The sequence below is a fragment of the Struthio camelus genome, chromosome 3, assembly GCF_040807025.1.
Source record: "Struthio camelus isolate bStrCam1 chromosome 3, bStrCam1.hap1, whole genome shotgun sequence".
Classification (NCBI taxonomy): domain Eukaryota; kingdom Metazoa; phylum Chordata; class Aves; order Struthioniformes; family Struthionidae; genus Struthio; species Struthio camelus.
In genome coordinates, this window is record NC_090944.1 from 126,188,568 (window position 1) to 126,260,656 (window position 72,089).

Consider the following 72,089-nt stretch of genomic DNA (forward strand, 5'->3'; position numbering starts at 1 on the left):
TTAACAGGGAAAGAATTGTAATTTTCAGTTTTTATTGAGAGGGAGATGGAAGCACTGTCTCTTCCCTCCACGTTTATTACTTTAACAACTTGATTTTCCAAAACGTGTGTCACATTCTAGAAACAACTAGCATAAAAATTAGTTGTAACAGAACCCTCATGCACATGTCCCCATTACTAGCACCATTTAAAAAACTTTAAAAAGCTAAATGTTATGAAAGATGTACGTATTTCTTATAGCCAGAGATTTTAAGGTCTTCTTCCTACTGCATAAACTCAGGATTTTGCACCCTTCATAGCGACTTCCCTGAGCCGGAGAGTATTGCCCAGTTCTGAAGATTTCAAATTATCACACTAGAAGAGTTTCTCATTCCCCTTCTAGCCATTTACACTGGACAAGGCAGCTATGACAAGCAAAGGATTCAAGTTCCTAACCTGAGCTGAGGCTGGAAAATTCCTTTGTGCCAGAAATAATGCAGAAGACATAAACCTTTTTTTCTGAAAATTTCTTTACCTAGTTTTGGTAAAGGTGAAATGCCGGAACGGAAAAGGATTAGCTGAAGATTCCAGGAGCTGCAGGCATGCTCAAGGTGCCAAAAAGCAGAGCAGGTTTTGGGGAAGCTAATAATTATTAGCTGCCATAATTACAACAGGCTCTCAAGTCTGCCAAAGTAACACTGAGATCCATCAGGAAAACAAAAAAAAGCTTCACAGACAAACTTAGCACTCTTCTCCTCAGAATGCAGAAACATTTCTACAGCAGAAACTGCATCCATTAGGTGTAATAAGGAAGCCGTTTAAAAGTCTAGAAGCTTGCAATGTCTGCATCTATGTTGAGAAATCCACAACCAGACACGTGACACAGATCTGCAGCTTTCAAATATCAACCCCATTCTAATAAATAATAAAATGCAATAAATTTTAGTGAAAGTAAATCCAACTCCCATTCTGCTCTCTCTTTTCCTTAGTACAACAAGGAAAGAGAGAGGATGGTTAGTATAAGAGGAGAGAAAAAGTTGAGCAGAATATGGAGGTGAAAAGTCCCTAAAACATACTTGCTAGGGCTTGTGAGACATCTAAGCCAGCTAGTTTACAACCTAGAATCGTATAATTCAAGATTAACCAAATTCCTGTGCTTATTAAAATATCTGAACTCGCAATGTAACAGCCCTGGATTCTTAAGGTTAAAATAGTATTTGATTCCTTTTTGATACATGTTTTGGCTGAGCATTTTGCAAATGTTTGAACTGCTGCTGATGGCCTGTCAGATCGTTCTGTGATGTTGGGATTAATCTGTCCAAACAGTTCTTCAAGACTGACACACTCTGGATTTATATCATGAATTTCTACTTTTCCTTTCTTTCGTGTATTGTAAGAAAGAGGAAGCACCTCTAAATCATAATATTCTTCTATTAGATTCCATCTACTTCATTCACAATGTTTTTTAGCCTCTATATCTAACAGATTTCATGCATTTTTAAAAGCTAGGTGGCACAATAGGTTAATTTATTAGATGAACTTTCGCTTTGGAAGACTAACTTCCAAATTGCTTTATATCACAGTTGAAAATAAATTTAGTAGATAAATTTAATAAATAGAGCTTGTAAAATTGCTATAGCTAATCAAGGTTACAAGTCAACTATAAATCATGCAGTACTCAAACATAATTCTTATGAAAATATCATCTGAATTCCGTTAGCTTTATCTTAAATTCCACCTCTTGTTCAAAATCACCCATAAATCTAATAGGGATGGATTCTAGGATCGAAATAGTTCCCCCTCTTTTAAGCTTAAGGTGCATGGGACAAGAACAACAACACTTTTGATGTCATAGCTGAGTCTTATCAACTACACTAATATGTCAAGTCTTTGAAAACCAAACATCCCGGCATATTAAAAAAAAATGAATAAAATCAAGAACGGAGTCTTTAATGAACAAAAAAGAATGCATGTTCATCTTAAAGCAACTGTAGTTCAAGATGTGTACTGTGCAACATTTCACTTTTAGGAAACGCCCATACAAACAGTGACGTATAAAGTCACACCTACCTTATGTCCTAAGAGGAGCGCAGGTAGAACAGCTTGTGCAGAACACCACACTAGTAAGTTGTGCTGTTTCTGTTACCAGAGTAGCTCATGCAGAATCTCTTCCTGATAATAAATCGTGCCATACGTGTGTGTCTTCTCTATCACTTTCAAGAAACGCCTGCAGATTCTCCACTAGAACACTATTACTTCCCTCTTCCAAGAGCTCCTAAAGATGTCTCACACTGCTCATTCTTTTTTTATTCACTATTGTACCTAACCTACCTTCCTAATCACAGCCATTATACGGATTGGAACAGATTCGTAACTATATGCGGCGATGCGTCCTACGTTAGGTAAGCCTAACCATAAAGAGATGCCAATGTGGTATTTCTGGGAAATTTTTTAGTGAAAAAAATAAATACATTTTTTCCCATAAGGTCATCCTCTTAAAATTAAAGTATAAATAGCGAACGTTTCAAAGAGCTTACCTGCAAAGCCAGTTTAACATCTGAATTTTTTCCAAAATGATACAAAGTAGGTAAAAGTACCAAAGCTTTTCCTAAAATCTTTCAAATAGCAGTCTTTCGTCCTCTGTAGGACCAACTATTACAGCAGCTCAGGTCCGAAAATAGATTGCTAACAGTATTTAAGGCAGCATTGAAAGAATCGCCACCATAATTTTTTGTTTTTTTTTTTTAACTGAAATCAATGTCTTGAAAAAATTCTGAAGAGAATCAAGTAAGATTATCTATAACTCTCTTCCAATTCTTTGTTTGTAAAACAAACAAACAAAAGAATGACAGAAAAAATTCACATTTTTTTCTGATACATTGCATCTTACTAACTCAAAGCGTGGATACGACAAGCTCACATCTGTAACATGTGCCAAAACACTAGGCAGACATATTGTTAAGTCCGGACAGAAATTTATTAGCAATGGATTAGGTAAAACAAAGATTTCAAACCACATCTTTCAAATTCCAGATAAATGCCCTAAACTACCAGAGCTGCTGCCTATTCTGAAATGAGTAACTGCCTCCTCTACACCTACTTGGTTAGAAAAAATTCCCAATATGGAATTCTCTGAAACCGCAGCTTTGCTATTCTTTCAAGGAACAATACAGTTAACAATATAGGCTTTTCTGGTCTTATGTCTCTAATTCATGGCATTTGATATATTAATAAATGTCAATATATCTTAAATTATTAGCAGATGTTTAAGCAGAAAACATTGACTGTGTTTATGTAAATGAATAAAGCAAAGTTTAACCCAATTTGGTGGTTAAAATACATTAATTTCTATTGTAAAGATACTAGAATTTGAAATAGTTAATAGGTGTTCACTAATCCCAACATGCGTTTTCAAGGAAGCACAACTATCATTATAATGAGTTTTTGATTTGATACGGACAGAGCAAAATTTGACTGTAACACTGTATGACCTTCTCTATCCGAGTTGGCTAAGGCTGCAACAATAATTGCTGTACTGCAAGATATATTGATTTCTAAGATTTAAAAAAAAAAGTATACAGTTAATACCACGATGGTATTTCAAAAATATATGAAACACTGAAGCAACACATTATGTCTTACTCACATTGGATTTAAAAAAGTCTTTAGAATGAGGCAGCAAGTTTAGAACAGACGATTATATTTGAAATGGAGCACTAATTTTCTGGAAGAACTAATTCCTTCTACAATGCAATAGGCTGCTATATTATCCTCTTAAAACATTTCCAGGTAAATTTGATGTTTATATTACGGAAAAGAGTGAAGGTTTATTATTCAGTTGCCTCATTGATTGTCATCAAATATTTTATATGTTTTAATGAATTTAACTTGAGAAATTTATATTACCTAGCTGGACATATGTTTTCATTTAGTTATCAATACTGACAGTTATTTCAGAAACATTCCTTTAATTTTTTTACATGAAGAGAAAATCCAGAAAAACAATGACAGGCAATACAGGGAAGTACATCTTCAGTTTCCAAGTTTATCATTTCTCCTCTACTTTTATCTACATGTAATTTCCTTGATCAAATAGTACTACTGTTGATTTACACTTTGTAAGACTTCAAGTCTACAAAGACCTGTATTTCAGTGTAACTGAGGGCAGTGGGATACCATACATGCTTCCAGTTAAGTCTATCAATGTAAGCACTGCCCAAGTCCCAAGTGCAGGAAAATATTTTCAAAAGAGCTCTCAGTAAGATCACTTACTTTTCATTTAAAAAGGCTGGACACAGATTTCTCTCTGTACACATTTCTCTCTGTCCATCCTCCAGAAGATTATCCACAACACAGAAGGAAAAACTCTACAGCGTTTAAATCTTTATGCATATTTACCATAAACTGAACAAAAGAACGCAATATGAAAGGCAAAAAGAACAATGTAACACTTTTCTCTCTCCAATAACCAGCAAATTGGGAATCTCAACATCAGCGATTTTTAGTATCCTACATCTACAGAGTGAAACAAGTGTAAAGCATTTAAATAAAATTAATCTTATTTTCAAATAACTTCTTTAGATCACTGATAAAGTAAAAATCTTGCTAGTTCTCCAGTTCTCTATAGCACCAGGGATTTCAAGGCTAATTTGGGTATCACCATGTAGAAATACACTGTGACTTTTGCATCTACCCTATGAAACTATGAACTGACACACAGTCACAGCCTCTTCCGTGGGTAATGTTAAAGCTGGGAATGCTCCTACTGTGATGCTGTGCTTATTTAAACTTCATTAATTACTAAGCAATGGAATTCACAACCTAAAAATTTTACATTGGTTTTACAATCTCTTCACAAATTATTTTATAATCCAGATGCAAAATATGTGCACAATAAAACTGCTTCCCATATCCAATTTGGCATTGTTCTTTAGCATGATTTGTTGAATACTGTAACTGGGAGTGGCAATACACAAACAAAGGACAAAAATATATGCGCGACTGACCTCCTCAATCTTGAGTCCAATACCTTCCTTCAGCAGGCAAACCCTACGATGAAATTATCAAATTAGTTCAGGCGTGACATTTGCACACACAGTACATCAAGCATAAGCTGGCACTCAGCTTTAAATTCAGTTTTAAATAACCTTTGTAGTACTCCTCCTCAAATATATGGATTTTTTTTTTTATAGTTTCCACGTAGAATTGTCTTTTACCGCTTTTAACATTGAAGAATTTCAATGTGGTCAATACAAAGGGACCAGTAGTTTCAAGAGCAGGAGCACCACCAAAAGGGAATGAAGCAGAAAAGCAATACAAAAATATGAGCTAAGCAGCTTCTTTTCAAGGAAAGAAAGTAGGGGGAGACAAGAAGAGACCAGAAAGTATAGAAGTGATGAAGACAAAAACAAGTCATGACAGTCTGAGGTGAAAACAAGTAAAAGCTACTCAGAGTTCTTTAAGGCGAAGGAGGTGGAAGGAGGAGAGAATGTCATGAGTAGAGTGGCCAGAGGAATTAAAATTCAGGTATCAGTAGCATCAATAGACTGCAAGGATGCAAAGAAACAGATGGGAAGTTGCAGAGAAGGAGGTATAAGAAGGAAAAAAAAAAAAAAGTATTGTAAAGCAGAAGTTCTCCAAACAAGAATGAGTAATTAAAGACACCTAAACTATTGGTTTTTGCTTTTGTTTTAAAAAGGATCTCAAAATCAGAGCTGGCAACATCCTCAGAAGAATGGAGAAGCAGAAGTATCTACATACAGCTCAACAGTTATAATTTGTAACATAAGCAACACCAGAACTTTTATAGCTAGGGAAGGGAAAAAGAGAAATAGGGAAGCAAGATGTGAGCAATTTACAACAGAAGTGCTTAATTAAGTACATGTTGAGCAAAGAGAAAACACGACATGCTGTCTCATAAACACAGTACTGCACAGGAGTCTTTCTATTTTTATGTGGTTACCCCGATGGGAACTTATAGCACTATAAGATGTGGTGATCAAACAGTTATCGATTTGAAAAACAGACCTTAGGTCTGTTTGGATTTGCATGCTTCAATATCCTCAAGTAAGGTTAGTTTTATTGTAACTTATCCAGGCTTCATAGTAATACAGATTCCACAGGTTCCAATGAATACCCATTTCTTTTCCTCTCAATTTAAATCTAATGCAGAAAGGGTGCTGTTAGTTAAAAAACAGAAACAATTTTTTACAGGATAAAACTAAAGAAAAACTTTTAAAAGACATGCTTAGTATATAAATGCCTCAAAAGAAAACAAAATTACAGAAGCCTGAACTGAAAAGACACCGATAAACTACTTTCACCAAATCTGGACCACCATCTGGATAGAAGTTAGACTCAGTAGATGACAAGGTTTTGTAGCTTGAAAAGCTTCTTGAGGATTTATTCATACTGCAGTTGAAACCATGCCAACAGTGAGGAAATGTTGGAGGATACTAATAAGAACTTCCACAACACATGCATGATGCTGACCGTATTAGCTATTCTATCCTCCCCTAACCAGCCAGTCCATATGGCTGCTTGATGACTCGATCATGTCATCCTTTCTGCACACGAACCCCTATCAAACTAACGAAATTGTTTAAGGGATACTTTGCTAACTTCTTGGAACAGTTTTGTTTGAATACAGGTGTTCTCAATTATTTTTCAGTAAAATGTGCTAGAGAAATTCTGGTACCTCTCTAAAGCAAAATGCAGTTAAGCAGTCAATATTATACAGGATGCTTCCTTGCAAAAGGACCAAAGGAATAGCCATCAAGCAACTGACATCAAGAAACAACCCTGTGTCTCTACAATGAATTCCATGCCTTTGCAATGAATAACTTGATCCATCCAGAAAGCAACTGTGGGTGTCCAAGACATTAGGCACTCAGTCGAAGGAATACGCTGACCTTGCCAACTTGCTGTAATTAAATCACTTTCTAGCCTTTTAGCATTGCTTATGGAAAAGCAGGGTCCTGTGGCTTTGGTGCTGTCAACAGCAGTTCCAGCAGAAGGCGGACTCATCCACCTCTTTCTACACATAGTAAGGGCTCATGATATCAAAGGACATAGTGTGCCATCAATTTCTCTCAGCCTTAATATACAAAATTTTCTGTAGATTTCTAAAGCAGAGGAAAGGGCTGGTAGATTTTGAATGTGAGACACACACTGAAAAAGAACTTTTCTTCCACCAAGTGATATTCTATATGCACTTACACTGTGGTCAGTTCTTAGCAGCAGCTTAGCCTGTAAAGAATGTCTCAAAATCTTTAGGACTGACTGAGGAGCATGCTATCAAAAGCTGTATCACAATGGGAATCCTCTGAAATGGCATAGTATCAAATGAGACGGAACTGATGAGCTCTGAACCGACTGCTATCATACAGGAATTAGTCCTTGAGCTTTATAACAGATAGTTCCATGACAATATTATCTCATTGCTCAATAGCAGTCACAAAGGCAACCTACTACCCTAATGGTCCAGCACAGTGAGACTACTGAAGTAATCACAGAGCTACAATATGGAGCGGTGTTGGTCTCAGAATATGAGACAGGAAAAGCTGAGATCAGGGAATCAGATGATACAAAGCAGGGAAGAAGCTGCAGTCATACTATTTTTAGTGAACTCTTTGGTATCTGACACAAATTAACTATGCAGTCTGAAGGTATGAAAAGGAATCTGCTGAAAGTTTTGAAGTTTTTCCCAAATATTCTTTCTCCCCTAGGATTAAAGCCTCAACAAATGTTCAATATAGTGTTGAATTGAATACATTTTGTTGAATACATTGTTGAATACAAAAAATATGTATTTCCCAAACAAACAAGATAATAAACTTGCCTGGAGAAAAAAAAGTGATGGAGAAAAGATCCCACAAAGGTTACTGGGTACTCACGATGTTGCACCTTGCAACGGGCCACAAATATCATAAGAAAAACAGCAGGAACTAAGTTCTGTCACAACAGATACACAAGACATACATGCCTCCTTACTTTTTTCTTCCACGTTCTCTTCTGGAATAAACATTGTTCTCTATTACAGATACCGAAGATTTGAAGCCAGTGAAACTTTATTCCAAAAAATATTACGCTAGCACTTTCTGTGCTTATAAATGTATTCTAAGTTATAAAACCTTATATAGCAAAGAACAGTCTAAGAACAGCAGAAATTTCTTATTCTTCCTCTTTCAGATTTTCCATGTTAACTGTCATGGAACGGACATATAACATACCTTGGCTTTTGAAAAATCTTCTCTTCAGCAGATCTAATTATCACCACTATTGGAGGGCTCTGATCATGACGGTGTCTATAGAACCTTCTTAGATTTGTAAGACGTTTCACAAGAGGAGGCTGTGGTGTCGTATGAAAGAGAACAGCAGTAATATATTGTCTATCACTATATGAACACAGAAGTTCCTAAATTGATGTAAGGAAATACTACCCACGCGACATCCAGATCTTTGCTTTCAGCTAGAACACCCAGAAGTTCAGAACTGCTGAGAAAGTAAATCTTGGGAAAAATTATTCATTTTATCTCAAGATAGTTCTGTGTCCACACCAAAACAAAAAGCATTATCAGAGCAAAACAGAAACTGAATATACAATAGTATATTCTATATTGCATATTATAACCACATACAGTAAATGTCTAGAACTAAAAGCCTTCAAATGTCCTACAACATATTAGATTTCTAAAACAGAAGTGTCATTGCTAGACAAGACAGCAGACTTCCAGCATTCAGGCAAACAACAGGACAGCATAACAAATCTTCATAAATCACCATAAATATTCAGCTAATCCTTTTGTTCCTGAACTGGTAGTCAGTAAGAAAAATATAATGCTAATTCAGTACCCGCTTAAAACTCTTTTAGAGGACATTCTGTTTTCAAACTGCAACAGAACAAAGACCTAGATGTTCGAAATTATTTGAAGCAGAGCCACAGAACTTAGGTCTGGTAAAAACACATTTTAGCCTCTTTTGGCATACTCTTCCTATCTATTATTTAGAGACTACATTTGCTATTTTAAGAGTATTTTAGTCGTATGTTATCAGATCCATAACACACCATTGCACTGTGATTATTCTGTGACAAATAAGGTGGCAAACATAAATTTTTTAGAAATAGTTACAAAATGCATACCATGGTGCACCTCAAAATGCATAAGACAGTACAAGAAATGTTAAATTATACTATCAAACTGTTAAAGACTTATATTCATCATAAGTAGTCACCAAGAAAAAGTCACAAATTCAGAGTTTGATTTATTCCTTGATCTTATTCATTTTTAGTCAACTTAAGACCCGCTCCTTCAAAAGTTAATGATTCCCACTGCCTGTTAGTCTTGGAATTTGCTGTGCTCTTATCTCATCCATCCTCTTAACAGAGGCAATATAACAACTGTAACTTTAAGGCAACAACCAGGCCAATTAGCTTAGCTGAATAATGAGCAGATTCACATTTTACCTGTCCATTTACCTCCAGCTAGGATGGGAAGTCTATGCATAGATGTTAACTTCCACCAAGGCTTTCACCTAGTCTTCATATTAACAAAGACTCAAATAAAACCACCCAAACAAAACGCTCTTTCAGGAAGGCGACATATGAGAGTTTTCTTCTGCTACCGAATAAAGTAGTACACAAAAGTGCTTATGTTGGTTTGTATATAGTGCACCTAACTCTTGCTTAATTTGCATTTGTATTTTAAGGTACTTAACAGCACCGGCCTTCTAATCCTCTACCTTGAGGCCATCTTAATCTTGACAACTATCCACCTTTATCACTATACCCATTTCCTATAGCCCATCTAAAACAATTTAAGCGGCTATTTTTCTAACCCTGTCAGTTTATCCAATTCTGAATCTATACATAGAGACAATAAATATAGATGTATTGTCTAGGTTTCTCCATATATGTATGAAAGATGTTCCAGTTCACACTGCCAAATTCCTTTCCTTATTTTAAGTCCCCCACCCCTGCGTTCTTTCATTTCCCACAATAGCCATTAGCTCATAACATGTACATTTAAGGAGCGGCCAACAATCTCACAGCATGCTTTTGAACGAGTATACTAAACAGCCTCCGAGACCGTAAGACTGAGCCGATATCATACAAATATTCAGATATAATTGCACCCAAATCTAAATGTAATGAAATGCAACATGACTACCACAGACACTTCTATGACCACCGTTTCCCAGCTCGTATGTCCACACCAGTGATACATTATGTGAAGTAATGATGAGCCTGAAACTAATTACTTCAACCTGGATGGGTCAGGCCACAGGACAACCACTGGGCCTACGAATCTTTCCACAGTATTTCTGGACAAAAAGCTCGGGATCTGGATCTTAAGTTCCTGCTAAAACCTCAGCGACATTTTCAGTGACTGTTACATACTTCATAGGCACACGACCTTTACTCGGAACATAAAGATACTTAGAACATGAGTTGGAAGACAGAATACTATCCTCAAGTGCCACAAGGCATGCGGTAAAAGCAATAAAATTCAACAGAGAGGGTGCTTAAACTCCTGCTTAAGAAAAATTAATCACAAATACCTCTAATTAACAAAACAATAAATTAAAAAAAACTGTCAAATCACAAAGAGAGCAAAACTGTACTACGCAATTGCTGCTGATTTCCTCAGTGATGCAGAGTTTAGAGTTATTAGAGGAAACTTTTCACTAGCAGCTCTGCAACTCAGCATCATATATATAGGCATAAACTCCTAAAAAAAACGCTGTATGAACTTTGAATTTAAAGAAATGAACAATATAGATTCTATTTTACACAACTTATCCTGGGTTTTATATAAAAAACATTTTGCAAATTATATAAAAATTATATGAATTTACAATTACATTTTCTCCATTACAAATATAGGTCCTTTCTGTGCATCTAAAAGGGTATGATCTTGAATAGGTAATACTGAGTAGCTGAATAAAGGTATAAAAGAGAACATCTCTTAAATCACCTGTCACTTTTGCTACTACTTAAAACATGATCCAAATATGAACCAATGACAAATACTCTTTACCTTAATAGGTCCAACAAGAGCCCTTAATCGTTGAAACTGTTACTTGAGAATCTTCTGACTGAACCACTTTATCTTCAGCAGATGAAATTATCATAGCTGCAGTTTCAGAACTGTAAGGAGACAAACGTAAACGTGTTTTGTTCCAAAGGTCAATGATCTTATTTAACATTGCTTCAAGAGTAGTTTCATCGGTAGCTGTTTTTGATATGTTAGTTATTTCTTTCCTGTGCTGGAATAACTAAAATAAAAAATACTTTATTAATGGTCTAGTAGTAGTCAGACGGAGAATGTTTTGCAAAGAATAGCATGTTAATTCCTGCGAAATACACCTCCAATGCCCAATGTGTTTTCAGAAGTGGAACATTATGAAACTGGATGATTTGTACTGGCTTTCACAATTCGTATTTAAGCATAAAGCTTGCTGTTTACAGTCCTAAAAGTTTAATAAAAATATGAGAAATTTTTTACTTCACTTTTCACATACCTATTGGAAACAGCTTCCGATGCAGATCTAAATAATGAAACAAATATTTAAACTGAGTTCCAGAACATTATCCAGGTGATATTATCCCAAAAAATTCATTACCTAGTAATAAGGTGCTATAGCTTCCCAATGTCTTGACTGAAGATACTAACAGTGTAAAAAACACGGTGACAGGGAAAAATTCTTTCAAATCATCAAGTAATGCTTAAGGGCAATTATTACGCCATTCTACGGTAAACCTTGAAAAGTAATACACTTGTAAGGAATCAGATTTTCCATTTGTAAAAGACAACATAATATACATATATGTAAACAACATTTTTTTACCCTTTTTCTTCAGCTTCTACTGGTTTTAAGCCAAGGGTAAAATTAGGTTTGTTCTATTTCTTATCATTTATATGAACACTATTAAAAATACAATGAAGCGTAACTACAATTTGCTGTTTATTACTATTCATATGTACATAGCTTTCTAAACAAGCCTTAATCCTTTCCATTTCTGTATCCCAAAACATAAGAAAAAGCAGATAATTTTTAAACTTTAAAAACTATTAGGGATTCATTATCTATTCTACTCTTCTGCACCCTATCTCAATTTGGCTTTGCATCATTGATAAAAATCAGCAGAAATCTATTTGAAGCAAACAGAATCATTCTAAAGTTTATCAGCTAAGAACGTTATTTATATTTTCAGTACATTAACTTTTCCTCTTATTTATCAATGAATAGATAGAAGTTTTGCATAATTACTGCTTTTTTTAATTGATGATTGGGGGAGGGTTTATTTATTTATTTCTAATATTTGTACTATCCACATAATCTGCTAACATATTAAATCTGTATCAGGATTTTCAAAACGTATATTCTTCCAATCAAAAAAAAAAAAAAAAATCTTTTCCCACTCTTCGAGTGAGTCCCACAATAGTTTTTGGAAATCCAATTCACTTTCAATTTCTGAGAGCTCTGCATTAAGGCTCTGGGCATTTGAGTCACCAGCCTGAGTCTTCTCTGGCATCCTCTCCAATGACGCTGTTCTTATATCTGCAATGGAACTGCCAAAGAATTTCTGATCGCTTGCATCACTTCTAGCTTTACTAGACACAACTTCAGCTTCTTCCACAGGACCCTGGATCATCTCTTTAGTTGTCTTAGGCAATGTTTTGCTTGGGAGAAGGACTGGATTTCTCACCTGACTGGCAAGATACGTGCTTCAATGCCATCAAAGCAGAGAGCAATGTAACGATTAGTAATATTATTTAGGTAAAACTTAAAATTATATGCTGTCAAGAATCCAAGAAAAAATGGTTCGTTCTTTAGGATTTTTAATGCATTACAATCTGCTGTTTTTCCTGTGTATAGATAGTCTTTCAATGAAAAAGGCAACCTGACTGTATACTTCTATGTTCACTCGAGTGAACGTGTGAACAAATCTGACTGAGCAAAACATTTTATGAGCATCTCTTGAGTGACCATTCGATTCAGTGCACACGTTGTGCATTTTTATGTTGAAGATCAGTCAACTTCTCCTTTTTTCAGGAGAGATTTGCCATTCATTTTTTAAAAGTCAGAATTAGCGATACCAATAACTGATTGCACTAATTCTAGCTTTGCATTTTCAAAGTATGTTGTTCCCAGTTCAACAAACCATGGAAATGCATGTCTCCTTTTAAGCACAGGACTAAATCCACACCTTAAACCCACTGATTTTCCTCAGCTGTAACTGTGCCACAAAACCTCTAAGACACCTTACAACTATCAAGCACTTTGTGGGCTTTGACAAGGGTTTTACATGCTGGTAACACTGCATGATTGTTTAAGAAGAAAATCAGTGATAACCTGACCCGTGGAAGAGCCAGACTCTTTGGGGACCCCTTGCTATGGAGGTTCCACAGACCTATTGCTACTGGTCAAGAATAGGGAAAGAAAAAAAATATATAAATTTAAGATTTTGACAGAAGCACAGAAAACTTAGTGGAGTATGTTTTATTTCAGGCTACAGAGAGAAAAGAGGATCACAGTGGAAGAAAATAAAATAAAGAAAGCTGAACTAGGCTGGCAAGGATGGCTGAAGGATTAAAAGATCATGTAATCAGTAACAGGAGTTTCCCTCTCCCTAGGAAACAACAATGATGATGATCACAAGACTCAGAACTAGCGTTAAAAGAAAGACTGTAGGGTATTCAGATAGAGAGGCATTCACAAAGCTCCTTGATTTATATACTTTATCTGAATCGGGGTTATTGACCTTCTGAGATTAAGTAAAACTAATAATGAGCTTTACAAAAGAAAACAGAGTAAGAGGGAAAGGTGCTATCATCAAGCTTATTTTTAATACAAACAAATACAAAAATCAGGCAACTAAAGGCACAGCAATAGAAAAAAGGAGGGTAGGTTGTAGATATACATTACGTGGAGAAACAAACTCCTTATGTTGACAGGAGCAGCAGTCAATGTAGATATCGCATTTTAAAGGAATGTGTCTAGTTTGGCTATGGAAATGAATGAAATCAAAAAGCAACACACACTTGTACACAAACACAAGGAGCCTACCTATTATTACATGATGTAACACTTAACATTATAAAGTTAACAAATATAACCTCTGGAACAATAATCATTTCTGAAATCTGACTTTGAAAACTTAACACCACCACTACTTCTAGCATTCCCTTTCTAATGGAATACCATCACACAACAGCAATACTATAGAGCATAAAGAAATAGGAAGGGATGTGGTGAATAAACTAAAATCATTTAAAGGTTTTAAAAGGAGGTCTACTGCGTGCAGTTAAGGATCTGCAGTACACTCCAGTGGAAGAACTGTAACATTAATGAGAAGAGAAACACTAACAACAGCTTCCTTGACGGAAGATATCCAGAGAGATACTCATACTTAATCTATTTTCTTTCTCAAAACTTAGGCTGCTTGTCTCCAGTTGTATGTATTATCCTTGTCCATTTCCAAAAGACAACTCTAAGCAAGCATACACTCAATTACAACTGACAGATCATTTAAAGAACTGCCCTTTACCACATCTTGCATGAGATGCACTAATTTACCTATCAGCAAAGATGGACTTTATAAGCACAGAAAGTAAAACGTCATGACAGCAGAAAAGCTGTGAGGAGGTTTGTGGTTACAGCTGCGGTTACTTAGCCTCAGAGACACACTCTATAAACAGCTTAGTATGTTTACCAAAACACAAAGGTTGTGGGAAACTGGTTATTCCCTATCAATATATCTATATTTAAAAAAAAGCATGTTTATGAGTTGGCCATAAATAAATAAATCAGAAATTAGAAACTTCTAACCTAACCGTTAAAGCAAACAACAACAACAAAAACCCTGAACGATTCTATTGTTACGACCTGTGTTCGCATGCATCTTTTGCTTCCTCTATATGTTACATTAACCTATTTTTCTGTCAGATTCTACAAAATTCTTGATCAGAAGTGGTCTCCATGATATATTTGTGCACAGCTTTACAGAGTTGACCTCTGGTTCCTAGATATAGTATAGTGCAAAATGGGATGCTATTTAGCCACGTTTAAACGATTTGCTGAATGTGGATTGCCAGTTTACTGAATAGCAAAGCCATTTACAATATTTAAAATTTGCTCAAAGTAACAAATTTCCTTAAAACAGTGGGTCACAGTCATGACCCAGTCTCATGAGCTACCCAACTCTGAACTATTTTTTCGTTTGCTAGGCTAGACTAACTCTACAGTTCAAAAATGTTATTGACAGATAAGGGCTTACTTTGTTCTTAAATTTAAGATCAAACTGTAAGTTACCAATACATTCTCTACCGAATTTTACAAATGAGGACAGTGGATTTGAAACTACACAAACTGATTGTAAGAGTCAGATACACGGCACACTGCTCTATTGGAATACCGGTATCATAGGAGCCCATAATAGAACATACTTAAGACAAATTATTATATTGACTTATATTGACAATATTATATTCACTTATATTGAATGCAGGTGGCTCCATAGCTCAGTGGTTAGAGCACTGGTCTTGTAAACCAGGGGTCGCGAGTTCGATCCTCGCTGGGGCCTCCTCTGCTTTCATCCTCATAGGGGAAACTCAGGAAGCATGGGCAGGATAAGTGGAGAGTGAGGTGGATGGAGAACTGGCTGGATGGCCACCGAGCTCAGAGGGTTGTGGCCAGTGGCTGTGGTCTAGTTGGAGGCCTGTAGCTAGTGGTGTCCCCCAGGGGTCAGTCCTGGCTCCAGTCTTGTTCAATGTATTCATCAGTGACCTGGAGGAAGGGACAGAGTGCACCCTCAGCAATTTTGCTGATGATACTGAACTGGGGGGAGTGGGAGTGATACACCAGAGGCCTGTGCTGCCCTTCAGAGGGACCTGGACAGGCTGGAGAGCTGGACGGAGAGGAACCTCCTGAAGTTCCACAAAGGCAAGGGCAGGGTCCTGCACCTCGGGAGGAACAACCCCATGCACCAGTACAGGCTGGGGGCTGACCTGCTGGAAAGCAGCTCTGCAGAGAAGGACCTGGGAGTCCTGGGGGACAACAAGTGAAGCATGAGCCAGCAGTGTGCCCTTGTGGCCAGGAAGGCCAATGGGATCCTGGGGTGCATTAGGCAGAGCATTGCCAGCAGGTGGAGGGAGGTGATCCTGCCCCTCTCCTCAGCCCTGGTGAGTACTGTGTCCAGTTCTGGGCTCCCCACTACAAGAGAGACATGGCACTACTGGACAGAGTCCAGCGGAGGGCTACAAAGATAAGGAGGGGACTGGAGCATCTCTTCTAGGAGGAAAGGCTGAGGGAGCTGGGCCTGTGTAGCCTGGAGAAGAGAAGACTGAGGGGGGAATCTGATCAATGTGTACAAGTATCTGAAGGGGGGATGTCGAGAGGAAGGGGCCAGACAGGACAAGAAGCAGTGGGCACAAACTGAACCACAGGAAGTTCCATCTGAACATGAGGAAAAACGTCTTTCCTGTGAGGGGGACAGAGCACTGGAACAGGTTGTCCAGAGAGCTTGTGGAGTCTCCTTCCCTGGAGATATTCAAAACGCGTCTGGACGTGATCCTAGGAAATATGCTCTATATAAGCTTGTTTGAGCACAGGGGTTGGCCTAGGTGATCTCCAGAGGTCCTTTCCAACCTCAACCATTCTGTGATTCTGTGACTTTCTCGTATTGGTAACTGTGAGGACTTCCACTATTGTTAGCTCTTTGTTCAGTTCCCAGTTTCCTAAGTGCCGATTGGATAACCTAAAACCATTAAAACATCAGAATCATTCAGTGATAACTCAGCACATTTCACATTACAATACAATACACACATACTTTTAAAATGTATCAATTTTTATATTTTATCTGTTTTATAATCATCCGTCTTGGAGACAGATGAGAAATAATATAAACATACAAAACGAGTAAGAGAAGCTGAAGATGAGACAGACAGATTATCAATTACACTGTTCACCACGTTTTTAACAACGCAAGAGATTCCTAAAGTAGGTCAATTTATACTGAAACCAGTGAAGGTGTTCTTTACATAAATAAGAAAATTCAGGACAAAAGGGAAGCCTGACAATGCAAAATATTGCCAAATTAAATTAGTCCATTTGCACAGTTTTTATACTTCTCTGTTCTATGGCCTTCTATTAAGAGTAGCAAGATTCCCATCTAACTATAAAGACAAAAAGGGCATCTGCAGTCAACTCCAAGACCTTTTTGCAACCCCGTAAATCCAGGTTGATAATTTGTGGATTAAATCATAGTCTCTCAATTGCCTTCAAAATAGGCTACATTTTTATAAATGTTCAAAGGTTTGTTACATAAAATAGAACAGCTTTTACTATTATATTTTGAAGATGACTTGAAGTTACTCACACTCACAGCTCAACAAAATCAGAAAAGTATGAAAAACACAATGCAACAAACATTCTACCACAAATATTGCTAATCAGAACATATATGTCCGTGAAAGTCTAAGATTAAAGAGAGGGACTGTTGAAAAAAAGCAAGCAAAGAAAAATCCCAACCAAAGACAGACAATGTGAGGCCTTTTGAAAAAACAGATTTATGTAACATTGCGCAAATTTGACACGATAAACAGGGAGAAGTATACCTATGCAGTGGTGTGATCGCTTGGGACTCCTGACTCTTCTGCTCTCAAAACACCATAGCACATGCATTCATAGCCCATCCTCTCTTGTGGAATATGTACACAGGCGAGGTGGAGCACACGCAACACCATTTTAGTTCTTTATCACATGCAGAATTCTAAATACATCACAGTTGTTCTGAGATTATGAGGAGGAGAAGAGCAGGAAGTGCAGATTACGGACCTCAGGCACTCATGGTGCTGGTCATAATTTCTTTGAGGAGTGTGCATTCACACGATGGATGATTCCAAACCACAGGCCTCCATGCAATTGCACTAGGTGCCAGGTTGTGGAATACACCACAGAAATAATTGTAGGACTGCTCTACCACGTATTGTATCTGTGCTAGGTCTAAAAATTCTGTTTTATGATATCAACATTTCCAGAATTCCATCCTTCAGGTTTCCCCCTCAATGTTTTGTTACTAGAATGCTAACTTTTCAAGACAGATATTGCTTTATTTTATATAGAAGTGCACACACTTCTGGGGTTTAAATAGAGATTTTTTGAAATTATTCTTCTACAGCTAAAATATCACTGCCACTTAAGCTACTTCTCTCAATATACATTGTTGTGCTGGCATAGGTCTGTTCCTAGAAGCAGTTCTCAATTTGGTCATGGTTTTAGAAGCTGTTTTCACTCTTCTTCATTATCTTTTCCAGAAAATTGCATTATTTTATGCAAAGGATAGGTGAAGACTGACAGATGAAAACCTTTGCAAAATGCTCAGATTATACATCTGAACTTAAAAAAAAAAAATTAAGACAAATATCAGTATTTAATATACAATGATACATAAACAAAACAAATAGCATGAATAATGTCCGTTTTTTCTAAAATTCTCCACATAACCTACTGTAATATTTTTTGCTAATACCAGTAACAACAAGAAAAATCATTAAATCAATATAACTGTGCAAGCAGTGAAAGCTAAAGGCTGTTTTAGCTAATTTCTTGATTTCTTCAGTTCAGATATAAAGTTTTGACACTCTAGTTTGATACAATGTGGATATAAACTTGTGACTCTGAACTTCCAAAAGCGTAAACATGAGCTGCTTGCTTACAAAATGATAAAATGTTTTGGGCTTCATTTACTCTACAAAGTAAGACGGTATAAAATTATGCATGAAATCCTTGTAAGAAACTTACATTTCCTCTCTTGATCTGGTTCCTTTTAGAGAAGTAAAAGGATTGCTCCTAGTAAGGCTGCAGCTTGTGCTGTTTTCATTTTAGACTAAGCAGAAACACTCAAGAGGCCTTAAAACTCTCTTTTGTTTACGTGGATGCAATACTAAAAGTGTTGACTTAAAAAAGCAGGAATTCAGATTATTTTTATTTTTGTTGACAACAGTAGAGAATAATAGCATCAGAAAGGTCTAAACCACTTCGACTGAACTGCTTGAGGACTTTATTTTTGCATTACTAGCTTCCTCCAGTACTGTTTTTGGCCAAAAGTTAACCTCTGCAGTAACAAATCTTTATTTTTTCCCCTCAAGCATTATGGCAATTTTTCAGTGAAGAATTTTTCAGTGAAAAATTGCCAAGAATCCCAATTGATAAATCTGTATCTTTTCAAAAAGACAATAATTTGGTATTTCCATTTGTATTACCAAGGATAGCAGTTTTTATTATTAAAAAGCTGCTTCTACTATTTGACTTCTTATTTTTACTTGAAGGGCTTTGCTTTCTTTAGCAAGATCTCTCTGAATTCTGGAAGTAGCAATCTTGAAAGGACCAATGAGTTCAGTATTTGCCATAATGATGTGGCTATGTCTCATAATTTCCCATTAATAGATGATCTAGACAACCTTAAGAAGAAGTGGAAGTAATATTCATTAGTTGAAGTTTTTATCCACAACTGGTAGCTCCAGAGTAGATGTTACTATAGTACTCTTGCAAGAACACAGACTGCTATCAAACACCATAAAAAGACAGTTTTATTGTGCTTATTTATCTGATTCGGACACCTTCTAGAGCAGCCACTCTTGGCTGGCAATGAAAGAAAACATGGTCTGGACCTAGCTTTTGTTACTGCTACGGTTCTTGCAGGGTTGGGGAATGCCTCTCAGGCCCTAAAGAATTCAACAGGTACATGTATGCTTGAAGACCAAGAATAAAGCATCACATTTTTTCTGAATCTAGTATGACAGATATACTGGACACCAGGCTTAACACCAAAATTGAGAACTAGACTACAAATCATTTTGGATACTAGCAAAGGAGAACTTAGTACTGACACCATAAAAAGGAAAAAACGGTGACGCTTATTAGTAAGTCCTCAGATCGAGCAGAGTATGGTTGATTCTGGTATCACAGGCGATCAGTGACAAACCATGCAATGGCACGGAGGAATTACTATGAATAATGGCACTCTAGTAATCAGCAGTAGAATTACCAGGACTTAAACCACTCTCATCACAGCAGTGAGTAGCAAATAACCACTGAGGTACCAAATGCCACCCTAGGGGTTTTTATGACCAGCTGCTGAATGGGCCTTTTTTGAGCTACTTCAGATCAGTCAGGCTAGAAGATTTATGGACCTTTGGATCTAAAAGGCATTAAGCAAGATGGCTAGGAGACCAGCGTCCTTCTTAGTTACTTAAAGTTTTTTGTTTGTTTGTTTGTTTGTTTGTTTTTTAAGGTGGAGGACCTGTTTTTAATACTCGCATAAATCCTGGAACAACTAGCTACAGAACTTTCTTCTTGAGGCATATCTGATGTCCTATGCTAGCAAGCCTGGACAGTTACCAAGTGCTTGGTCTCGTCTAGAAGATAGATATATATACACATTTTAAAACTAAACATTCCTTTAAACTCTCTCCCCTCTTGGAAAACACAGATCTTAGAAAATTTTGTCTGGCTTAATATAGCCAGCACACTGTTGTTCAAAGGTATCGGTAACAATGAATAATCCAAAATGTGAGAATTCAGGCTAAATAAAAATCATACCAAATATTCCATTATTTAAACAGAGATAATGGTTTCTTAATAACACTGTTAACATACTTCACATTAAGTACCAGGAAGGATATTCAAAGTGAGGGCATGTCCTCATTGAATGCTCCTGATAACAAAACTTGTAGCTCAAATTCTCTGGGTGAACACACAAACCAAAAAAGGAGTATTATAATGGGCAGAACTAATAATATAAGTGGGCTAAGATCGCAATCTCCTATTTTGGATAAACAAAGCCATTTTATGGCCTCCAAACGAAAACATCACCACTCTGGGTGTGGGTTGTTTTGTTTTTTTTTTTGGTTATCTGTCTGAATGAAGGTATTACCTTTGTGTAACAGAGAGAAAACAAACTGCACATCTATTTCATTTTTGTTACAGTATATTGCGTAGACACATCCAGAGAAGCAAAAAGGGAGTACCAGAGACATAGACAGATAGATGTAAGCCACAGATGTAAGATGACCCAAGGAAATACGCTAGGGGTGACATGAAAATTAAAAGCACTTCAAAAAAAATGAAGACAGATATCATCACTAGGAGCTTAATTCTTCTGTAGTTCATCTTTTTACAATAAAAGAGACTGCCTCAGAAAAACACCTAATTGCAATACCATTTGCAAGACTCAAAACATTGACAAACTGCTCAGGTAAAAGTGGGCAACAGAAAGCATACATACGCAAAGAAGAATTATTCGTTGAAGGTTGCCAGTAAATTATCCTTAGAGTCTCTCTAAATGTCTTTGCTTGGTACAGCTCTCTCTCCTAGAACAGAGGGGTGGCTGTTGGGGGGAAGATATGGGGGAAGGTCATCCCTCTTCTTTGGATTTGCAGCTTTAAAGCAAGCTTAATCTATTATTCAAGGGATGCTGACATAAGTTGTTAGAATAAATAGCTGATCATAAATACACTAATAGCATGAAATCTTACTATGCAACGGGGAAGAGAAACACAAAGCATTGAAGTGATTTGCCAAAGTCACACAGCCAGTTATTGAGAGATTTGGTAGAATTAATGGGCTTCATTAAAGCACAGACTCTACCCAGTAGAGAGTACTGCGTATAATTAAACCGTACTTCTCATTTACTATGACATTACATTTTTATAGTTAACACACAATTATCCCATATTTTTAAGGGCATTTAAACACATCTAGAACCAATTTTAACGCTAAGCTTACTTAAGGCTGGAACTCCAAACCTCTTCAAGCTGAACACAAACCATATTGAACAGACATACACAAATATTACTTGACCTAAACACTGTAAGCTAGATTGTTTTACTGAGCAATACAAGAAGAAATGAACTGAATTCATATAATGATGATCCAAACTTTTTAAAGGATTATATGAGGCTTACATCAAGAAGTATTTGAATCTCAAAACAAAAGCTGGCAAAAAATCAAATCTGGTAAGATGATCAACCACCATCAATATTATGTCCATCTTCTTTCCTCCCTTGTTGTTATCACTGCCTCACTCAGACACGTTTTCCTCGTCTTTCCTGTTTTCTTATACTTTCCTCTCCTATATATTCTCTAAGATATGCTTTTTGTTTACGAATTGAAGGCATACATACCAGTAATATTTTCTAGTCCATCGACAATTCCTTTCCAGTGTTCAGAAAACCCCTCTTCTATTGGGAATGTAAAAAAAAATCTGCAGAAAATGATGACATGCTAGGAAGAAAGCAGCATGTTAGTAAAAAAAAAAAAAAAAAAAAAAAATTTCTAGCACATTTTTCAACCGAAGAGACAGCTTCTATACCCATGTACTCCAAAGTTAAACATCTAATCACAGCTGAATGAGATTCTAAAATTAGGCTTACCCTCCAGTGGTTAACTCCTCTCCATCACCTGATTCAGGATTAATCTCTGTGCCTGCTATGTTACAAAATGCACAAAGAAATGACTGCAATAACTTATTACTTAATTTGTTTCTTTTTTTCTTCCAATATGAAAAACAAAGTCAAAAAGTAGATACGTTTCTTCTAAACAGAGATGAGTACAGGGGAAAAAAAAAGAGCAATAAATTTGTGGGTTTTAAAGATAACAAAGGCAGATTCCTAAGAATTTGCGACTTAGATCCCTTAACTTCAGCACCTATACTACAGACAGACAGCAGTCTTAGCATCCCCCCACATCTCCTCCCTATGTGCCTAATCAAATGGCAGCCCGTGACACGTCCGATTATGTGAGGTTTTGGCTGCCACATCTTGAAATATATAAAAGGTGAATTTCTAACAGCTTATTACTCAAAGACTTCTACTTAAGAGTCTTTCCTCTCTCTAGTCACCAGTTCCGACAAAAACTTGTAGGAAATTAGTGTCCTTGATATCCCTAACTTTTGATCAATTTAAATTAAGTTTGACTAATATATCAAACTGTAAGACGAATGTGAGAGAATACACAAGAGCATCTAATATAAGAACTGACAGAAAGATTGACTACGCTATTGCATGAAAATAGTTCTTTAGGAAAGCGCTATCTATATGAATGTCTACACAGTAACCACCTGTATACAAGCAGTACTAGGCAAAGAATGTTCTACCTTGTAAATGTTTGTGGCCCCATCCTCTATGAAGGAGGGATTACTTCATCCCATTCTTAGCTTCTCTCAGTCAGAGGAACCAGCAAGAAGGATGAAAGGAAAAGTTCTGAATGTACAGATAATGTTGTGAATACATAACATATCTTGAAGGAAAGAAGTTAGAGGTCATTTGCCTTTGAGTGCCTATTTATGTACACGTTCTCATTGTTAATAATACCACCCGGCATTCCACTCAGGAATTACCTACAGAAGTCTTTCCCTAGTTCAATAAAACTGAAAGACTACTTTTCTGAAGGTAAAACCCTATGTGGTGAGCCTGAGGACATATGACTACAGGAACATGCTGCAGAGAAATCACTGTTTCTTGTGCTGTGGTAGAAAAGGTCCTTATTGATAAATAGCACCTAATATCACGTTTTCATGTAGTCATGTAGATAATATTTTCATGTAGATAATATTTCAGTGAAATATTATCTGTGGTGAGACAGGTAAGTACCTTTATTTATCAGTAGTGTGCAAAAGGAAAGTGCAGTACTTTTAAAGGGCTTTATCCTGTTGATGTAGGAAAACATAAGATATGCTTGAAGCATGTAAACAATCTCAGAAGATGAAGCATAGAAAAATGAAACAGGTAAATTACTTTCCTGACATAAGAGTTAGGGAAAAAAAAATCTGACTGAAAAATTATGCAACAGGCATCAACCACCACAGTCTGAATCTGCTGGCAGAGCTTCCCCCTACTGCTGTCTTCACTGATGAACAGAACAAAGAGGTAACAGGTTCTCATAAGAAAATGCTAGAATAACTCAAGTTCCCATTAAGGAATCAGGTCGCTGTTGGGGAGGAAAGGGTCAAATCTAGTTAAGCTATTCAGAAGCCTGCCCGGAGCAGGATAAGAGAAAATGAAATCTTTTAATCTTGGAATACAAGAATGAAACAGAACCCATCAATCAACCAAAAAGCTCAAGTTCTTTAGTTCAAGAAACCAGGAAGCATTGCTAAGGAAGCTGGGTATAAAGGACATTCACCTATCTATCAAACACTGTATATGTAAAGTTGAGAACATACATACTGATATGTCTAGATGAGTATCACTATAAAGGTTAGGTAAAAACAGATAAACTCAAATACTGTTCCGATCTGCAGAGGACATAGTGAAATAAGTAACATTACAGAAGGAACTGATAAACAAGAACCATGAACTTCATTCCATTACTTGCTCAATATAAAAGCCCTAAGTCGTATTTTCCTGATATTCACCCTCCAAATACAAATATTCTTGCAAATTACAAACACTTATTTAAAAATATGAAATACTGTGAAATTAAATTATAAATGTTAGCTAAAAGTCAGGTATTGTGCAATTTGATTGCGGGACAATGGATTTCACTCCTGGTTAGTATTCTTTCTGACAAGTTTGAAGACCCTTACTTGACGTGCACAAACACCTACTGAAATAAAGAGCAGATATTCAACAAAGATTAAGGAAACTACAGTATTTCTCAGCTCCTTCTGATGCAAAGAGAGGTAGTGCCATCTACTTCTTGCACAGAAGCAACAGTCCCTGACCAGCAAGAGGAAGATAATGGGCCTTATTCAAACCATCTATTTACATGCACATAAACTGAGAGTTAAACTAGCAGTCCAGGCTGCCTATATATTCAATAGAGCATTTAATTTAGGAGTTTCCCACTGCCTACATAGGAAACTGAGACTCTTACCTTGGAAACTTAAGTTCCACACCTCAAATAAATATCCACCAGCGTATATAAACTGACAGACTGGAGCAGAAGAGATCTTTACAGTTTGCCTCTTATTCATGGAACCGTGCACAGAGGCTGGCCACAATTCTACATTTCCCCCCACAATTCTATTGCATATTCTTACTTTTCAGGCTACCTTTACCTTATCAATATCAGCTACAGTAACTATTTCAGCAAGTACTTAAGGTTGTGAAGTCTGGTTTTCCCCCGGATGACAAAATGGTTCTCGGTACAGTCTCACAGCATGCTAAATAAAATCATTAGATCCCCCTGAAGTTTCTCTGCATCCAACAAGCTAGCTGTTCTTACGTAAGCGTTCTCATAATTCCTGAAATTTTAACAAGATGAAAAACTGGAAAAAAAAAAAAAATTGGTAGACGCCCTATTTTAAGCATCTGTCTTGCATTCTGTTCTAGCCCAATCTCACATTGTGATTTTAATTGGTCTTATCATTATTCAAAAATAAAAATGTATACTTGCCTTAGTAATCCAACATCGTATCTATCAGCCTTATAGGCAGCTTCCGCTGAAAGGAAGACTAAGCAAGCATTTTTTTAAAGCAAGAATTTGATAGTCCACCAGTCCAATACGAAATAAGAAAGAAATCAGATATGAAGAAGTAAGTATAAGCAAGAATGTTTTAAAACAATCCTTCCAACCCTAAATGCCAAAGTAACATTGTAAGTTTATCATTCTTTTCATCTGAAGCAGGAACATTACTGGAACCTTTAAATAACCCCGTAAAAGCAGCTGGACCACACTGTGCACCAGTTTACAGAGCATATCATGGAAGATCTTGTCAACTACCAGTAGAAATCTTGAAAAGCACTCCAACACCTGATATCATTGACCTATTTCAGCATAGTCTGGTTTTATTTCCTTGCCCATTGGTACAAGCTGGAAAAAAAAAAAGGTTTAACTCTCTTCTTTTCTGACACCTATAGTATTAGGAACAGTACATTAGCAAACAGATTAATCTTTGCATGTTACAGACAGCACATCAAATATTTCAATTTTTCATATATTTATTCTGCGTTTTTCAGACATGTAGAAGTGCAAAGGCAGACAGACACCATGAAAATTCAGATATGTAGAAGTGCAAAGGCAGACAGACACCATGAAAATTCAGATTAGACTTTGGACTTGAAAGAAAGTTTCAAGACTTTCAATAAATTTGAATGACTAACAAGGATAAATAGTACAAAATAATCAAGAACACAGAGTAGCAAAAAAAAGCTTTAAAATACAATTAAAGCCTGTGCTTAGGATTTTAATATATTCATACCTTTATTTCAGCTTTCACTCTTTCCCAAGTATAAAATTAAAGCAACCTAGAGACTCTTAAGTGTACTAAAAATCACAGTTGTAAGGCCTTACCTACTTGCACTTCACCTAAATTAACCCTTTTTAAGATGACATGAAAAAAAATCCATATATAAGATCAAAACTGCAAGACTGCTTTGCTGGTAACAGAAACACAAGCACACTAAGTAACGCTTATGGGAGAAGGAGGGAAGAGGGAAATGCTCCCTCGTGCCCTTTGAACTCCACTGAGGAGGACAGAAATTACCTGAAGGATGCGAGCAGCAGCTCACCACAGCCTGAAGTACAGAATCCAGAGCCTTCCTTTCCTCAGCCTCCTTTCTCCTGTTTTCAGGCACACACTTCCACAAGCACCATCTTTGCAGATGTCCTTATACTCTCCTCTAAGATGAGCTAGCTTTCCATTAAAAAAAGCAAATATTTTTGTAAGGGTCAGTGCCTGAGTAAGCTTGCAGCTACAGGTGAACACTCTGGAATTAGAACATATGCAAAAACTTCTCTTTTCCACATGTTATCTTCAGGGAAGAGCTCATTTATCAAACAAATCACAGCTTTTAAATATTTGAGGGGAAAAGCTTCTGTAACACTAAGAAATATCGCACCTCTAGCTGTTTTGGGTAGTTTCACTGAAAATCTATGTGATGCCTCTCAGGCTGCACGTGTCAACACCATCTTTAGACAACAGTTCCCCATTCCCAACATCAGAAATTCTTCTGCGGACTCCTACAGCACTGTATATATTGGAATTAATCTATTATGACTCTTTAGGTAGACAGGGAGAGAGAGGCCTTCAACTCAAAATCACATGTCTACAAATCTTTCTACTGTTCAGGATGGAACATCCACAGTTATTAACGACTAACATTGTTCATATCCCTACGTTCAGTTTTTAGCGTATGTGATATCTCCTTGTTTACAAAAATATTTGTAATTTCCTATGCTAGCGGAGGTCCTTAAAGTAAATAAAGGATAAGACAGTTTTAAAGTATGTAAACATTTAGATTATTTTCAATTAAAAAAAAAAAAAGCTGCAGACCTCAAGTGAAATAAAAATGCTTCCAAAATGGCAATATAAATAAGTAAATTAAAAAAGTGGAAATTGGTATGATACGAACAAGTGGCTTCTTTTCATATCATCAATAATAATTTTATAAGAGAATTAAAATAAAGGATACAGGATAAAAAACTGAAAGTAAAGATGCAAATGAACTTTAATAATTACTCTTAAGAAAGTATTTTAAATAGCTACAATCACTTGTTTTTGAAATCTTGTAATTTGACCACGTGCTTGCTTATTTTGTAGACCTTCTTCACAAAACTCATCCAATGAACAGGACCATTTCACCTAAAATAGTAAGTCAACATATGAATGAGAAAGAATACCATGAATAGTTAAAAATAACTTTTACCCTCCCTGTTCTGCCTCTCCAGTACATCATTATTGGCAACACAGAGTGACTACTGAATTGCACTTGATGCAAAACCAAATGAACACATAAAGAACCAAAACTATTTAAGAGGATAATCTAAAGGCAGGGCAATTTGAGATGAAAGACAAATGCAATCAATGCATGTAGAACCACATAAGGAGCTGAAGACAAAAACAAAATTTGTATTCAAGGGAAAAGGATGTACATAACTGATAAAGAAAGCTGAACACAGAACATATTTGGGACAGTAAGAGGTATACACAAAAACACAAAATTATATTTCACTGAGTGCTGTGAAAAGCTGTCCAAGGTATAACATTCAGGCAGTTTACGAGTGTTCAGAAATGATCAAAATTTGTAGAAATTTTAATATTAAAATTTGTATTGCAAAATGGGAAAACACATTTTTTGGAAGATTATTTCAAAGCTTCTGGCAAATTTCAGCATTATTAATAGCACCGAATGCAATTTATTTTGCGAAAGCATCTACAGCATCTGGCCACGAAGCAGAACTCTACAATATGCATCCAGCACTGCTCAAAGCAATTTAAATTGGAATTTTAAATTATTGCAATTATAAAATAACTGAGGTCAGACAGACAAAAACAATTGACCAGAGTCACAAGCAAGACATATTGATCATTGGTGTTAATATACATGACTTAATACCATAACATACTGAATTTTATCAGTGCGTCATAACACAATAGCATTTGTACTTCACAGGCAAAACTAAACATTCAAGTCTCATTTAAGCAGTGAACATGCAGCCCAAGTGCGTTTGTGTTTCACTATCCATGTTCAAGGTATCCTTTTTACTGACTTTTAGATAAAGAATAGCATAGCAAATCTTGCATACTACACGAGTGAACTTCAAATAGCTTTGCGCTGACATCCTCCCAGATCATGGGAGGTGCACAATTAAGAAATATAAAGAATTTGAACATGATCTAACAGCAAAAAAACAACTTTTGAAGTGCCTTTCTTAAGGCGTAAGAACGCAAGCCAGTATAGGAACAATCAGTTGCATAAGCAAGCGGAGTAGTCAACACAGCATTAGAAGTCCTTCTATGATTTCCTTAACTAAGAAATATCCCGCTCTAACCGACAAACATGAAGGTCCAACACTTTCATGTGAGTAGCAATATACTGAGGAATAATAAAACAGAAACAAAAACTCAGCAGAACAAATCTGTAGCGTCTGAATGGACTGGACTCTTTCGCCATCTTTGTTTACGTGAACAGCTCATCACAAGTTTATTCAAATGTTGAAGTGTGAAGAATATCAGGACAACTTTCTAAATTAAAAATTAGTTACAGTTTAAGGTCATATAATTTCAGGACACAAAAATATTTCAAAAGACAGATCATTTTAATTGTGCAAACCTCATTTTGACAAAACATACTAGAAATATTCCATAGTTAGGTCATCTAAAGTGTCCCAATTGAATTTTGACAAGCTTTCCACGTACAAAAATACTGCCTTTAGGGAAAGAGCTAAGTAACGGTTAAATATTAATGTACGAATTAATGAACATGTCTCTGACTAACTCAATAGTTAAGAGAAAGCATTACTATTTTGCAGAAGCTGTTTTACCATGAATTATTTTTAATGGTTCATTCCATAAATGACAGTTTTCAGATTTTATGCAGGTAAAAACCCTATTTACTCTAATACCTTTCCCATTTCAGTGACTCTAAAATTAGACGAACAAAGGACCACCCGATAGCTTATGCCTTTTCCACTAGAGCGTTCAAATGCAAGAGAAGAGACATAAGCCTTTTCCAGTTCCTTACCTCTGTGTATAAGAGAAAGATTAATCCACATGCTCTCAGAACAAATCTACTCATTTTGATATAAAACTCATCCAAAGCATAAGGACCACAGAAAATTTTAAGACGATGTTGCACCGGGCTCCTTAGGAAAGGACACAATAAAGTTCCAGAAGGACAGAACCTGACTCAGCTACACTACAGTACCTCAGAAGGAAGTCTCTTCCTAACACAAGACTTAATTAAAAACCTATAGGAACAATCTCACCTATAGGTTAAATTTTCATTAAAAGGGGGAAAAAATCTCTAGCGAAGAGTCAATGTCTTTTTCATCATCAAACCTACACAGTGCAAGTTTTGTTTACGTGCTGATAATGTAAGCCAATAAGGAGACAAGATGAAGCGTGACAGGATTTTATTTTCTCGCCTCAACATGTAGACTGAATTCCATCTTCTCATTCACTCCGTATTCAGCTTGGCACAACCACTCTCACTTTACAACAGAACACTAATTAATTATTATTTTCATCCTATTTATAGCTGAAAATCCCTAGTCATGGAGCAGAATCCTACTGTGCTTGGCACTAGACAAACACCAAATTAAAGGTCAGATTTCTCCAGATTAAGATTCCAGGCTTTTTCACGATAAGATAAACATACCATAAAATTATTATTACAGAAAATCTTCTATGAAGTCATCAACAGGTAATCTAGCATTTCTATAATAGTCATTGTGGTTTCATAAAATATTTCAGGAAAGTTATAAGCTAATAAAGTGTACATCAGAAGACGAAATATTCCTTTAACTCTTTTCTCGTGAAAAACCTACATTCAAATTGACTCGCTCTTGTTTGCCTTGCTTCTTTTAACATTGATTTTCCAGACTGAAAAATATTTCTTCATCCTAGAAGCAACAGAAAGAACGATTTATGCATGTAAAGTTTACAGACTGCCACACCTGCTGTCACAACAACTCATTAATAGCATTTATGCTCAATCTAGAGACAGATACAGAGACCTATCTAGCCCGTCTCTGGTTTCTAAACACACTCCCAAATATTGCCTCCCCACCTCTTCATCTATCTTGACAGAGGTATGAAATGTATAGCCAAAGCGGAGTCCTGTTGTACCCAGAAAAGAAAAAGCACACTAAGGAGACTTTAAAATCATCTTGTTTTAAACCCAAATGTGAGCATACCAATACATCGTAACTGAGTAAGTATTTTTGTGCCTAGTAGCCCAGTAAAAATAGTATTGCCATTGCTACTAAAAAGCCATAAGCTTTTGTGCCTTATGCTAACTATGCTAGGTCCAGCCCTATCAGGCTTGTTATCTGTATAAACCAGAGCTTCGTATACCAGGTGTCTCTTGCTGTGATGTAATTTAAGCATGGGATAACAGCAAAGGCCTTGAAAATACAGGCACAGGTTGAAAGCAGAAGCCCCAGAGTCATAAATAACTCACTGATGGTCAATTACTGGCCAGTAATAAAACACAACCTGAACAGCTGGGCTTTTGCTTTAAGAAAAGCAGCGGCAGCTAACTAAGGAAAATAAAGGAAAACAAAACAACCAAGCAACACGATAGTGCACCTGCTGGAGCCTGGTAAACTACCCACCAAGCTCTTGCAGCACCTAGCCCAGGGGGAGATGCCAATTATCTTAGAAATTCAAAACACCTTATAAAACAGTAAAATCCCCAATTTGGTGTAGGGAAGACAGTGGACGTTCACTATAGTTTCAGGTTCCCTTGGTAAAGGGATACTGAGTCTTGTTACTTCAACTTCAGTGACTACAGCCACCAGGAACTGTAGCCATCAGTGTTAGCACTGCAGTACTGCAGCATCAGCTCTGTCATACTGTATACTCACAGCTAAAGATTACAAACACCTGTATGAATATGCAGTGATAACGACTGATAATGAGGAAGGACAAGATAACAGCATGAAGTGCACGGTGAAAGAATGTCAGTCTAGTAAAATTTTACTAAAAACTGGCTTGATTTACCAGGCTTTTAAACACTCCATCACAGCTGTCTTAAACTCCCTAACTAACATACACACATACGTTCAGGAACAACAAATGTCAGCAGAATTTTGTGGAGCCATGTAAGGAAATAAGGTCATGATTACTTTGGTTAATTTTTAAATGTGCAATGTGGCAATGGCTTACATAAAATGCAGTTTCAAAAACGTGGACATTTTTGTGATTCTATCACTGTCATGACTGATGCATACACAAAAGTAACAGGAGACATACAGGATCAAATCTCAAAACTAAATGACATTCAGTAACATTCTCCAGGTGAAAGTCAAACAGATATTAGAAACAAATAATAAAAAGTAATAAAGGTTAAATATTGAGGCAAACGTGCAAGAGATGGATGTTCAATGTTAGTTTGAGCAAGAGGTTATATGTTTTTACTGCTGCTTCCGTAACAGCCAACAAAAAGAATGTGACAATCTCACCAGTAAATATTTTCTTCTATTTTACACTATATAATTTGCTCAGATGCATTCTATATAAAGCGAACAGTACTAGCTATGTCATACATTCATTATAATGTCAATGTATATAAGACAACAAAAGAATTTCCTTACCTTTTAAAAGCTAGTGCCTATGAAGACATGACTAGAGATATTCTTACTTTTTCTACAGTTAAAGAAGCAAGATGAAAAATAACAAAATAGAAAGAAGGACTTTTTGTTCCTTTAATGTTTTAGACATCACAACAAGCACCACTTTGAGTAATCTTTAAATATTGTAATTATTGAAAACCTCAATACAAGAATTAACACGGTATTGAGGAACTAGCTGGCATTTTAGCACACAAAGATATTAGAAAGTTATTACTGTAATTAGTTAGCTTTAATTTTTCCTTAATTTCTTACCTGAAATTGGAGAATAAATTAAAACTGATTAATTTATAATACAGCTGTCTTTCACGCAGCCATTGTGGAACTGGTATCATTTCTATTTCTCCTAATTTATGCTCTGCAGAAAACTAGGGGAAAAAAAGAAATATTATACTACTCCTTTTTAAAAGAATTTGACCAGTGTTATGGAATCTTCATTAACGTTGAGACAAATTCTGACAACCTCAGTGGTAGCACCATTCACGACGTTTTATCTGATCTACCAATGCAGCTTGCATTTAATTTTGAACAAGTCTGCAGTTACTGCATGTTTTTATCATTCCAAATATCAAGAAGTTTCTATCATTCAAGATACGTGATTATGGCACATACACACTATCTAGGAAAGTAATTAAGCAGATGTTCAGATCTATCCTTATTTAGGAAACCCCTTCATCACATTTTAAAATCACCTTCATTTAGGCCCATTCAATATCTTTCTTACAAAGAAATACTTATCTCAGATAAGGTATACAAAAAGGAAACATCTGAATGTAATTATTTACTGTTAGCAAGTGAAACTACGGAATATCAATTCTTCTAGTTATTACTGAACAAGAGGGAAAGAGAATCAGCATGTGGAAAGATTTCCAGTACAACGCGGACAGCTATATCCGCCTACAGGGTCGTCACTGTAACGCTTTTCAGCGGCAATCTCCAAAAACCTTTTCTTAAACCTCTGCCATATCTTTCAGGTAGGAAAATAGCATCTTATAAACAAATTAGTAACATACTAAGAAAATAAATTTTCATTCTCATTGCAGTGTGAAAGACTATAAAAATGAGAAGTGGTAAATTAGTATAATTTATTTTCAAACGTTGGACTAGAGTCTGACTGGCAAGGAAACAGCAAATTGGTAATGGACAGATGTACCTACATATCAAACGTTATCTTTCATAGGAGCATAAGAGATAGCAGATCTGCTACTAAGCACTAATTAATTGTTTTGAATTAATCATTCTGTGTTTTAGCCAAAGAAAGTGGTAGATCTTATGAGACACATTTTGGAACAAATCTGTATTTGAAAACTGTACTTCAAATTTATGCACTGTAGCAAGCATTCTCAGCGCAAAGGGACAAGGTTACAGCTCTCTTTTTCCAGTCAGGTTCCCAACATTTATTCTGTTTTCCCAGTCTGGTTTTATAAAATCTTAATACCTCTACAGGTAGTAAACATATCTTTGCCATCTTAATAGGGGTAATTGCATCAACTTCTAAGCAATGTTTGAATTTTCTGACTTCAAGTCATGCCTGTCATATACACAATTAAAAATTTAACTTCAGCAACCAGCAAAAATCCAATTATGTAAATTATGCAAATGATGCCGTTATCACTTTTTCCACGCAAGGTTAGGGTTATACTACTACGTCAACTTTACTGATGTCAAAGAGAATAAAGGATTCAAGGATGAAGCAGAAATCCAGTCTTTACAAAGACATTTAAGAACTGTGGAAACATCATGCAATATAGCGCTCAGATTCTTAAAAGGTATTATTTTTAGTCCTTTCAGGCATATCAATACTCTGTGCTCTCAGTAGGATGGATCAGCTCTCTAATCTGATTGAAAATTAACCTAGCAAGTAAATACATACACATATTAATTTAGCTGAAAGTGAACAAAAATATTTTATGAGATGATCCAACACTCTGGCCACAGAATCACCGGTGGCAACAGAATGGAAAGTGTGGCTTAGAGCCAGCCACTCAGCAGCCTTACACAGGCTTAAACCCATCATGAAATCTCACTCTGAGGTAAAGAATAAACTTTGTCCTTTTCTTCTTCAAAAAAGGAAATGCTGTTCAAGAGTAAACAAAGACTAATCACTGAACAGTTACGGAAGGCTTACCTACTTCAATTTAAAGAATAACATTACAAATTTTATGTACAATCATCAGCAAGAAGTATGCCCTTGTGTGAAATCAAAACATGCAGAATCTAAGTGTATACCCTGCTGTGTATTAACATGCCCAAAAATGCAGATAGTTAGTGGATTAGTAGAGTGCTAGTAAGCAACAAACTTAGCCCTCTCCTGACACCTCTGCAAACTCAAACTGGAGACCATAGTTCAAGATCTAAGCATATGCCTGAGGAAAAGGATCAGCAACGTTAAGCTCAGGGTCAACAAAGACTTGTCTTAAGGCAGGACCAGTAAGCACTGAAGTAAATAAGGTTACATAATTTTAACAGGAGCATGACATGATAAGAAGTGAAAAAGCAAAAGGGTTCTTTCTGTGGAATTCTTTGGGTTCATGTTAATCTATGCTTTAAGTAACATACTTCTACCTTAGACACAAATGATGCCGTAACAGTCCAATATTCTTTGTTTTGTCTAGCTGTATTCACAGAGACAGCCTGTAACTCATATGGGTTATAGGGAGCTTTAAAGCTGTTCCTGTCTCTTCGAAGACAATATACATATTCTCCACTATCTTTTAGCAATAAAGGTTTCTGTCAAAAGAGGAAATGATTCATACGTAGGTATGTAATTTATTTTTCATGAGTACAAGTTATATATTTCACCATGAGAAGAAAATTAAACAAGTACCAAAATTTTCTAATAACACGCTTAGTAAATAACAATACTGAATTGACTGGAAAGTTATTCTACATGTTATTACAAAGTTTTCTGTCAACTCCACTCTAAATAATCATTCATCTGTTCCAGCAGCAGGAAATTAAATATTACTATTTCTTGTTGAGAAAACAAGATGGATCATAGGGACAAGGAACCAGCAGACCTATGACTAAACCCTATTACTGTTACAATTTTCTTATGCAAGCTTGAACAAGCCACAGACTTTCCAGTAATTCAGTTTCTTTATATACAAAGGCAGCGGTAAGCATTGTTCAGCTTAAACAATACTATAAAGTTCTTAACCTGCAAACACCTAACAGTTAAAGACTGTCGATATCACTGGTATCTAGTTGTTTTGCCAGGACATCATTCTAGCTGGAACAAACTTTAGTTTTGCGGACAACTGTAATGCTTCTTAAAAACTTTGCAGACATATTTTAAGTCTGAAGTCCCAAGGAATGAAATATAATACAGATGATATTTTTTAATTGTGCCTTCAAAAGATTTAGCAATATTGTGCACACAGAAACAAACTTCATTTTGTTTTGCTGTACTGGCTATTTTGCTTGGTCATGAAAAGGCATATATACAAAATCTGTAGATGCCAATACTCAATACAATTAGATCAAATGTGTGTCTGTCTGTCTGCAAGTGCATCAAACTAGTGAAAGAGCACAGGAGGGCCTCTGCTACTCTGCACTTGCATGAAGGAATATTTCGGCATCAGGAGCAGATCGCCCAACATCACTCACAACAAATATCGGCCTCATACTTGGCACGTCTGAGCAGGACAGACCTATCCTATCATAGTTCTATTCCTCATATTTAAGGTAGTGCTAGAATGGCTGAGCTATGTGGAGTACTAGCTACAGCTTAAGTGATTGCTATGCACTCAGCTATGGAATAAATAATTCTAGGTACCACTATTCCGTTCATCTTTTCCCAGCATTACAGCATGGCTCTGCCCACAGCAAAGTGTAATTTAGCTTCTACTTCCTATTTTTAAGGTAGAGAATTAAATTCTGCTAACAGTCTATTCCTGGTAAACATCTTGTTGGTTCTAACAACAGAATTATCATTTTCAGAGGCAAAAATATTCAGGAAATAAGTATTTTAGATTTATAACCAAGACCATTTCTGGAGTATAATTGCACAAGATGTGGAAAATGGAAGGTAAAAATTACCATAAATGCAAACTTCTGATGCCTGGTTACATCAGCCTCTCCAGCTAAACGTTCACCTGATGGTAACTTTGTTTCCCAGCCAAGTTTGCCTCGAAGCCTCAAAATATGCATTATAACGTCATCATCAATCGGTTCTGGTACATCAAGGAAAGAGGAAAAAAAAATATAAGTGTTTTTCTTAAACATACAATCTTTAGATTCATTTCGTAAGACAGACCTAACCGGCACGGAGAATTGGTCTGATGTGACTTAGTATAAAGATGGAAGAAGTCGAGAAGATGGCTTAAAAGGTCATTCTGAAAAAGAACAAGCTTTCAGGTGTTCCAAATGTATTTTAAAGCAATTGGAGAACAGGCGTTCAATTGAACCAAAGTGACTTCAACTGCCAGTGACTTATTCCTCTGTGTAGTTTACACAGCAAAATTCAACATATTCACTAGAAGAAACACAACTTGCTGGCCCTAGGCTTTTGCAAATGCTAAAAACACAACTATGAAAGAATAAGAAAAGGCCTCTGAAGGGGGGGCAAAATTTCAGCTAAACAAAAAGAAGCTTGAAAAGAGATCAGCAATAATGTTCTTCTGCCTAATACTTAAAAGAAGTTCCTTTGTACATGGAAACATACTACCCATTAAGAAATCAGACCAATCTAAATAGTCACGTATAGGAGAAAAACACTTTTTAACAAAAGACTCTGCAAAGTTACGGGGAAAAAAATTGAGATATCCTAGAAAGCATTAAAAGTAATTGTTTCCACAACGTTTCCACAATGTAATCTCTATTAAAACGTGCATAAAACAAAAGGCTTGTTAAAAAAATTATTAGAATCTAATTGCAGTATCATTCCCTCCCAGTTTTCAGACTCAATGACAGATATTTTTAACGGAGAAATGATGAGCAAAATCTATTTTTCCCCATACTAACCCCAGAAGATAAGTGGGAAAACATAACTGTTCCTTAAGAATCATCTCTCTAATTAAAAAAAAAAAAGGTTTCGTAGTTAGCCGTAAACAACCTTAAAACACAAATTCAACGGCTGTACGAAAGTACATTAAGTTCTGGTCTGATATCAGGTATAAAAAAAAGCATCAGAAGCTAAACATGGAGGAAGAAGTTGTTAGCCTTTGGAATAAGGTTTAAAATGACAGCATGCTTTAATTTAGAGCTGTATCACAATTTTTTCCCCTGTATGTGTACAGTTACTCTAAAGGGAAGACAGGGATGAGGAAGAAGAGCAGCAGCTGAGTGTATTCTCTACCGTATCAATGTAAATCTGAAGTAAATAAAGTGGCATAACTAGTCTAGCTCTGTGGTAAGACTTACATACCTGTTCTATCATACGAAGGAACTCTTTTCCTCAGAGGCTTATTAGATGATCTCTCAGCTTTTGGTTGCTCACAAATCTTTTTACTGCAACTTGGTTCCAAAACAGCTGTTTGCATTTCAGTACTAATATTACCTGTAATAGATACGTTAAAAAGAAAAATATTATTTATTTAAAGTACAACACCATGCACAATCATTTTCGAATTTAAGCAAAACTTCCTATAAGTTTACAACATTTCTGCAACTTCTGTATCTCAAAACGTATTCTGATTCAGAGACAGAAGGTGGCGGGGGGGGGAGAGAGAGAGAGAGAAAGAAAGAAAGAGAGAACTCTATATCCTTTTGTTGATAATACATTAAAACTTGTATTCAGATCATACATTGACCTCAGTATGAAATGTAATCCTTGTTTTCAATGCATTCTGAGAGGTAAAGAGGACAACTTTCACCTTGATTTTTAGTGTTTGCTTTGGGGAGAAGGTTTGGAGTTTTAGTTTTTAAATACTAGAAGACCATCCACTCTGAAAGAAAGCGGTGTTTTAGCATTCTTTTTACACTCCTGTTAGTTCACTTTTACTTACATCTCCACTACTCCATTTTTTCCTTTTAAAGATGTGAAGTTTTGAAGGATTCTTTTTTTTACACACTCACCACATACACATGCAGTGTCATTCATATTCCTTGTAATGCCCAGAGAAAGAGCAGCATTCTATTCTACAGACCTTGTAGAGGCAGACAGAACATCTGCCCACTGTAAAATTATGTATCTCATCAAATATTGTAAGCCCACGTAGGCTTTGTTAATTTCAATAGCAACCAAAAAAAAAAAACCACAGAAAGAAATAATCATACCATGTTTGAAGTAAACACTAGAATGCTTGAGACTTAACAGCATTCTCTTTTAGAAATGCACTAGCGGACAATGCATATTTCATATTCAAGAATTCTTACGATTACGAGTAAAGAAAGTCTTATCTATTAGTACTTCCCTCTCCGTCATTTTAGGTACTCTACCATATACTGTAGAAGGTGGTGACATGCCAAAAAATGCTGACCTCCTTTGCTAACAGAAGTTGTTGAAAGTGTCGTTTTCAAATTCTCATTCTGTGACATTAGGGATACCATTTGTGTTATGCTCCCGTTTAGATTCATTGTCTCATGCTCTGACACTCCAGTAGGCTGACAAAGAGATTCTCCTCTTTCCTCTTTATGTTTTCTTGAGACTCTACAATCAACAACACGCTCTTTGAAAACCAATCTGAAAACAATCTCTTAATGAAATTAGTTCAATATGAATGAAAAATAATTCAAGGTTAAGCTAGACAGCTCCAAAAACCAAAACTGTGCTATTAGCCTTTATGAAACATAAGGATAAGGAAAATAACTGTCAGCAATTAACACACAGAAATAGGACACAGGAGATTCAGTTTCCATCTCCTACACCAACACCAGCTTCTTACGTATCTTGGGGGAGACTTAGCCTCTGCACGCAGTAAAGCATGCACAATTCAGGTATGTTTTCATCTGTGAAGTTCCAATTAATTTCATTTGTCAAGATTAAATGAAAAATATATTAAAAATCCGAAGGAAATAATGATTTCATGCACAACTTGCTCTCATTTGAGTAGCCTCATCTTCAGTAACAACTGAAAATAACATAAAAACATAAAAATAATATAAAAAACAGGAACAATGGCGAAAAAAAGAAATACCCAGTTTGAGCTAACTCTTGGTCTAACTTAATCGTGGATATGCTGTAAAATACTCAGGCTATATAGTCCAAACTTGAAAGGATGATTTGTTTAAGCCTGCTCTAGATTATGTTCAAGTGGCAATAACATCAAAGAACAATCAGCGGCTGAAATGGTCTAGAACTCACGTGCTGGAACTTTTTTGCTTTAGCAGCAGCCACACACAATATGCACTTCCCACAAGAGCACAGAAGATCAATGCATAAGTCTAACCCCCAGTTCCTCTTCCAGTACAGAATTCCAGAATACAAGCTACTAAAAGGAAGGATGGAGTGAGCACTGCACACACCAAAAATACATCTCAAAACATGTACTTTATTCCATAACTTCTTTCATCTCCTGGTATTTGCTCACACGCACATTTAGCTGCGGGTAGTTCTTCAACAACTGCAGCCTGTTTTTCTGGAGACTGATCTAAGGGTCTTTGAGAAAAAAGATAGTTTTACCAGATATAACAGCTACCCCGGAATTCTCAATATGGCTCTTCTAGAAATCTTGAACCTTGAAGCTGTTCACAAACGTTACCTGCCTTAATGCTGGGACTAATATGAAAGAACAGGAACGCTAGTAACTTTCCTGCCTGACGGGAGAAAGCGAGAGAGGACCTGGTAACAGAACAGGGATTTTTAATTATCTAGAGAATAGTGATCATATAGAATGGTTATCTAGATTTCACTAAATGTACTGATTATCTAGAGAACAGAAACCACAGTCAGTCCCCTGCACATATCTGAGAAGTAGATGTCAGGCAACATTATAGAGATGCAGAAGACAATATGGCTCAGAATAGACAGGAAAGTCCTGACTCCCGTGTCAGACTGTCACGTTCAGAGACACCAATGTCCATTCAGATCTGGAATTCCTGGAGGAAGTATAAATTGGCCAAACTCCAAAGCAGTACAAAGAATGCAATTCAGAGGACTAGAATTTTTTGAACGTTTACCTTCCCTGGGTCAAGATTATGCAGCTGTCCTCTGTGAACTCTTACGAAGAAACCCTTTTTTGCTTTTTTTTTTTTTTAAAAACTAATCTCTCATTTAGCCAGGATACAGTGCAACACTATGTTGGTCTGCTATCAGCTAAACTAAAGCATCACTGGAATCATCTTCAGTAATTGACTTGGTTCACCCTGAATTAGGTTTTTCTGGTGATAACACACAATGGCAATATGAAAGTTTGTCCTAGATGATAAGAGGTACAAACCAGTCCCTTGCCTCCAAAGAAGGGACAGTGGTTAGCTCTATCTTGTGCTTGAGTCTATGAATGAAGTTGATCTTCCATAATTCCCAGATATAAGGACGTTCTTTCTTTTTGGGACCAGGAACTGTAACAAAATTCTTTCTTCAGAGTCCCACAGTTGAGGCTGAGAAGGTCCCCAGGTGAAGAAATTTGTCCCAAAAAAATAAGCGGAGAACTAGACTATACTGAACAAGATGATACAACCAGTGCATACAGCTCTGCGCTTAGAGGGGTTGTGCCTTGTGAAAGGATAGCTTGAGTTCTTCAGGTATAAGAGAAAAAAAGTGAAACCTCAGGTAGCACAGAGCAACCCTCAAAAAGTTTCTGTCTAATGAAGAGCGATGAAGTGCTGGAAAAGTCAAAGTAGTTCTCACATCCAGACAGAAGAGACAGAAGTCTGTGTTAAGGTCCCCAACATGGTAACATCAGCACTTAACCTGCTTTTCTCGTGACTCTTATGACAGACGTACAAAGACAAAAATTACACAAACACAACAAAATAAGTTGTACCGTGAGCACTGAAATGAATGAAGACTGGCAGCTTCCTAACCTGTTTTAATACTCCTCAATCACTCTCCAGAAGTAATTTCAGCTTTCTTCAGGTTCCACGCTTGGACTCCTCCTCTCAGCTTTCTCTCATACCACCCATTAATTAAACTAGACAACCAGCAGCATCTGTTGTGGCTGGTGATACAAGCCAGAGTGCAGATTCTAACTGGTCAGATAATCTATTTCTGACAGGCGGGATGAAGAAAGTTCTGCCTGGCTCAGGACTTATGAAAATTAAGGTTCCGTTATACAAGAACTCACTTTTCACAAAACCAAAAAGAACTTCACACCCTCCAGATCTCTGCATGTCTCATATAAGTTTAGATGCAAGTGGTCAATTACTCCAAGATTCACTGGGAAGAAACTGATAGCTGAAGTCAGTAAAATGTCATTTCTTTATGGAACTTGGGACAAGAAATGCCCCGAATGTGCTTTCAATCCTGTCTACAAAATGCAGGAACGGAGGTTTGCCTAGAAGGTGTTCTAGTCTCTTAAGCCGCAGAAAATTACCTTCCTTCCTCATCACCTGTACAAAAGGAGGGAAAGGAAACCAAAAGATGAACTGTGCTTGAGGACTGGGGGTTATGAACTTCTCAAACGTTCTGCCACAGGAAACCGTGGAGGTTGACGGTGAGCAGGTTCAAGAAGAGAGAACACAAGTTCATAGACAACAGGTTCATAAACAGATACTGAAACGACCCAGCAAAGCCACTGGCACGCTCTCCCCAAATAGCCTCTGCTCCTGCTAATGCTGAAGGGGGAATCCTGGGCTAAACAGACTACTCGTCTATCCCACTATGGCAATTTTTCTGATCCCTTGCTTCTTGGCAAGTAGACATCACCCTTTCACCTTCTCATGTCACTTCAAAGGTTTTTTGATACAGCATTGAGAGTATTATGACTACTTCTTTAGTCCCATTGAAAGATAATAAACATTAAACATTTAAATTAACTCAGTCATCATATCGCATCGTTATATTTGAAAAATACTAATATTTGTGTTCTGCTATACAAGTGAAAGTAACACAATATACAGAAATACACTTTCAGAGAGAATCATATATTACCCCCATCTTATTAGAACCAAAAATATGATTTGACTAGACTGTATTCCTTTTACAATGACCTCACTAGCACTTCTCTGGATTTTCACTGACACAAACACGATCAGGCTCTATTGCCACAGGCCCAAATTATAAAGTTTACGGTGGAGTGTTAATCCAGCCTTCACAGAATTCACAGGGAAGCAGTCAAATAAGTCAGTATAAGACATCCATTGGTGTTTCAAATTTTAAGTAGCACAGAACAAAAAGATATCACAAAAAAATATTATTTTACATACGGATTTCCAAAACACATGCCTTACTCTTTTATTACTGTTTTGTGTTTCCTTTCTGTGCTTCCTCTGTAAACTGCTGTGCGGAGAATAGAGTATTTCTTCTCTACCGAGGATGACTGAGAACAAAGAGCAGAGAAATACATTAATTTTAATAACTACCGAGTGGGTGGTCATATATTATACGGTAAAATCAATGAAGAAATTTATTTCAGAGCTTTGGAAAATGTTTTCAAAAAGCACCAACTGATGGCTTAACTCAGCTTTCAATACAGAATTCTTCTGAGTTAAGATATTTTATGCGCATGAAATTTTGCGTGTAAAAAGCATCTCAACAAATGACTTAAAAATAACTGTGCTCGAAACGTGACAGTTAATGTTTAGTATTTTCATATGGACTATGAAACTCCTTTCTCCTGTTTCCAACAACTCAAGGTTGAAAGAATTACAAACCTTCAGAAAAATAAACTCTAAATTTAGAATAACAAATCATTGTTTTTCAGGATATTTAAGCCAACTGCTACCCACTACCTAAACATGGTCTCTGCAGTTTCACTTAAAGGTTTCCTAGGAGGTAGACTGTCATTCCCATGGCTGCATAGGCATTATGCAGGTAATCGGTGTGTTTTTATGTTTTTAACATTTCTTCAGGCAGAAGACAGATTTAAAATTCTGTATGTAAAAATACTGTAAATCAAGGATTATCCTATGTGTATCAAGGTTATCCATATAAAGGATCTCTGTCTACCAACTGGTTGAGGTTACTTTTCTGAACCTTACCAGACATCCCAACATCCCCATAGCTGAGCTGGGCAAAGAAAATCAGTTATGCAAAAATTAATCCAATATTAACATTGTTGCAAACGCCCAGAGAGTCTCTACAAGCACCTCTGTTCTCCTACAGGTCTGTTTACGTTTGGGTTTTAGGCACCTAAAAACTCTAGCAATACTACAGTTTCAACAGTCACAGCTGTCTATGCCCAGAGTTTGGCCCAGAAGCATGCATGGACCTACGCTGGCTTTAATTTTACAAATCCATGGGCTAAGCCTGAATCCAGGATTAGCAACAACTGACTAGGGTGTTTGAAGATCTAATTTTGGACTTTGGCATGCAAATTTAGAAAGGATTTAGGAACATACATACGTTCTTATTTCATTTTTAAGACAACATACAATTGGAATATTAAACTTTAATTAAAAAGTCAGATCTCTACTATAACAGGACTGTAGTTAGGAGGATATTAATAGCAGTTAAAATTTTAACACTTAGGCTGGCTTAAAACATGTACATTCTCACCAGTTCACTGTTGTCTTTCTTACTGCTGTCAGGCGGTTCACCCATAATATACCTGCCGTTTAACATGTGCGGTACCTCTGTCCTCCCTGGTTCAAACTGGAGACGAGACATTAATTTTTCCTTCAGCATTTTGTTTTGCGCATCCATCTGGGGTAGGTATCTTTCATTCTAATCACAGGAAAACAATTAGAGAACAAAATCTGCAGTGACAACTGTCTCTCTACTTTTAACACTTGCTTAAACCTGCATGTGTCATTGGTAATCAGGTCGCGTTGGGAAATTTGCTTCTGCAGTGTTGAAACTCAAAGTTCACACAGTTTGCAAATTAAAGACAGTTAACCGTACGCTGGAAGTAGCAAACTATAAGTTTACTTGCTTTGACAAACGAGTAATATAGAACTCTGAAGACAAACATGCACTTACTGCATTAATCATAATTTAGATAAAAGAATGTACATTTTTACAAGTGCCACTAAAAGAGAAAATGCCTTTTTTAAATATTTTAAGAATTATGTACTATACACAGTACATACTCAAAATTTGAAAAAGTCTGAAAAGATATTTTAAGTTTTTTTTTTTTTTTACATCCTAAATCCAGTAAAATTAGCCATATAAATAACCCAAATCAAAAAGACTGTTTTGCTTTTTTAACCAGCAAGATATGAATACATAGTAAATAAGCATTTAAAACCAGGGACAGAGTGGAAGTCTTCATTCTTGGCTTGCATGTCTCACTCGAATATCATATCATACTAGGTTAGTTTCCCAGTTCCTCTCCCCCATTCCCCCGCATGCTTCAGTGTGAAGCTTTATAGCATCACAAAAGCACAGAAAAGATAATGCCCAACTTGGTGAACTGCTCAGCATTCTCAATTCTAACTAGTGTCCCTCCCTCCAGAAGCTGTATTTTGCAACACACAATTAGTTACCAGCTGTAAATACATATCAAATTTAAATCAAAATACATTACTCCAGGTCAGTTTCTACAAATCCAACTGGCTCAACATATGCTGCTAGCTCACTGCATAAAGCCAGTCCATTTTGTATTCACCACCTGTAAATTGTACTACTCTGCACCAAAAATCTGCTTAAAAGGGTCAAGCAAAAGCAGTTTCCTCCTCCACTTAATAAACAAGAGACAAACACGTAACAGGAAAAAGCAGTCTGACAGGACATGCAATTCCTTCATCATTATTTCAGTCGTTTACAGCATGTATATTACAGAAGTAAAAACTCTCACTTGCCACCAAAAAAGCGACTGATGCTCCAATCTCTGCTATCTAGAAAAAGATGTTATTTACATTCCACTATAGATCTTACGAACTATTTAGCTCAAATACCTACATTCAGGAAGCACCACTGAAATTATTTTGTATACTGCATTTTCAGTGATTTAAACAAGCAACAGAGTACATAGAAGAATAAAAGCTGTTTGAAGTTTTAGTTACTATTATACATTTCATAGTAGAAAGCGTATGAAGCAGATAAAATTTGAGCAGGTGGTAAGGCAGCAACTCACCCACGGATCCCTTGAGCTCAGTTCTCTCCTCTAGGATCCACAGTCAGCCATCCACTCAGGTGACCTTAAAATTAGGAATGGAAGGAAGGCTTGTTTCATCCCAGTGGCTGAGATCTCTTCTGGAAACTACATCATCTTCTTTAGATCTAGCTGTATCCACAATAGCAGGAGGTTACTACGCTCACTGGATCAAAGACGAAGTGCGAGGCAGTAAAGTGTGAACATAACCTAAATTTCATCAGCACGTGCTGAAGCGGTTTACTGCATCCTGATCCTGATCACACCACAAAATATGGAAGTTCAGTCTATTTCTGAACATCCGATAACATAACTTTTTTGACAACATAAAATCATCCAGGGCCTAGAAGTGGCAGCTATACTACCTTTATACAAGAAGGGTAGAATACTACCCTTCTTGTAGTATTATTTTATAAACTAGAGCTTCTAACAGTCCAAAGCAGTTTCAGCAGAGAAGTACTGCACATGCGAACTAGTCGCTGATGCAGCTGCAAGTAGAGGGTAGCAGCAACCTCTTCAATAACTCCAGCTAGATCCAAGACATCCATTCGCACTCCAAGAACATAAACTGCTGTTGTTTCCTTTCCACTTCTTACCACTCAGATAGTAGTAAGTATTCCCACAATAAATACACTTTCAGAAATCACATACGTGTTCCTCAAACTATTTAGTCAGAAACAGATGGTCCAAACCAATGCAACTGTGTGCTGCAACGGATCAGGAGAGTTCACAGGTGGAGTTCAACTGCGGAAGAGGTAATCTCCAACTGAAAAGTGGTACATTCTTTACTTATTACAGCTGGACTGAAAAAAGACTGGGACCATACCTTAAGGTGGCATATACATTAAGAATACCATACAGGCGTACCATTTTCGATACAGAAGCAGGTACACTAACAAAAGCCACGTAGAAGTACTAGCACCTCTAACACCAGTATCTCACGTCTCTTCTTAGAATCTATTGTTACGGGTCTGGATGGACCCTTTCCAGCTACACCCCATCTACCTTCCCAGGAGCTTGAGGTGTTACACCTTTGCAGAAAGAGAGGAGACGACTATGACCTATTTCATTAATTTTTAAAGTACAGTTAGATGGAAGATCTAAGCGAAGAAGTCTAAATACACCATTTATGTCTCTTGAACAGAAAAGAAATAAAAAGACCTGCCTTTTGCTTTGGCAGAAGAATCAAGATCTACTAGTCAAAGTTAATTTATTAAGGACTCGACTGATCAAACAACGTAAGTACTTGAAATCCAGCTGACAGTCAATGCAAACACTTGATTTTTCAATTGTCAGCAAAAAATGTTGAGGAACTAATAAAATGCATGTATCATATCTGCTTGAAAAATGATCTGTTAGAGTCTCTACTTCTGCTACAGGTATCTTAGTGCCTATCCATGTCAAAATTTAAGCAAAAACAGAGTAAAACAAAATCTATGAGTTTAGTGCTGTAATAGAGACGGTATATCGAAGATACAGCAATGTTTCCTTGCAGGACCTTTCTGGCTCAGCAATTTTTTAACTTATGTATAATCATAGCTGAAAACAATTTAACTGCTGCTTATAGCTGAACCAATAATATACTTTTAAGAAACAAAACACAAGTATTTCATAACTGCTTGATTTTTCTGGCTCTTTAAATTTAGCTTGTTAGATTGGAAAATCATTAAGCATAATCCAGCATAATTGCATATGCATTTTCTCAAGGCCATATACATCAGAAAGTGAAAGAAACACGAGGCTGCACATACAGCTGTGAGAACAGGTATCTGTAAACTAATTTAAACTGGTTTAAAAATCATTCCTTTAAGAATGAAACATACACATAAGTTACTGTACCTTAATGAATTACTGCATGACAATTGATCAAAGGCTTATTTTTAATGCATCAAAAACTGAAGGTGAAGCATGCTACATAACAACAGTTAGGCTAAGACAGATCCAAGGGTCCAGCTAACAACCACCAGTAACACAAGCTCAAAGCGCAGGCGTTAGGCTAACCAAATAGCAACGCTGCCAACAACCCCGAGCCTCAGGGACTCCTTAAGCCAGAAGTTATACACCATTAGTAACTCTCAGGGGATTTCTATTTAACTCGTAAATCGTTTTATTGCCTGTAATATCACAAAAACTAAGACCCTTCGGAGCCAGCCTCGCTTTTTTACAATCCGGAATAGTTTAGCAGGTTTGACAAACACTGTCAATTTGTTTCAGTCCTGGGCACTCACTCAGCGTACTGCAGCACCCTAAATGCAGAAAAAGTAGAAGCTTAGTCAAACTCCTTCCTTAACTAAAGGCTGACTAGCGAGAAGACCTACTTCACCGCAAACGACAGCTTTAACGTCTCCGCACTTAGGGGGTCGGCTTGGCAAGCTGTCTTCTGCGGGCGCGCTTCAGCCACGGCCACGGAGGTGGCCCGTCGCCGAGGCAGGCCGGGGCTTGCCCCGCCCGTCCCGAGGAGCCGGAGCCTGGCCCTGCTTGCTTGCTCTCTCTCTCCCCTCCCCCCCCCCCCCCGCCCTGGCCTGCCCGCGGAAGGCTTCTCCTCGTCAACGGCCGCCCCCCGCCTGCCCGCCCTAACAGAGCCGCCGCCGCTCACCGTCTCCCCGCCCGCTGAGCTGGCCGTTAACCGCCAACGGCGAGGAGCCGGGCGCGCGCCCGGCCCGCGGCGCAGCAACGGCCGCGAGGGCGCGCGCGGCGACCGTTGGGCGCGCGGCTCGGCCCCGGCCCCGGCCCCGGCCCCACCCCCGCGCCGCCGCCGCCTGGCCGGGCTGGGGGGGGACTGTGAGGGGGGCTGGAGAGAAGCCGTCAGGGCGGAGGCGGCCGTGGCACCTGCCTGGCCGCGGGCACGCCCGCTGTGGGACGTTCTGCGACACCGAATTACTGCCTCGAACTTGCCGAGCGTTTGGCAAGGCGATCGCTGGTTAGCTCACGGCCTCCCCGCTTTTGATCGGCTATACCCGGACTTCTGCATGTTTATTCCTTAAAGTTCTGCAAAGCGTTGTACTTCAACATATGTTTATCACAATTTTGTCAAATATTCTGTGAAAGATGGATTTAACTGGTTTTCCGTGTTTTTTTCTAATTTATTTGGTACGCTTCTACTACCTCCTAAATTTCCGCATTTAGCATGCTGTTTCCGTGGATTACTTGCAAGTCCACACAGGGGTTTCGGCTAGGGAGCAGAGGGAGAAAGAGAGTTACAAACAGCAGGTGCATTTGTGCCAAAACCGATTTACACACTGAATGTGATTTTTCTCACTTCAGAGAATTATGATGGGAAGACGATCATAAAAGCAATGCAACCCAGCAGTTAAGAGGTGAAGCACGGTTAACTCTGGGTGAAATCTCGTCCGTAGTAACGTGAAGTAAAGCCAATAAATAAATTTTTAGTATTTACTTTTTGCAACAATTTCTTTAGTGTGACTGTGTGTCATAGACACTTCAAAAGCTGTTTGCAATTTCAGCAAATGTATCAAGCTTCTAAGAGAAGTTGTAGGAAGCTCAAGAAGACATGGATAAAGCAAATCGTTAGCTAAAATAATCAGATGTTACCACACCCTCACCAAAGTGGAATTTTTTAAAGACAGGACTATTTAATAATTCAGATTTTTATTTCTACCTAGTCTCTTGAAATCAGCCTGCTTGTAAGTTCTCTTGAGCCCTCGATGTATACGGCTTATGTCCTCAGCTTGCACTTCATTAATCATAACATCATTTCATAATTAAAAGAACCGTGTATATTTTAAGAAAAAGAAGGATAGCTTATCTAAACTGCCAGATTCTGTTGGAAACCTAAAGGAAAATAAAAGCCCGCTCAGAACTAACTAATCCACGCTTGATTTGACCATGCATGGCTTTCCTAGAGATTTAAATGGTGACTAATCTTTGATTTGTTAATCTGCAATACTTATACCCAAATAAAATATGAAAATTTCAAAGACATTAATATGAATATGGTCTGACTCAGTGAATCAGTAACAAGTGTCATATTAAGGAAACAGAATCTCATGAGATGTAAAAATAATTAAACACTTGCAAGAGACTCATCTGTTTTTCCACTACGCACTGGAGATTTACATGCAAAGCTCCCACTGAAGTGACTTGCACTTAATTTTGAACAGTTACAAGAATACGTAAAATCAGACTGTGGGAAAAAATATTCTCCAGATGTTAATATGTAGGGCTTAATTTATATCTGCAGAGTTTTATGTCTGTTTATTAATATTTGGCTTTTATGAAAGATTTACAAGGGAGGACTGCAGAGAACTCCGACTTTCGATACTATCCTATTCAGCTAGGACAGGTTCAGCCACATTATATATGGTTGCAAGCACAAATGTTCACTTCTAATGCAACAACAACAACAAAATTATTTTCTAAATGCTACTGCTAATCTAGATGCAATTAATTTGAGAAGCAGTTCAGATTATATTTGCTGGCTGAAATAATTACATGAATCTGTTTAATGCTTGAAACCAGAAATATTCCATGTGGCTTTGGAATTAATTTAAAGTGGTTTACCTGGTTTTTGTTACATGTGAATATTTACACAGTATTTTGTAGGTTTATGGCTGGTTTTTGTTACATGTGAATATTTACACGGTATTTTGTAGGTTTATGGATGGTTTCTCTTTGCATGGAAATTTTGTGTCCCCTTTGCACTGAGATAAATAGCACTACTGCAATACTGGTTTGAGGGTAACGTGCTCCTGACCAAATAAAACAAATAAAATTAAAATGAAGGCACGCTGACAAATTTAGTCTGCTAAAGCAAGCAGTGTACTAAGCTAAGGGATATGAGGAAGTGTTTCTAAAACAATTTGGACCATAAAACATTACAAAACTAATCTGAGGGCATTCAGGAATGGCTGTGGAATCTTAAGAGACATCTTAAGAGACAACACATTTTTCCATCCATCTAATCCATAAGTTCAGGTAATGTCTTAAAAAAAAATCTTTAAATCTTTAAATAGTGTATTCATTGGGTGTTATTGAAAATAACTAGAACACACTAGTTAGCAAAACATTCTACCTGAACGCGACAGATTTTTACGGAGTTACTTGTACTGTAGTCATGCGAAGGAATCCTTGTAATGGATTCCTTGTAAGGTCCCACTGTGTTGGGAATCCCAAGAAACACACGGATACGTAGCTCATGAGAAACCTATTCGCAGTTAGGAGCTGGCTAGTTTAGGAACAGGTATAGGAAAAGTTTAATCATGGGTATAAAAGCAAGGTGCCAGAATCAAATATCTTTTCTGGCAAAAATATCATCCAAAAGCCCCCTAGTATCTCACCTTGTTTAGCTGGTGCTAAAATACCGTGGTATGGCTCTAAATAGCAAACATTTTATGCAGTTCTGTATCTAACTCATGTGGCACTCACGTGGGATCCCGTGGAGAGGAGATTTCATGGAGAAGTCTTTGCAGAGATTTTTTTTGCAGAGATTCCCCTTGCAGCATGCCGTTTTCCAAAAGTGCAGCATGGTTTCCTGCAATTAATTGACAAGATGCATCTAAAAACTCTGCTTACACCAGGAGCTTTGTAGAACTACTTAAAAGGGAACTCTTTCCCCTTGGGGGCTCCCTGGTCCAGCTTAATCAGGCGCCTCAGTTTCACCACCTTCCAGCCTGGAGTCTTTTGAGCCCTCAGCACAAAAAGAGACAAGAAAGGGTACAGCAGCATCTGTTGCCCATGGAAGTCTGTCTGCACACTGAAGACATCTCCACTCATGAATTTACTTCTTGCCCATAGCCATTATAAGGCAAACATTCTGAGTCAAGATTAATTACGTGGGCTTCTTCCGCCTATGTAGTAGTCTGATTTGACAAATGATCCAAAAGATAATAAACCTCCCAGCATTATCAACTTTTGAATGAAAATTCCTGTCCTGGGTTTCCTACTTGCATAGGAAAACAAACAAAAAGCCTTCCAAACAACAGCTGTACCAAAAATCAGTTCTCATAAATTTGTTGAAAAAAATCTAACCCTATTTGCCAACCATATTTTCATATTTTGACACTTAAATGACACAGAGAGAAAAACTTTAACTATTAAATTCTTTTTTTATTAGTTGTTATTTTTGCTCCCCAAAGAATAACAAGTGAAATCATTGTAAGGACCTGAATTTCTATAGCAAGACAGGGAAAAAAAGCAAATTACATTGCACAAATCAAGTTTGAGTTAACTATAAACATATTTCATATTTATAATGACAACCTAACAGTATCCAGGTGTGTGATAAGCATGATCTTGATGAATAAAGTGATAGGGGAAAAATGATAAATTAGGGGAAAATCTGCTGAAATAGTACCTTACTTCCATTATGCAATTCCTGATTTAGAAAAAAAAAAAGGTACTTAACCTTATTTATCATTCCTTCTCTGCTTAAAATAGCATGTTAGATTTCAGTTTTAATGATACTGTACAATTGGGTTTGTTAATCTACATTTTTTGTCCCAAAACACAACGCCCCCTTTATACCTTTTAAGCAGCTAGAGAGGATCCCATTTTTAAACTGAAAACATGCCATAATATCTGCAGCACTCTTCAACACTGCAAAGAACTTAAGAAATTCCATAATGAGATTAAAAATATATTGAATGAGACAAAAATTAAATCATTATCCAAATGATGTAAGTACCAAAGTACCAAAGCTCAGTAAGACTATAAATTAATTGAGCTAGGGACCCGTGTGTTTATAAACCGTGATGCCAATATTGCACTCCATAGAAACAGTAAGGGCAGAGAAAGGGGTAAGAGGGAAAGGTGAATTTATCACTGAAGAAGTCAGATGTGGAAAATTCATGAACGAAAGAACGTAATGCCTCTTAAATAAACCAACAGAGCATCCCAAATTCCTTCTATAAAGCGCAAAATAAAATGAAAACTGCACAGTTTGGAACTAGCCAACACATTCAACATGAAGTTTGGTGTAGAACAAAATACTGGAGTGGTAGTCTTACTTCTCCTGTCATCTACTGCTCTTTCTTCACCACTGAGGAGATACTGAGTTGTCCAAGGGTTTCCTGCACTTCAAGATGCATTTCAAGAACCAGCCTGAGAACCACTGAAGACCTGTACAAAGCTTGAACACCCTCTTCATTCAAGTTAATTTATCTTTTATATTCTTGAATTCTCACTTTGTAAATACCACCACCAGTAAGTTGCCCTGACACGACAGCAATATTTCTTCAGGGATCATTTACGATAGGTAGTCAAATCTCACAGTTAATATTTATTTAGAGCTGCTGATGAGAAAACATGACTTTCAAGAGGAACAAAAAAGGTAAAGAAAGGGATGATATATTTAAAATGTATGATATAAAACAAAAGTAATAACAATGTGTTGTAGAGAGGTGGAAGTTTTTGAATACGATCATAAACAGATGGCATGAGAACTGACACATCAGTCAGACTGCAGATCAGTCTGCTTCTGATAAAAAATCATTGCTGCCCTTAGGAAACTACTCTGCCCTCTTGTCTGTATGAATGAAATAGTATTATTTTATTAATGCTGTAGTCATATTTCACTGATTTCAATGTGACATTGATTTATGGTTTCTTTCTCAGTTTACGGGTATCAACAGCACAGAAAGCGCCCATCAGAATTAGCCTTAATTGTCAACTTTACGGTCAGCTCAGCAGGCAGTCCATTTCCTGCTGGGAACTGGAACCCTGCCTAAACGTTATAAAGAGGTACAGCAACGACTGTCATTTAATATGGCAACTCTTGTTCCCTCCCCCCCCCCCCAACGACTGTCATTTAATATGGCAACTCTTGTTCCCCCTCCCCCCCAAAAAAAAGCCATGTACAATGGACCCTTATGATTTTCTTCAAATAAACATCACTTACCCTTATATTAAAATTGTCCACCTTATGAGAGCTGACATTTTGCCCTGAGTTCTAAATGCAGAAACTCTTGATTCTTTTAAAATAAACTGACAAGGCTATTGATGACCTTGCCTTCTGCAGCATTTGTTGTGTCTTTTGAGTTTCACTAAAGCTTTAACAGCAAGGGCTAATGTGTGCCAGCTCTGCAGATTTAACCGAGAGTGAATTTCTAAAGTTCTGCAGGACTAGTCTGGAACATAATAAGAAAAGTCAAAGAAGATCCTCTGAACAGTATTACAAAAGGAGAAATTAATTTTAACTTTTTTTTTTAAAGCACAGCTTTCACAGTATTATACTAACTCAAGCTACCAGTTTTAGACTCAACTGAAATGTCTTATGTTTTTATCTTTGATAAAAGTGGGAGGAGGAAAAAAAATACTTGCAACAAATATGCAGATAGGTACCTGGCCCACCTTTTTCTATTCTTTTTTAAAGAATACATGTGTTCCATGTAACTCTCTGAAATTCTTCAGAGGAAAGCATTTTGCCAACATAGGGTAAGTTGATCCATAGCTTACAATGGCTAACATTATTCCCTCTGGGGAAAAATGCTAAAAGCAGTGAATTTGACTGACTGGCCAATAGAGTACACAGCTTTCATTCCATAAAACTCCAAGAGTTTCTGAAAGAACAAACCAATGAAAAATATGATTAGTAGAAAGGGAAAATTTAATATGTTGTTAGCCAAAGATTTTGTTTTGAGAATTCAGCATTGTTGTTTTCCTGTTGGTGGTCATATAGATTTTTGCATATAGCTCTCAACTCCTCCAGTAAGTCATTAACTGTCAGGAAATGCCCTTTACCATCTGTCATTACAAGTTATTAATAAATTACATTGAATGCTGAGAAAGGACTTGGGCAATCTGATGAGTAAATGCCTTGTGCCTTATTTAGAAATATTAAATACTAATTGAAACTGTCATCCATTATACATAAACACAAATATGCACACACAGTTTTCTCTCATTTCCATTACAAGAATGCTGAAAAAATATTAAGCTGACAAAGATATATACCACTGATTATTCATGCCCATCAATGTTCTTATATCTCTGGGCTGGAAGATTCATGCCTAAAAGCAGCATTATGAAGAATTTTTATATTCATACAGTAAGCTGTGTACTGAAAACACCGTGAGAACATTGCTGCCGCTGAAGTAGACCATCTGAAGGAAAAGGGAAGGATCTAGTGGAACACAAAATTGTTTCGTATTAACCACAACGATAGCAATGCAGCGTTATATCAACTATAATACATTTTCTAAAGAAAGATCTTTTCTATTGTGCATCCAGTAAAAATAAAACTGATGAATCTGTACACACAGTTCCAAGAAAGTGATTTGAATTCTGTACTGAAAGAAACTATCTCACTACAGAGATTTGTCTGAAAATGACAAACATTAGTTTCTACAAACTAGTCATTGAAACTGAGCCAAAATTTCTGAAATGAAATTCCTCACAAAGTCATATATAAGCACACTTCGTAAGCACAGTATTTTGTTCTTGGATAAAAAGCCCAAGCCCTGTGTTGCATTTCTGTTAACTGCAATCATATTAGGGCATCATCTGAATTCAGCAGTCACTAGAAGACCGTTAGATCACACATTCTTCTGAGCACAACTCACCCTTCATCTTTTAAGAGGGAAGTAGAGATCTATCAACCACTGCATTGCAGCAGAATAGCCACCGTGAGTTCTGCATTTTACGTACCTTTCCATTGAAGAGTCGCATCTTTTTGTATGTTCGGAGCTGCAGGTGGGCTAATGTTATACATGGGATGCTCAATAAGAAATCTCTCTCAACGCCAATTACAATCCATCCTTAGCCAGGATCAGAAAACCAAGCAACAAAAAATTTTTACAAATAAACAATAGGAAAGTCACAGAAAAATAAGTATTTATAAAGAACTACCAGTAAATAAGCCTGTCCTTATTACTTGGCAAATTGCATTCTTGCCCTTCTTGTTCTGTCAGAAGTGCGGCCCGCTACGTTTCAAGCCGTCACCAGTCCTTTTCGATGGAACGACATGACTTTCTTTCAGACCCTCGGATACTGCCTCTGAACACACTGCACTTTTCAACCACATTTTTAAGCATTTTCACATTAGCATACTAATGGGAATACCCATATTCTCTATTGTAGAACCTTACCCTATCAGCTTTTCTCCTTTTCAGAAACTACTGACAACTTCAAGTTACTTTAAAATTATTTATAGACCTTTTGAACTCTAGCTTCTGTGTCTGGTTAGTTGTATCCCTTTAGCCTAGCACCTTGAGCTATGTAGCTATATTTTAACTACACAATACTCAATTTTTCCCCCAAAAGGGACAATTGTATTGCCATTCATTCCACACACAATTCTTCATGATGCTAAATCAATGCATCCGTATAGGAAAGCTTATAACCTCAATATACCACTATTTCTCCTTGTGGACATAGCAAGAGAAGTACTGACTACAAAAGGACCACATCAGTGCTCCTCTATCAGTGCCTTCTTAGCTGAAAAGATAGCATCAGCATCTAGGTAATATCTTTAATTAAGACCTGGAAGCTTTAGAAAATTTTATCTCAAGTAAATTGTAAAGTTGGCCCTTCATCTTAAATCTATTATTTCATTCATTTTTGATCACACAAGGTCATGGTAGTTTCTGAATACAAAGGATCCCAATGTGGATTTACAGGAAACAAGTTTAAAAAAAATACAGAAGTAATCTAAATGCTGGAGCTTCTCTGGAGTGTCAACACACAAATTTCCCCCTCTATATTACGCAGTTTACTGGAACACAGCTTTATTTTGTGCTATTTCTTGTATATTTCTAAATCTTAGAGGAGAAAATCATTTGTTTTCTCTCTTATGTTCACAATACTGTTTTGGGGATCTAGAAGCTGTTCAATCTAGCCTGAGGGAGGAGATTGAGATTTAGGGTCCCTGGCTTATAATCTTGCGTCTACAGCCAGTCTGATGAGTGGTCTTGAGCACAGGGTCCTTCACTACAGTATCTTCCCTCTATACGTATTCTACCATTGTTAAACAGGAAAGAAAAAGAAAAAAGAAGAAGAAGAAGAAAGAAAAAAGGAAGGAATTATACAGGGGAAAAATTCTGACAGAGTTGGAGGATGGTAGATCTTTTGAGCCCTTCTACATGTGGACACTTAGGAAAACTAAGGTACATCAACCAAAGACATTGGCTCACCTCAGACAGATCACTCTTCCCCACCTCTATCTGTACAATGGTGTTAATGGCTCTAATTTACTTCATGTGGACTTTTGAAAACTTCTGCTGAGATATACACATTGTTAGCATCCATGTTTAAGGGTATCGTGTGTGATTTCAAAAATTAATTTCCCCCTAAGATTTTCCCAAGATTTCCTGTTTATGGCGCATGTGTACACTTACATCTGAAGCGAATGGCTCTAATCACATTCAAAAATGCCGCCAAACGGATGAACATCCATCTGTTCCAATTCCTAAATACCCATTTGCCCTTTGTCACCAAGCTATCCCTAAAAAGAGTGATCATGTAATTACTTCTGCACAGTGATTCACTGTATATCTTACTGCTCTCCTGAGCAGTCTATACTGAAAGTACAGGAAGCTCTATAATTACTGTCTACACAAGTTTACTGGGTTTTTTTAGATGAAACTGACTATTTTGTAAGTGAGAATCAGAAAATTGCAGCATGCATTGCTTGGTCCACATGCAAAGGAGATTCCTATTGTACTGTAAGAGCACCAAATAATACATAAAGGTGCTGTATATTGTTTCCTTAAAACAAGCAAACACAACTCCCACCCCCAGCCAGAACCTACGTCTTTACAGAAATGTCCTAACAGAAGATTCAATATAAAAGCATTATAATCCAGCCGGTCTAAAACTAGAATTCCAGGAATAGGCGCAAGTCAATCATTAAAGCCCTCCGTATATTTCCAAAAAATAATTGTGTTTATAGGAACCTTGAGATTGACTAATTGCAGCCAGAACAAACAGGGTAACTTACTTTTGTTTATTTATATGCTTGCTTCGGCGCTGCTTCCCCCCAACACCCTGTTCAATATACGTGAGATATAGGAAAGCACATCTTAAGGCAGCCAGGAGACACCAGAAACTGATCTTCTCTCATGCTAATAGATAATAGTCACACGCACAAACACGCATTGCTGGCCGCACAATTTACTCCAGACAGAAATGCACATAGAGAGCACCAGCGCTTCATCCTGTTCCCCTCTCTAGCTGATCGGGGTGAAGCTCCATTAGTGGGAAATACACACAAATATACACCATGTGAATCCCTGCAGGAACGGCTGTAGACACTGTCTACCCTGTAGCCAGCGCTGGATCCTCTCTTCTCCCGTTGCCGCGTGCAGACACACACACACATGCAAACAGGTCTCTCAGTCCACCCCAAGGCCCCACCATCTCCCCAGCAGCCTGCTTGGACCTCCAGGGGCAACTCACAACCCTCTGCTCTCTCCAGTAGCTGACCCAGGCTTACGGCCACTTTGATACCTGGCTCCCAAACCTCTTATGCCACTTGCTGGCTAGTCTGGCTTAGTAGTCGCTAGCGCTCACCCCATACGCACCAGCACGACAGGCACGCACCGCAGTCTCCCCAGCTGCTGGCTCCCTGCGACCAGCAGTATCCACGCTGGCTGCTGGTGTTGGCCCTCCACACACACATGCATGCAGAACAGAAAGCCCTTCACCCAGGAAAACAAGTTAGAAAAGGAGTATAATGTGAAGACAGGACAGACCGCGCCGATCAGACGCAGGACATGGCCAGACAAGGGTGCGGACCAGCAGCCTGTTCACACGTGACCAGCCCCTTTTATCCCCTTATCCCTCTATTTTCCCAAGTTTGCTCTTCCCTTAATCACCTCGATCTCTCCTCTTCCCTGCCTTTGGTCCCTCCCCTAAACATCCCATAATAAGTCTTGTACAATCCCCAAATGTTCTTTCCCTGCGTCCTGTAATGTGTCCCATACCCCCAAGGCAGTAATCCCCTGCCTGGGTCACTGGGGCTTCCCCACATGCCACTGTTCTTCTGTGCTCCTTGGTGTTTCTGCACATGAGCCTTTAATCGCATAACTTAACAATTTTTTTTAAATGCGAAATAAGATTAACATATTGAGTACATTGTTCTTACTTTCTAATGAAGATAGTTAATGTTTCATAGCTGCTTCCTCTAGAAGACTCTCTAAACTGTTCATAAAGTGTATACAGGAATCACTAACTGAAATGGAGTTATTTCACTGTAGAACTCTGGCATACATTGTCACTAATATTACAGGTATAGTTTTAAAGGATTTCGTCACTTGAAACCATATGACAGACAGGGAAAGGGAGGTTAAACAGCAAAAAAGTGGTCCTTGAATTAGAATGACAGAGCAGTTTTGCAGGAAATCCCATGGAATCCACTGTGACAAAGTGATTAGGGTCTCACTTTTCTCATCTCACAGAAACATAGACTTTTTAAATTTAATTTCTCTTGCTGAAACTTTTTTAGTTAAATCACGTTGGGGTCATCTCTTTTCCACTCCTATTAATTACAATGGGCATTTCTAAAATAAATTGGACCCTGCATTGTTGAACACAATTTCAAATTTGTTAGTCTAATTAAGAATTGTTAGACTCACACAACTTTAATTAATGATGAAGTAGCTAGGCAGCACGTGTGTATATGCTTACTCAGAGCAAAAGAGCTAGAATATTGTCACTTGGTCGCTGCACTTCTCAGGCAATTCAGAAGACAGAATGCTTCATCACAAGTGCAAAAGTCATTGCTTTCCTGCCAGGTTTGCACAAACAACATGCATATCCAAGTACTTTGCAGCATTAGTTTCCTAACAGTCAGGGAGAGGGAAGCTTTGTCACGTTGAATTTTGTCCTTTATATACTGCCTCTCTCCACTGCATAATTTGACATATACATTATGTCAAACATGGCGGGAAGCGTTGGACCTACCTTATACCTACTATACAGTTTCCTCTGACATGCTGTAAGTCATCCTAATACTTTGAAAACGCTCCAGCACTTACTATTCTCTCTGTTTTGGGACACAAGGAAGCCACTGTTAATGTACTACAGAACTACCTGCTCATGTGTGGTAGCTATTTGTCCAGAAATGCCATACAAATGGTCTGTTCCCACAAGCGATATTCAGATCACGTGTCTGGATAGTAAAAAGGAAATGCTCTGGGTAACTTACAGTTATCATAGGCCCAGTTCCATGCGAAATCAGTCCTCATTTCGCCTCCATAGTGAAATTCCTTCCATTTTGATTTATTAAGAGCATGACTGGCATAACTGCTATACAGTCACTTCTCAAAAATTGCTATCCTGAATTATTAAGAACCACTGTGAGAGTTCAGCAAAACAACGACGTTCATTTCATTACAAGCATGTGAATACATGACTCTTTTTGCTCTGATTATATTATATGGACCCTGCAGAAACAATTTCTCCAGCTGCTAAGAACTGTCCTTTCAGCCTCTTACAGCATAAAACAGAAAGAGCAAAATTTACATGAAAGGTGATGAACTATAGTGCTAAAAAAAAAGAAGAAAGCTAGCGTCAGTTTGCTGTGAGGAAACGTCTACCCTAAAAGAAAATATTTACTGTATTTTCCTCCCTTTGTTGCTTGATGTGAGGCTGATAGGAACCTCCTTCTCTCACCTCCCAGCACTGCCCCAACAGGTCCTTCTTCCCTTGGGGCCAGCAAGGCTCAGCATTTGAAATAATTGTGATGGTATTCGTTTACCTGCCTTGTCTGGGAAAAGCCAGAGGCTGACCGGGTCTGAAAGAAACTCTCTCTTTGCTAAGTTAAATCGAAAAGGATGAAAAAGTCTTTCTAGTATTACAGACAGAAGAGGGTGCTTTCTAGACTTGAACAGGAAGGATCTTAGTGAAGCTACACTGCTAATTTGGTAGGAATACAGCAAACCTGACCAAGCTGAAATTCCCCATTAACTCAAGTTAAACAGAGGTTAGCACTGTGTCTAACTTTGTCATTTAGTTTCGTTATTCACTAAAAGTGATAGGTCTCCCATCCAAAATCTTATCCTTTTTGAGTATAGTTATTTTACTAATATAGGAAAAGCCTTCCTTTGTATTGTTTTACCCACCTGTTTAGAGAAGGACATTTTTTGCTTATAAGGAGGACAGAAAAGGTATTTTTTTACTTCTACTGTGCAACTAATCTTCGTCAGAGAAAGTTAAAGTGGTGCAATACCCTCCTTTTCTTTAAAATCACACCCAAGAGATAACAAAGGACTAGTTTTAGGAAGACTAGGAATGTAAACACTGTATTAATTAAAATACAGAATTTTGTACTTCTTTCTGACATATAAATTGGTTTTAATCAGGTGAGAGAAACTGAAAGCTCACTGCAGTTCAGTGCCAACTAAAATATGAACATGAAACTGCAGAACAGTAGCTTTTGCCTGAAGTCTCTACCTACAGGTTTCTCCCTAGTAGGGAAATAATTTTAAAGAATTTAAAGAAATTTAAATCAGAAACACAAACCTCAAAGGCTAGAAATTCTGTGTTAAAATTTTTGTCCTATTTCAGATATTCGGATGTTATGCAATAAGGGCCATATGATTACCTCTGCAGATACCTAATCAAAGCTGTTACCAACCTGTAATAGAACAAGTCAAAGTTCAAGCCACTGTGGAATACTCAGCCCTTTGTTTCAAAGTATGAACGAATTGGAAAGGAACAGTGTGATACAATAAAAATAACATATACATCTGCTAATAGCTCACAGTACATAGCACTGTCCAGCTTTCCACGGAAGAAAGCATAATGAAGCAGTCTGGGCTTAGAAGCTTTGATTAAAGGTGATTAAAAGGTGAAAGGAAACCAAATGAAGAATAGCTTTACAACTTAGCTTCAATGTCACACGATGTGAAATTTATAAGTAAATTTACTTAAATAACATCTGCAGAATGATCCAGGCTTCAGTCATGACAGCAACAATCTACTGCAGTGCTTATAATTATCATTTCTTCTGTGCCATGAGACAGGTCTGATTAGAATCTCACATCAGCAAGCTCTGCTTCAGGATCGTACTTGCCATGATTATTTCGCTGCTGTGCACTAAATAATTGCAAGTTTCCTAGTTTCCGTGTTTGAAAATGTGTTTCCTTGAAACTCAGATGACCAGCAAGAAACATACCGAACGACAGAACAAATTAATTCATCATTTGAATTTCCCTTCCTACTCATGTGTTCTTCTCCCTTGCTAAGTGGCCTTTCACCTCTGTTCCATCAATTAACTTAGCTTGATTGCCTATCTCCTTCTTTCACCACCCTTATTCCTTCCTCCTCATCGCAGAGCACAGACCCTGAATTTATACCTTTATCATCAACTCTCCTTCCCAGTCAGAGAGGTGACATGAAGACCCACCAACTACTTATGGGATAAGCTCAGATACTGCGGGAATAAGCAACTCCAGAAGAGCAGCTCCTGGAATCAGTGCCTGCTAACCCTTGCCAGCCAGCAGTACTCTAACATCCTCCCCATGTAATTTTACATGCCAAGAAGAAAGCACCAGTCTGTTGCACATGTGTGAGTTTGTGTACAGATGTGCAATCCACAGAAATACTTGGAACAAGGAGTATCTATCTAGTCCGCTTTTCATACAACTGTTACTCTCTGTACAGCTTTCATTTAAAGACCCTGTCCAGCTGCATTTAGATACGCAGTTAACAGAGATCATAAACTAAAATTGAATTTTGTGCTGAATACTTCTGAATTAATAAAAAAATTAACTCATTCTTAACTTTTGTTGAACATGCTTCCTTTGATTTGATTCACACTATAATAAAGCTGTCATGTTCGTGCAGCACTTAAAATGATTTCTTCTCCACCCTCCTCCTGGAAGTCTCGTCACTCAACCTGGAATATGAAGCGCAGCATCTGCATTAGTATTCACTGTGTGCATTGCAACACTGACCTATTGTCTCAAGTGGTTTTCCTATTTTAGAGAGATGTCAATTAAATTCCATGGCAACGTAGAGCTTAATAGTGACAGGGCAATAAGTGATGAAATAAAAAAGATGAAAAATCATGTCCTGTATGACCACAGATCTACGCTAAAAATAATTATACTGCAATAGCAAGCAGTTAATCATGTGACAAGCAGCAATTTATCAAAATGTTTTACTAATCTTTAAGTCTCTCAGAGAGGATTGTTTAAAGTGGTTCTCTCCTTTGTAATAATTTGGTTTGACCACTACAAATGCCTTTCAAAGTATTAATTATCAAAAAATGACTTAATGCACAGCTGATAACTTTGTTTAGTTCCTCCATTACCTGGTGTTTAATCCAAGGAATGTCAAATGTCATCACTTAATGGGACAAATGACCTAGATGACAAGTCCCCACAACCCTTAAGCAGACAGTAAACATTTAATCAGTATGACAGAATTTAAAATATATTTGTAGGGATCTATTCGGAAGTTCTGTCTGTTTGACCTTCTCCTCTCTGTCTCCCACGGTCTCCAGCTGTAAAACAAGGATAACGTAAAGTAGCTGCTGGAGTAATCTACGGGGATACCGCTGATTGCTTGACTAATTCCTACTGCATGACAGAGGCCAGCAGTACACTGGGTGTCACATCTTTATTAAATAGATTACTGGTATAAGTTTAAAGTACCCTAGATTCTTAGAAGCAATGTATAGTGTATGACCAAGATGTTATTAGTAAAAGTTATCTATGTTAGAGAAAGAATTACTCTATGCTATACAAATAATAATGTGACTGCAGTATAAAGAAATGTGTGTTACACCTGAAATAGAGCCTTGCAAAAATACTCCGCTATTTTTACTATCTATCTTTTCAGTTTCAAAAGCTATTAGAGTTATGTTAGAGAGCAAATGAGTGACTTTGACCTCAAATAGTCAAACTGTAGGACTGGGGGGGGACACATAGTTTTAAGTCACTCAAACATTTGGGGACTTATTAATCACTCAAACATTTGGGGACTTATTAATCAGTGGTGGTATGTAAAGATAAATTCTAAGTTGAGTCAGAGCTACTAAAAATATTTTTTTAATTCCAATCTAGGACAAGACTGCTAATGTCTGCCCAGAGGAACTAGGGATGATAATGCTTCAGAAGCAGTCAAGCCTCTGTTTTCTTTATAAAAACAGGAAGATCTGCATAAGGCAGGACTTCTGTGAGCAGTGTATTTGGCACGATCTGGACCAATACATTGGTACTGGGGAAGGAAGGAAGAGAAGAAATGTTTAAAAACGAGAATAACATTAATTTCAAGAAATTTTTGTAAAATGTTAGACTTGCCAGGCCTAGCATACACTGGAAAAATTCTTACTTCTGCCTCCCACACAGAAACAAAACATGTTCATTAGCCTAGAAAATTTATCTATTTTCAATTCTTTACAAATTAGTCAGAGTCCATACTACATAATAATAAAGTCATCAGTTTGTTATTGCCGCTAAGATTAGTTATGATGAGAGTTAGGCAGGTTCAAACAACTCTTTATCAGGTAAGTAGCTATTATTTATGAGTGGTCCTAACAAAAAACAAAGAGAAAGACTTGGACATCATCCTTAATGATGTCCAAGAAACAATTTTTGCATGGATTTTCTCAACCAGGAAGCTGGTTTCTTCTTTTATATCACACCTCCTTTCAAAAGGAGACAGACTGATTGAATCCTGAACGGGACACAGTGTTTGTCGAAAGCATTTAAGAGCCACTAAGTGATCAAATATTGACCAAAAAGAAACAGATTTCTTTGAGATCACATGGTGACATAATGAAAAATGGAGTCTGATGGTTTCTCATCCCCAGACCCGTCTCTTAGGGCAGCATTAGCATCTGTAAAAGATAGAAGTGACAAAAAGACAGTCCACATATTGTCCCTCTTAAAATTCACATCTTCATTGTATCAATTTACACCATGGCAGGTGCTGATTTACAGAGACCCTGACTTTTAACTATGTCCTAAAGCAGCAATGCCAGATTTTTTATTAAAATTTTTCAAATGAAGAGAAGACTAAGGTAAGATATGATAACAGTCTTCAGATAGCTAAATGGATGCTGCAGAGAAGAAGGGAATGAACTGTCTTTTGGGAGTCAGACGAGAAGTAATGAGCAAGAGATGTAGGTTAGACATGAGGTAAAACTCTCTGATGGTAAGTATAGCAAGTACCAGAATGGAGGAGGAAATGCCTAGAGACATCATGATATCTTCATCAGAGAATTTTTTAGAAAGTTAGACAAATCTCTTTCAGGAATAATATAGGAATAACTGATATTACCCTGGAATGTGGGATAGTCTACATCAGAGAGCTTTTTTGGCATGTGCTGCCAACCACATTTTTAAACACACCATCATTGATGCAGATTTGGATTAACAGTCAGGACAAACTTATCCAGTTATGGTACACTGGCATCAGAGCCAAGCTGATATCCTGAGTCTCTTTTCAGTCCTATTTTTCTCTGAAAATCCACTAAACACTTAGACAGCAGACTCTTTAAACATATCAAACTTTTAACCAGTTCAGCACACATCAAACACCATGGTGGGAGGGAGAGCACACAGGGCAGAGAAAGCTCTGAGCTGGGAACCGTGCTTGGTTTCCATAGCCCATCGTCACACTGAACCAGAGAACTGCTAATTTGAACAGTCAAAGACAAAAACCTTATTTCTATCTAAACCTCCCACACCACTTCAGTTGAAAATGGGCCAGAAAATAGTAGACACTTGAATTAGTTAATTAAAAAAAAAGTAAATAAAATATAATATTAGCTTTCCTGTTCATTGGTAAGAGAACAATTTCACATATCTCAGTACCTCTTTCCTACTGTTTCTAATGGCATTTTAATGGCTCTTTCCTCAGACAGCTTTGTTTCTGAACAGTGGGAGACTGTAAAGATTTGAACACTCTACTTCCGTAATGAGGTCAGAAGCAATAACACCATGCTATAGGCCCAGTTTGAAATAAGCCATAAGGTATTCCTTAGCAGCAATAACAGCAGCAGGGAATCCAGTCTGTCCCCTGGCTGCATCAACCTAGTCATCAATTAACTCATTACTGAAGATGAACTAGTATATTTTCCCCAAGATACTACCAAAACAACAGAGAAAAGTAAAGAAAACATGTTCAAGAACAACATATTTTCCCAATTTATAAACAGAAATGAAAGTGTTTTTCTTACTCCTCACCCCTTTGCCTGTACAGGGTATTTATAAGCCTTTTCCTTTTCAAAGGACTAGAACGAATTTGGAAACTAGAAAACCAAATTAGGACTTAGATGGAACATTCTCAAATTACAAATAACCCAGTGAGGAGTTTGGTCTCACTGTGAAAACCAAAATAGTTTTCTGAGAACATAAATATAAAATTGAACTGTTTAATATGTATCACAGCTTGGGCTCAGACAGTAATTTGAATACATAAAATTAGCAGCACTTCTAGTCTTACTATAGTGTCAGATCATAACGTAAGTTATGTTAAAAGTTTATAGCTGTTGCTTTTAATACATATTCTGGTACAGAGATAGGAAGGAAATTGGAATTCCTTCAAGAAATAAAATGCTTTTAAAACAAACAAGCCAAACCAATTCTAAATCAATGTTCTTTACTACAAGACTTTAAAGAGCCCTAGAAATTCTGGCTGACATTCCACTGCTATGTATGACCCAGTCAGTCATCTTGGGAGCACAGTTCAGAACGTGGAGAACGCAAGTTTTTTCCTGGCTACATAATCAGAAACTGCAGGTTTTCTGAAGTGAACTGTATGGTTTGTGTGCACTCTGCAATGTACCAAAACAGTTTACTTGGAATAAGCTGCTATCTGGGCACCAAACCATCCGTTTAAGGATCTCAGAATAATTTTGACAAGTTCCCAAGTGAAGGCAAGCCATTATAGAGCATTTATGTAAAGTGAAAACAGAATAAGCAATTCCAGTTCTTAGAATTTGCATGGAATGCTTCCTTGACCTATGCAATCAAATAATATGATGTTACATCATCTCCACATACAAGCAAGGAGAACTTACGAAAGTCAAGTGGCATCTAGAAACTATTTACAATAAAACACATGCAAATCATTGGAAATATAAATTTATTCAATCATTATTATATTCAGTCATTCAATCACTTTTTTTCTGACAGAGTTGATAAAAATAGCAGATGATAATAATTCAAATAATAATTCTATGGTGAAATCTAGGTCTACCAAGTATTTTACCATGGCAAAGACAGTACAGGCTGAAAAGGGATGGGAGACGGAGGCAAGCACCGAAGACTTATGGTTGTAGGATTCCTCTGATAGAGAGATAAATGATTTCATATTGTGGCAACCATCCATCATACTTAAGAAATAGGGGAGATGAAAGGAAAAATAAAATCTTCTCGTCTCACAAAAAAGGGAAAAAATGTCAGCTGTTTGTTCCAGAATGTATATATATTATACATTATACAGCCTACACATTAGAGGATGACAAATATTTCTTATTTCAAAGGTGCAAAAGGGAGCCGTGGTATACAACATACTCCTTCGGAATGAGGTCTTCGGAGTAAGAATCAGATTGTCCCTCATGGGATGATTCTATGAAATCAAAATTTACAGCTGACAGTGGATTCCTATTTTTAGTATTTGCTTCATAGCAAAGATCACTGTAATCTAAAAGTTGCACAACACTGAAAAATAGAACCAGCATTACATTTTTTGTGGTGCCTGCTTACGTTTTTTAAATCCTTTTGTTCATGGAAATGCTAGAAGTCATTTTCATCAGGAAGATTTAAGCGCTTTTATTTTGATAATTGCTTTGTACTGTAAGGAATAACAAAGTCTGTCCAAGATTCCTAATTCCCAGGGCCACTACCCATTAAACCACTTACATTAATACAATTACATGGAACAGCAATAAAAAGGGAAGCTGGAGAGAGAATATCAGAATAATCTGAAGCTAATATAATGGATAGAACTGTCAAGTTAAAGCCTCCCATTTCCAAGCCATTCTATTTATTTTCTTTTTGAAAGGTTCAGTATTAATAAAATATGCATCCCTTTGGCCAAAGCTGTCTTTTCTTTTCAGATCCTTCTACTCTAATAAGATATTTTCAGAGACATATATGGCAGTTAAGCCACCGTGCGCACACCTTTTAAATCCCTCAAGTCCCTCAACCACTCAGCCTCTCTGGCTCATTTTGCCATTGGCACAAGGGTAATCCCAGGTGAGTATACACCATTGAAAACTGCCAAGCAGTGTATTAAGATAAAGGAGAAGCTGAGTTGGTTTGTTTTTATTTAAGAAATCATGTTGCTGATCTAATGAGTCTGAGGCTAAGCTAGTATTGACAGCAAACAACTCCTTCAAGACTCATTGGTGTTTCAGACTTATTTCAGATACGGTTCCACAGTCCAGCTTAAAGATCGTCGTGGCCGAAATTATGATAATTTCACCATTAAGTCATCAGTCTGAACCAGCACTTAATCCCTGTAGATCTAATTTGCACCACCACACGAAAGGAACTAGCCTTTCTGAAAATGTGTTCCAGTAGACTATTAATTCCTGTATGTTCTATCACTTGCTATAGTTCTCAATTGCAGCTGCTCACCTTACAAACATAACTCAAAATGAAGGACAGTTTTTATTCTCAAGACAACTCAGGACTAAGACGGCAACAGAGTTTGCAACTTTGCAAACTTAAGCTTCCCTAAGTAATTCCACCAAGCAGCATGAATAACAACTTTCAGTTTTCCTCCTCTGTGAACACCTGTTTTTTTTTAAAAAGTATCACACAATCTTTTTGAGCACACCATTGATTTTGTGATCACACACTGGGTTTAATGAAATACAGACTTAGTTTAGTTATGATGTTTTGGCCAGCATCAAGTTGTGTGGTCTCTCTTTTGTGAAAAGATTTTCTGTTGAGGTCTGCCATGTTGGATGATGGTATTTGCAGTTCTGCTGTACGACTTACCAGTCAAGGTAAGACTTACCAGTGCCTTACCTGTCACTGGTTTTCAAGAAGCTGCTAATAGCCACACATTTGAGCCAGCCTTCTGAACCAAGATACTGCAGGAGATTTCAAGTTTGAAATCTGTTTCAGTCTTTAATATGTTCTATACCCAATGCACTGAAACTGGGACTTGCGTTCTTACTGCCTACTAACAGAGCATCACAGGATACCTTATTACTTGTATTTCTCCAGAATACACACAACCCCCCTCAAATCCAGAGGTCTTTCTTCTGTTTGATTGTTTTTTTGCTATCAAAACAGAGGTTTCTGTAAGGTTTCTGCTAAGAAGGACAGAAAGTGTTTTCCTTCATAACTTCAAAGCGATTTGTGTTAGGCAAAACAGTCATAATGAAAGCTTTGTACACAATGTAGATAATTAACCCTGCAAAACCCTAACAAGATGGTACAAGGTATCATTTTGTTTAAACATAAGCCAAAAACACAAGCCAAAAGGTGCTGCACACGTGTATCTTTGCTCCATGAAAAGGACCTAATGCAGCATTTTATCTCTTTTTGCCGTGGATCAGATTCTGACACAAATGAACATGAACAATTCCTATTTCAACTCCTTAGCGCTTAGCAGGAGTCCTCCCTGTTTATGCTATCTGAGGTCATTATCTTCATCTCTTCACATGCCTTTGCAAAGTGTTGCAAATGATGGCATACTTGTAGCAGACGCTACAGGTACGGTCGCCCTACTCACAAGGCCTTGCATAAGGTGATAAAGAGACAAATGTCCTCTCTGCCCATCCATCTCCATCAGTGCAGAGACATACCCAGCCTAGCCCACCTGAGTTTACATACTGTTCACATTTTCTCTCAGAGGATCAGGGCTGGGTTAATCTTGCTGTCTAGCATCCAAACGAAAGGTCCTTAAAGTGCCCACTTAAAATATCCCTAACATTTACAAAATGACATCAGCTTTAAGATCAAATTTGAGCTACAGAATCACTAATTTGCTTTTCCATGGAAAAGTAGCTGTAAGGTTTTGCAGGTGTAAGAGAGAACAGGACCCTTCTCCTTGTGCATTTAAGCACAAGTTCTTTTGCAACACAGCTGCTGCTTCAGAATTGATCAAAATTTATTTACCTAATTTTTTTTTGTACAGTTCATGTAAAGAAGGAAAAATAATACTGAAAGATCAGGTAATTACTGATGCCACAAAATCCTTAAAATTTCTCTCTTCTTCCCAACTCAGAAAATTTTGTGATCTTATCCTCTGTTTGGATGACGTCAAGAGATGGTCTCATTGTGAGAACCTAGCACACTCTCTGAATGTCAAATTAAAAATAAATCATAGATATCTTTGGAAAGAAAAAATATGAAGGAAAACCTATGAATATAAGTATACGTTATTTAAAATATTTTATAACTGTGCTGTGCATCTAATTTAAAGCACAACAGATCAAGGTAGTGACATCACAGACTCACAGAACGGCCAAGGTTGGAAGGGACCTCTGGAGATCACCTAGGCCAACCTCCCTGCTCAAGCAGGGTCACCTAGAGCACATTGCCCATGATCGTGTCCAGACGGGTTTTGAATATCTCCAGGGAAGGAGACTCCACAGCCTCTCTGGGCAACCTGTTCCAGTGCTCTGTCACCCTCACAATAAAAAAGTTTGTCCTCATGTTCAGATGGAACTTCCTGTGGTTCAGTTTGTGCCCACTGCTTCTTGTCCTATTGCTGGGCACCACGGAGAAGAGTCTGGCCCCATCCTCTTGAGATCCTCCCTTCGGATACTTGTACATATTGATCAGATCCCCTCTCAGTCTTCTCTTCTCCAGACTGAACAGGCCCAGCTCCCTCAGCCTTTCTTCAGAGGAGACATGCTCCAGTCCCCTCCTCATCTTTGTAGCGCTTTCCTGGCCTTGCTCTAGTATGTTTATGTCTCTCTTGTAGTGGGGAGCCCAGAACTGGACACAGTACTCCAGGTGAGGCCTCACCAGGGCTGAGGAGAGGGGCAGGATCACCTCCCTCCACCTGCTGGCAACACTCTTCCTGATGCAGCCCAGGATCCCATTGGCCTTCTTGGCCACAAGGGCACATTGCTGCCTCATGCTCTTAACTTGTTGTCCCCCAGGACTCCCAGGTCCTTCTCTGCAGAGCTGCTTTCCAGCAGGTCAGCCCCCAGCCTGTACTGCTGCATGGGGTTGTTCCTCCCGAGGTGCAGGACCCTGCCCTTGCCTTTGTGGAACTTCAGGAGGTTCCTCTCCGCCCAGCTCTCCAGCCTGTCCAGGTCCCTCTGAAGGGCAGCACAGCCTTCTGGTGTATCACTCCCACTCCCCCCAGTTCAGTATCATCAGCAAACTTGCTGAGGGTGCACTCTGTCCCTTCATCTAGGTCACTGATGAATATATTGAACAAGACTGGAGCCAGGACTGACCCCTGGGGGACACCACTAGCCACAGGCCTCCAACTTGACTCTGCGCCATTGACCACAACCCTCTGAGCTCGGCCATCCAGCCAGTTCTCAAGCCACCTCACCGTCCACTCATCTAGCCCACACTTCCTGAGCTTACCTAGGAGGATGTGATGGGAGACAGTGTGAAAAGCCTTGCTGAAGTCCAGAAAGACAACATCCACTGCTCTGCCCTCATCTACCCAGCCAGTCATTCCATCAGAGAAGGCTATCAGATTGGTCAAGCATGATTTCCCTTTGGTGAATCCATGCTGACTACATTACGCTGACATCTTATTAATCAGAAGAGAAAGTGTGAGGTGCAGCTTTTTCCTCTGTCGCTAATGAGTTTCTTTTAACTCTTCTACATGCTAATGAAAAGGGAATATTTCAGTTTCTGCCTATATTAGATTACTTATTTATATGCTAACAATTTCTTCTATCTTCCACGTATAAAGACAGGGAACCTCTCTCATTCTCTCCATTTTTATTAAAGGGAAAATAATCAGAAAATTATGACGAGGATTTTGAATTTCATCTGATCTTTTGCATTCTATGATTTTTTGAACAGATGTGTATTTGACTCAAATTCCTAAAAATATTTTGCACTCAAGCAATTCCTGTTAAAGTCTTCTAACGGATCCCACAGTAAAAGATCAAAGCAAACATGTGTCAGTACCATCTAGCATTACAGAGTAACTTCAGCACACACAACTGAGTTAACTCATTAGCTTTCAATGAACTATTAAAGGCCTCAGAGACCAGTAACTGTAAGTAGCTCTGTTAGATTGGCTCAGCTTAGGTCAGTTCTGTATTTTGGAATATAATGCCTTTGGAAAAGCTAGAAACATTCAAAACAGACAGAGAAAATGTAAGCTATATCTGGCCTTATTACAATTAAATATTTTCACAATGACTCCTAAACATTACCCCAGCATTACCTTTTCTGTGCATTCAAACACTATCGCTGCAACAGGAAAGGTACAATAGAATCATGAAGTTGAGTTGTCCTGTACCGTCAGATTCCAGTCAGAGCTTTGCACTGAGATCACTGAAGCGAAAAACAGAAATGAAGAGGGAAGTCCACTTAAAAGAAGAATAAAAGCATAGCATAGTCCTGACAGGTTAATGTATCATCAAGATTCCCTGCATAATTTAGGACTTACATGAATGTATAATTTATCTGTTCTGGACAATGGAGTGTACTACTTTGGGTGACATTTGTTTGCTTTCTTATGGAGATATTAACATTTCCCCTATTTTACGTCTCTAAAAAAGCACTCTCCCTAAAAATCATCTAATTCAGCTCAGATTTTCTCAAGTTTAGTGATAGGACGTTATATGTATGTGTTTTTTCCTTCATTCTATACTCCCAGCTTAAGCATTACTGTTTTTTTTATTTCAAATCTAAGTGAGATATATTTTTACTTTATTGCAGAAAATCAAAAGGCATCATTCTGTAAGTATTAAATCAGGTGCTGGAGCTAGGATGGTAATCAGCAGAACTAAATCAGGACCACCCATAATTTTCCTCCAAACATCCATTAGCATCTGAAAACATATCAGGGTAATGTGTTACATGTTCTCACAGTTATCGGCAGTGGCACTGCTCACTATCACCTTTCAATGAGCACAAATTCCTAGCACAAT

General features: G+C 37.5%; 1 protein-coding gene and 1 non-coding gene across 15 annotated transcripts; one reads left to right on the forward strand and one right to left on the reverse strand.

The window, feature by feature from the left end:
• Positions 1-15,494: 15,494 nt before the first annotated feature.
• On the forward strand, positions 15,495-15,567 carry TRNAT-UGU (transfer RNA threonine (anticodon UGU)). The gene has a single exon. It is a non-coding gene; the product is annotated as a tRNA-Thr (tRNA).
• Positions 15,568-25,915: 10,348 nt separating this feature from the next.
• Positions 25,916-47,876, reverse strand: DNAH14 (dynein axonemal heavy chain 14). 14 transcript variants are annotated; one of them, XM_068940173.1, is made up of 11 exons: positions 47,739-47,876; positions 45,125-45,274; positions 43,606-43,773; positions 42,339-42,427; positions 38,489-38,658; positions 37,435-37,566; positions 36,108-36,241; positions 34,632-34,796; positions 32,322-32,434; positions 30,261-30,335; positions 25,916-27,573 (listed from the first exon to the last, which is right to left on the reverse strand). In XM_068940173.1, the coding sequence occupies exons 3-10, from the start codon at positions 43,750-43,752 to the stop codon at positions 30,263-30,265; spliced, it is 1,023 nt and encodes a 340-aa protein (XP_068796274.1). In that variant the 5' UTR covers positions 43,753-43,773; positions 45,125-45,274; positions 47,739-47,876; the 3' UTR covers positions 25,916-27,573; positions 30,261-30,262. The 14 variants fall into 14 exon arrangements, with proteins under 14 accessions (XP_068796274.1, XP_068796276.1, XP_068796284.1 ...); XM_068940175.1 differs by having other exon boundaries at positions 25,916-28,956; XM_068940179.1 differs by lacking the exon at positions 25,916-27,573 and adding an exon at positions 28,005-28,956 and having other exon boundaries at positions 45,125-45,188; positions 47,739-47,864.
• Positions 47,877-72,089: the final 24,213 nt, after the last annotated feature.

Bases quoted from the DNA above. Each gene is read 5' to 3' on its own strand.
- DNAH14 (XM_068940173.1), bottom strand. From the start codon at position 43,752: ATGGATGCGCAAAACAAAATGCTGAAGGAAAAATTAATGTCTCGTCTC. The intron at 38,659-42,338 runs GTAAGGCATGTG...TGTTGATTGTAG, and splicing joins CACAAAACAGTAATAAAAGA to AGTCTCAAGAAAACATAAAG. The intron at 30,336-32,321 runs GTAAGAAATTAA...TGTTGCTTCTAG, and splicing joins AATTTATTCTCCAATTTCAG to GATGAAGAAATATTTTTCAG.